The sequence below is a fragment of the Diabrotica undecimpunctata genome, chromosome 10 (genome assembly GCF_040954645.1).
Source record: "Diabrotica undecimpunctata isolate CICGRU chromosome 10, icDiaUnde3, whole genome shotgun sequence".
Lineage (NCBI taxonomy): Eukaryota > Metazoa > Arthropoda > Insecta > Coleoptera > Chrysomelidae > Diabrotica > Diabrotica undecimpunctata.
Window position 1 is genome coordinate 64,487,833 of NC_092812.1, and position 72,089 is coordinate 64,559,921.

The 72,089-nt window shown below is 32.6% G+C and overlaps 1 protein-coding gene across 1 annotated transcript; it reads left to right on the top strand.

Moving 5' to 3' along the window:
• The first annotated feature begins 22,600 nt into the window (after positions 1-22,600).
• Positions 22,601-29,571, top strand: LOC140451742 (uncharacterized). The gene is made up of 2 exons (XM_072545587.1): positions 22,601-23,059; positions 29,560-29,571. The coding sequence occupies exons 1-2, from the start codon at positions 22,601-22,603 to the stop codon at positions 29,569-29,571; spliced, it is 471 nt and encodes a 156-aa protein (XP_072401688.1).
• The last annotated feature ends 42,518 nt before the right edge of the window (positions 29,572-72,089 follow it).

Below are 72,089 nucleotides of genomic sequence, written 5' to 3' on the forward strand. Positions count from 1 at the left end.
AACAAGATGAAATGGCAGAAATTGAAGATTCGTATGATTCTGAAGTAGATAACTAGTTAATAAAACATGTTTTTTCTATATTTTTGTGTTACTCGGCCCATTATTCTATTTATAAACAAGTAGACCACAAAAAAGTTTTAAAGGATGGTATGAGCACCCTACGTGGCAATTCATGTTTTGAAAGGCACGTGGCAGGTGCCGGGTTAAAAAGACTTTACAAAGGTTTACATTAAAACTTACCTTTGGAACAAAATCTACGTAGAACTAGATCTCCTATTCTGCTGTTCTGTATCAGCATCCATTATTCATAAATTGGCGCTTCTCAGCATCCTTTGAACCCTAGTTCGCGTGAATCACTCCGGACATCTTCTGATCCCGGCGGCGACCAACTCATTCTGACATTTATACACGCCATCACAAAACAGTTTCTATTAGTAAGCCATTAAGTCTTTTAAAGAGAGAACTTTTATAATTCGTAATAAATACTAGTGCTGCTGTTTAATGCTGTAATTTTTTTACATGTTAGCACTTAAATTTTTCGTCTCGTCTTTGATGATCTTTTTTCATTCCACTTTTTCATTTCCACTTCCTTCTTCATATAAAAATTCAACTTTTAGACAACTTTTTGGAATTACCTGGATCAGCCTCGAATAACTTATCCAAGAGTCTCGAAAGACTCACAGATTAGTCACCCTTATTGACCCAGAAACTGTCAATGATCCCATCTAACAGTTATCAAAATCGCATTTTAATTCATACTTTGGAGTCCCTCTTCTTTATCTTTATCTTTCTAATCTATATCTAATAAATATTTCAATATTTGAACTTAAATTATTATATCAGTAATTTTGTATTTTGTTTTATATTAATTAAACTTTTCGTATCAGACATCTCCACCACAAACATGCTCTTACCTTTACCGATAATATCGACCCGATATTAACGACACAGTGCTGTAACAAAGAAAACGTTTGTTAGTACATACAGATATTTTGTATTAGTTAAATATAAGTTGTAAATGTGCACCTGGAATACATTATATACAAGAATTAAAAATTAAAAATTGTTCAAAGAATCGAAAAGGTAAGGGATACCAGGGCTTGTTACCGCAGTGGTAAAGGGCTATCCACACGCGGATATGTCCGACAGAAAGATTCGTTGTTAGTTTTAATATTTTAAGTTTAAATACTAAAAGTTGACCCAACTAACAATGCAAAACGTAAGCTCGTGCTTTATAATTGAAGGAGAAAATTCTAACTTCTTTGACATTAATAATGGTTTAAGAGAGGGGGACGCGCTGGCGTGTCTCCTCTTTATTAGAATGAATGGAACAATTTTAAATAGATCGACGCAAATTCTCGCATTCGCTGACGATATAGTTATATTGGGCAGAAGTAGAGACATGGTGCTGTGTTTTACAATGCTTGCAAACGCGGCAAGTGAATTAGGTCTTGTGGTAAACGAGGAAAAAACAAAATATATGTTGGTTTCCAAAAACCTCCGAAATATCTAACAGAGAATTTAAATTAACAACTATAAATTTGAGCTAGTCAAAGAATTCACATATCTAGGATCGCTAGTAAACGCAACAAACACGACAAGCGACGAAATAAAAAGACACATAGCAATAGCAAACAGAACTGTTCGCGGTCTCTAGAAACATTTAAAAAATAAAAATATAAGGGCCGTATATGAAAATGGGCTATGGCGTCGAAGAGACAACTTTGAACTATATCAGTTATACACCGATCCAGATATTGTGAAATTCGTTTAAGTGCAGGAACTCCAGATGGGCTGGACACATTGCTAGGATGTCAGATTACCAATACACGAAGAGATTAACATTTTAAAAACCAGAGGTCACAAGAAGTAAAGGACGACCACGAAGGAGATGGATGTGGAGATGTGGAAGAAGACATACATATTCTAAGGTTCAGAAGATGGAGGGAAGTTGCCAGGAATCGACAGAAGTGGCGACTTCTTTATGACCAGGCCAAGATCCACAACAGATTGTCGAGCCACTTATGATGATGATAAAACGAACAAGGCTAAATTAACAAAACAACTAATAAATATAATCATTTCAAATGAAATTTTCATTAGATATGATAATATTAAAGAGGAGGGCGAAGATATGTCAAACATTGAATAATATGAATCAAAAGGATCTCAAAATAAAATTAGTTGAGGGATTTATCAGAATCAAAAAATAAAATAGAGAGATGGAACTGATGGATTTTGATTTTGAACCTGCTGAAGAGAGTTTAAGTGAAATAGAATCTTTCAGAGAATGCGAAGAAAATAAAGATACATAGCCAATGGAAACTGATCAATCAGAGAGAAAGTAAATAGAAATCCAGAACGGAGCCGAAGATTTCCATCCATTGCTAACCGTCGGGGGATTCCTCATTTAACCACGGGACTAGTGACCATACTCATTTTTATGTTGATTGAGAGCTAAAAAACAATGATATCAAAGTACCTGCATCAAACCTCATCCAGCGCCCCGAAGACATACCGTATCACCTTCTGTTAATGAGATTAGATTTAAATTAGATAATTTATCTGACTCATAGAATCAAAATATTGGAGTTATATATAGCATTGCTTGGGTGGGATAATAATTCGAAAACCGACTGAATTAGTTAAGTGTTATGGTTATTGTATATTATTTATTAGTTTTTATATATTTAGAAATTTTCTATTGTTTGTTTGGTTTCTTATATAAGTTTGGTTATAGAAATAAAAAAGTGTGTTTATCTAGAAGATAATGCCAAAATAGGCGATTCTATAGATCGTATGTACAAAATTAGACCCTTAGCTTATAAATGGTGTTTCTGCAATTGTCCGAAGAACATCCGAAACTGATAGGCACTACAAGAAGAAGCAAATAAAATTATAGAAAAATTCTTCCAGAATGTTTCCATAAAGATATATCCATAGAGACAAAAAATTGCTGGAAACAATAAAAGTACGCAAGACTGCATACCTTGGGCACATACTGAGGAATGATAAATATAGTCTTCTGCAGGTCATCATGCAGGGTAGAGTCGATGGCAAAATGGGAATAGGTAGAAAGAGGAAGTCATGGCTGCGAAATATTCGAGACTGGACAACAAACATGACTGTAGACGAATTATTTCACGTTGCAAAAGACAGAGAAAATTTTAGAAATGTGGTCGCCAACCTCCGTTAATGGGGACGGCATAGGAAGAAGAAGAAGATATCCATAGAAGAATCTATGGTCAAATATTTCCGCCATAACCCAGCTAAACAATTTATTAGAGGGAAGCCAGTCAGATTTGGATATAACAATTGGATTACAACTGGTTCCACTGGATACTGTTATGGGATTTTGACGTTTAGCTTTAGCTTGGAGCTAAAGTAGTAATTGATCTTTTGAAATATCTGCCCGAACAATCTAAAAATGAACTTTTTTTCGATAATTATTTCACGACATATCAACTACTGATATATCTGAAACAAAAAACATAAAATCGCATACAAAAATGTCCAGTAATGTAGTCTAAGCTAACGAAGAAAATGACAAGAGGTACATATGATTATAGATTTCACAAAATTTATGAAATGTGGGTGTGAAATGGTATGACAATATTGTTTGTTCTATGTTATCCAATTATACCATTGAACCACTAGATCACGATCATTAGTCTAGAGCATCAAAATCAAAAGAAAATATAGTACAGCCAAAATTGTTTGCTTCCTACAATACTGGGATAGGTAGAGTAGATGCGCATGATCAGTGCAAATCATTATATTGAATAAGTATAAAAGGTAAAAAGTGGTGGTGAGTTTTGTTTACGCACTTTCTTGACATGATCATGACTAATGGCTGGAAACTTCATTAAAATTCTGCTGGAAATCTGATGGATCAGTTAGATTCCGTCGTCATATAGTACGTAGTTATTTGAGAGATGATGTCACTTCAAGAACACAAAGAAAAAGAAAAGCTGGTACCAGCATTGAAGTCACCGAAAGCTTTCATTTTCCGGGAAAACTGGAAAAACAGTTAAAGTGTTCTGTGTGTCATATGAAGGCAAGGTGGATATGCAAAAAGTGTGAAAAAAACAATGTTTATTTAAAAAAAATACCATACAAATACCTTACGTCCCCATTTGAGGACGCCCTTGTATTTCAAAATGTTTTTAAAAAAATATATATTTTTTTGAATATATGTAATAAATTTAACCCAAACACAATTTTGTATCGGTTACCATTTTTTTCAAGCTAGTTTGTGTTTAGGCGTTAATGGGTTAATAACCTCCTCTGCTATGTCGTTTGATCTTTCTATGGTGGAGAGAACGTATCTCTTACTGAGGCTTAATATCCTATCATGGATAGTAGGAATATTTGCTAATTGGTTAATAAATGCTGGCGGATAATCTCGTTTTTTGACCATGATTCTCCACAGGATTCTTCTTTATAGGCCATGACTTCATTAAGTTGTCTTTTATTTAGTAATATATAGATTATCCATACTACTACAGTATATATATTTGTAGTCTATACTACTACTACTAATACTACAAATAATCAAAATAACGTATTGTTTAAGCGGTATATAATAAATTATCATAGCGTTGATCTATTATCACGTGCTAAAGGGTAGAAACCCTTTATGCTCATTTGAAAGTTTAAATTGAAAAGGTTTTATTTACTGCATCGTACATTCATTTTCATTATGTTAAAATTTACAGCAAAATAGTTCCACTCAATTGAAAACATTTGATGAATTGACTTTAAAATGTCACCCAACGATTTCTGGTTGGAAGACAAATTGCGAATCAATAAATATAACATTTATCTGTGTAAAATCGCTCAGATAGAAATCACTGAAATTTATCGCTTGAGTCGTTCGTATTAACAATGGTCAAAAACTTGATCGTTTTTTATTCACGATGACACATCTTGCCTAAATTCACCACCTAAACCCCTAAATGATATTAAACAGCATCACCCTAAGATTTTTGTCTGATCCGAACTCAACAATCCTATTCAATAACGATAGTGGGGTAACACTTGTAATAAAAAGTGGCAGTTGTCCCACGTAGATCAATTATTATCACCCTTGTGCTTCTCTTTTTAAGTCCGCACATTGGCGTCTTTAAGGGGTGTTGTAAACTAATGATACGAAAAATTAGCAGAACATCACAATGTGTCAAAATATTAATATTTTTGTTTTAAAAATTTGGACGATATGACAGCTACTCTTTACATCATCTAAAAGGAAAAAAATATTAATTTATGCAACAGATGATGTGGTACCTTTTCTCAAGAATGCAAATTTTGACAGCAGTAGCCCTCAGGCAATGAAATGAGTCGTAAGCATATAATATAAATCTTAATTGGTATTTATAATATTTGATTTAAAAATATTCATAAAAATACAACTAATATTGAAATATCCTTCCTAATACCAAGTCAAACACCTAGTACCAGGTGGGATGGATTATCGCTCCAGTTTTTATTTTTTTTTATATTTATACAAACTTATTGTTAAAATGATATAAAAGTAGTAATATTTTAAAATTCTGAAGGCATTTTTACCAATAATTATTTCTAAAAATAATTTAGAGATTAAAAAATATAATTTTATTCAAAAATCTTGAAATTAACAAATCAACTTCCACATTTATTACATATTTTAACTTCATTGCTGTGTGATGGACACACAATATTATTACATTTAGAACATTTGCATTTATATTTACAATCCTTCTTCCTTGTTCAAATACGGAACCTTTCTGTTCTATTTGGTTGTGGTGGATTCGGTTCCTAAACGGGTTCTTCTACTTTGTAATGATCTTCCAGTTCTTTCGATATCTGGTTAATACTTTTTTTATGTTTTGTTGGTTAGATGAGATTGGATTGTTGGGTGGCTTATTCTTCTTTTTAAAATGATTTGGTATTTACTATAAATGCAAAACTGCATAAACAACAGGAAATGTTAATTTACATAAAGTAGGGGAGGAATCAGACTGCTCGACCAGACCGACCGTCTACGATCGACCAACATTACGTGTCTATGAAAATGTATGCGCAGAGTCAGACTGGTGGACCGTCCACCACTTACAGCGACCTATCGCGATCGTCCAGTTTTGAAATTCGGACTTATTGGAATTTTTGATTGTTTGGTCGATGAATATGCAACATTTCGCATTCATTTATACTGTTCTGAGGAATGACATTGACCATTGATATTTCAAAATTTGTAATTAACCTATAAAATTTGGGCTTGCCCATGCTATAAAAATTTTGAAATTTAATAGAATCAATAAATAGAATGGGATATAACACAAATAATTCTCCTTGTTGGTGTTTTTTTTGAAAAAATGTCACCCACCCAAACTGTTCTACGCCTACGAAGACGTCTCCGCATCAAATAAGTGATAAATAATTTATCAGTAGAATTATCGCTGCTAATTTTATTCATAATTAAATTTTCTACAAAAAGCCCGGTAAAATAATATTACAAAAAACGAACGAGTAATGTAAGTTTAAAAATAAAAATACAAAAGTTGGTTGTTCACCGTCGGACGGTTGGTCGTAGTCGGTCGGGCAGTCTGGTGCCTACCTAAGTCTTTAATTTAAATTTTTTTTAAATAGTTCTGATAAATAAATACCAACTGGGGCGATTTTTGGCCCCACATGCAATGCTCTTACATTTTTTTAAAATAATCTTTTAATTTTTAGAAATAATAAGCAACAAAATCATTAGAAAAAAGTGCAGGGAAGCGAAAGAAAACTGGATGTCAACAAAATGCCTAGAAATCGAACAACTTCAGGAAAAATACGACACCTTTAATATCCATAAAAAAGTAAGAGAAATGACAGGTAGACAGAAAAAGAGACAAGCAACAATATAAAAAAATAATAATAACGAAATAATTATGGGTACAGAAGGCAAACTAGAGAGATGGAAAGAATACATACAAACTCTTTTTGACGACGATAGACCTTGTTCTCCACCATCCACAGATAATCGAATAAATGAAAAAGGCCCAGAAATAACCAAAGAAGAAGTGATTCATGCAGTAAAATCTCAGAAAGATGGAAAAGCCACCGGTCCAGACAATATCAATGTCGAAATACTTAAACTAATTGCAGATAACGAAAGTAAAAGCCTAGATTTAATAACAGCACTATTCAATAAGATATATGACACAGGTAAAATACCAACAGACTGGCTAAAATCAACATTCGTAGCATTACCAAAAAAATCGAATTCCTCACAATGCAATGATTATCGAATATTAAGCTTGATGTCTCATGTCCTTAAAACTTTTCTCAGAATTATCCATACTACAAGAAGTGCGAGTTCCAGATGAGTGACACTCAATTCGGAATTCGAAACGGATTGGGAACACGAGAGGCTCTTTTTGCTTTAACTGTGTTAACGCAACGATGCAGAGACATGAATGTAGATGTATATGCATGTTTTATTGACTATCGAAAAGCATTTGACTGCGTTAACCATAAAAAGATGATCGAAATTCTGAGAACAACTGGAGTTGACGAACAAGACTTGCGAATTTACTCAGAACTATACTGGCACCAAACGGCAACAATTGAAATAGAGCACACAACATCCGAAGACATACAAATCCAACAAGGAGTGAGACAGGGTTGCGTCTTATCACCGCTACTCTTTAATTTGTATTCGGAGTCTATATTCAGAGAAGCATTAGACGAGGTCCAAGGCGGAATTAAGATTAACGGAATCAGCATAGACAACATCAGATATGCTGATGATACCGTGTTAATAGCAAGCAGCGCACAAGAACTACAAAATATAATAAATGCGGTAGTTCACCACAGCGAAATGTTCGGTTTACATCTAAACGTTTCCAAAACTAAAACTTTTTCAAAGACACCAATAAACGTACAGGTGTATGCCAAGGGTCAAATAATAGAACAGGTAAATTCCATAAAATATTTCGGAACAAATATCAATAGTCAGTGTAATCCAAAAAAAGAAAATCCTATCAAGAATCGAACAAGCAAGGAAAACATTCATGAGCATTAAAACATTTTTTACAAGATCAGACCTTAGTCTACAGCTTAGAATCCGAATGATCAGATGTTACGTTTTTTCTGTCTTACTGTATGGCTGTGAAAGTTGGACAATGGACTCTGAAATAGAAAAAAGAATAGATGCCTTTGAGATGTATATATACAGACGAATGTTGAGGATTCCATGGGTACAAAGAGTTACTAATGTTGAGGTACTTCGTCGCATGTGTAAACAAAAAGAATTACTAAGAATAATCAAAGAGAGGAAAATGCAATACTTGGGTCATGTGCTGAGAGGCGAAAGATATGAATTACTTCAAGTTATACTGGAAGGAAAAGTACAGGGCAAAAGATCAGTAGGAAGACGCCAGAACTCGTGGCTGAAAGACCTGAGGAGATGGTTCGACCGCTCATCTGCAGAGATCTTTCGCGCAGCAGTTTCCAAAACTACAATTGCCATTTGGATCGCCAACCTTCGAAAGGAGACGGCGCAATGAGAAGAAGAAGAAGCAGATTTAGGGTTCTTAAATTTTAAGACTAGAAAAAACAAACAGGTGCAGCCCCGTAACTACACTTAAACAAAAATATTAGCTAGGCATGCTGGCGCGACAATGTGCCACACTGATATTATTAAGGTTAAATTAAATTAAGATTTAACAACTAAATTATTTATTTTTGTTTTATTTTGCGATGTGAAAATCAAAAATAAAATTTGGTTGACTAATATTAATTTTTGATACAATCAAATCAGTTTCTTATTGGTTACTAGTTCACGATTCCTTCAAATTGTTGATATTTCGGATAGTCAGGTTGCTTTGTTTTCATATGGTGTCGAGGGTTGGTTTAGGGAATTATTGATTGTAATATTAACTCCCAATATGGAGTTTTGTTTTTTGTTATTTCCTTATCGGACAGCTTAACACCTAACGGGTAGAGAATCGTCTCTCAGATATGGGTAGTACCAAAAATATTAAATATCGGGGACGGACCTTAACTAGCAGGGAGCATCTAAATTTGGAGAAGTGGTCCTAGAGAGCGTCTGAGGTAATACCTGGCAGGCAACGGAAAATCTCCTAGGGCTAAACTTTCCACAGAAAAAATCATGAAAAGTCGTAATGCATCGAATGTTCACTAGTAGGATCGTCACTTAAATACGGCAGGGGCACAAAGAATCTCCTAATTAGCTAGAACAATAAATACATTTTCTACCTAGAGAAAAATAGGTAAATGACATAGTTTATTAAAACTTACCAGCTTTCGGTAAGTTTTTACGTAGTTTGGCTCGTGTTATATTTATAACCATATCCGTATATTATCAAAAACCACCATTCTCTTCCATATTTGTTTTCAATGAGATCCTTCAAGTCAATAAATTTAGATCAATTTCCAACTATAGATTACCAAATATACATTATCTTAATGTTATTTTAATTTGTCACTTTCATATCCTTTTTTAATACCCGCCTCTGACTCTTACTCTCTTATTTCATGCAATTAAATTTTCGGTTAAATCAAATTTCGTTTCTTATTACATCCATTTTGCGAGAGTGAGTTCATTTGATTGCTTTTAGTTTCTGTAATGCGATTTTAAGTTCAAATAATGCCACCCTTATGGAGTTTTGTATCGTATTGTGGTCATCCCAAATTGATCTGAAATTTCAGTAGTAGGTATTTATGAAATTGACATATGGATCCATTAGGGTCCTAATCAAAATATTAACAGTGCGTATTAATAGATACGCATAAATAATATCTTATTTTTTATATGTATATTTGATTCTATTTACAGGACTAGTGAACAGTTCTTATTTATTTCATAAGTACCTACTCATTTAGGCAAATTTTTTAAATACCATTTTATATTCATAGACCTACCAAGTATACATATAAAATTTCAGAAAAATAGGTCCAGCGCTGATTCTTAGGAGTATGGCAACTAACTGATACATATATATTTATATATGTATATATATATATATATATATATATATATATATATATATATATATATATATATATATATAGTTATGATTGTTTATTTTGACTTTAATCTTAGTTTATTGAGCCAATAAAAACGAATTATAACTTATTTGTTATCAAAAGTAAAATAATCCTTATAGTACCTGTGTTCGATGGATTCAAAAGATTTTCTAGTTGTCTTTTATCGGGGTAGAGAGGAAAGGATAAGAATACAAATATATTATATTACAAAGATTTACGTTTCTTTATTTTATATGAACGAATAAAACAATTATTAAATTCTGTCGTTATCTTATCAATCAGCATACAATAAAATAAATCAATTATTACAAATTATTACAAAAAAATAAATACAAATTATAATAATACGATTATAAAGCTACATACATTTATGTTACGTGAAAACCAATTTTACTTTAAATTTTCTTTACTTGAAACAAAAAACAACAAAACTTTAAAATTTTGATTAGCCTAACAAAACCTCAGTTCTTAAATTTGAATGCTAATGACCATGATGTCAAACCGATCCTTCACAGATATAAAATTCAATTGTACAAACACTTACAGCTTATTTTCTTCTTTAGTTGTATGTCGGAAAATACCCAGAAAAGTCCAGTCTCCTTAACGATGTGATCTCTCCTCTTTGGCACCTCGGCTCTTTCTTAACGTCTCTGCAAACCTCCTGCAGACTACACAAAAAACATCTGATTCACTTCTCCAAACTCAGCTACTTATTTATGACACCAGGACCTCCTTTTGTCAACTTGATGCCGTAAGAATACTTTCACATATACTTTATAAAATGCCCACGGTAGATACAAGGACCTCTTTTAATCTACTTGTTATCTCCTTCTTCAAATTATTCACTTCTTTTCGTTACGCCGGTATCCAAACTCACGAACCACACCCTATCTTGAGACAAACGACTGTTTCCTTTCGATGACCAAAATATGACTAACTTCTCCCGTCTCCTCATCGGCTCACAAATTCCCATTTTAAAAACGACCGTCCAATCAAAATCTCAAATTGTGTTTACCATGATTTTGGAAAAGCCTAATTTCGGTTTCAGAGAAAAACTAAATAGCTTACTTTAAAATTGGTTTTGTCAATACATCATTTATACATATTTCAAAAGATTAGAATATGGTCATTTAATACTCGACTATACAAACAATGAAAAGATTAACTTACAGGTAAAATGTCTTCTAATTCTAAACAAAGGTTTTTTGATAATTTTGTTTGAAACGGAAAAAGGTCGTTTGCCAAACAAATTTCTATTCTTATCTACACTAAATCTTATTTTAAATTACTATATACATTTTGTTTATAATGATATCTTAAAATTTTATTCCGATGGATCTTTTTATTTATTTTTTTCTTTGGTTGGGAAAGAAAAAGTATGACAAATCCCCGCCTTTGCATATGATAAAAATTACTGAATTATGCAGGGATTTTTCTCTATGCAAAAACAATACCAGTATTTTATTCATAATATTTGTAAACATCGTTGATATTATAAATTCCCTTGTCTGATTCTATGTACGGACCCTCAAAAACAGGCATTCACTTTCCGCATACGTTGCTAGATATGTTGGACACGCGCAATGCTCTCACCATAACCTTCTCACCTTTTTTGAAAGTAATTGGTCTTCTTTTCCTATTTTGGTCTTGCCTCTGGATATATTTTTCGTTTGCTCTCCGCAATCTTTTCTGCACATTTTCCATTATCTGTGTGTATTCCTTTTGTTCTCTATGTTCCCATGGTCTTAGTGGCATTATACCCTTCATTATGTATTCTGGGGTCTCTTTCGTTACGGTGCTCGGGATGGTATTTAGATACGTTTCTACTTCGGCGACTTTCCTATCCCATCGTCGATGTTGACCCTCTGTTGTAATCCGTAGAAACTTCGTCACTTCCTGTATAAACCGTTCCGAAGGATTACTCTGTGGATGTCTGATGCTAACAAAATTTGTCTCTATTCCCCGTTCTCGAATTTGTCCCTTGAAACGATCATTTCTAAAATATGTTGCATTGTCTAGAAGAATCCTTCTTGGTGTTCCTACGGTGGCTATAAAATTGTCGATTTTTCTCATTATTTCTTCCCCTTTCGTGGTACGGCAACTGTATAATTTTACATATTTGGAAAACACATCTACCATGACTAAAACATGTTTATTCCTCCTCGTCGTCATAATTAGATCGCTTAACATATCTATTGCTACAATATCTAATTTGTTCCGGGATCTAATATTTTTTGTAACGTTTTCATTTTTGAAATTTCTAATTTTATATTTTTGACAGATCTGGCACTTTTGTGTAATTTCTTTTGCGATGCGGTAATTTTGTCGGCAAATATAATTTTCTCGAAAAACCAGCCAGACTTTTCTGCTACCGATATGTCCATTGTCTTCGTGTAAATTTTTTACAATCTTCTCTGCCAATGTTTTTGTCACCAAATATAGTTCCCTTCCGTCTATTCTCTTGAAATATATGTCGTTTTCTATTTCCGCTCTTCTTTTTTCTCTTTCCTCCAATTCTCCTTGGTCTCTTCTTATTTCATTTAATGAGAATACACCTTCTTCTTGTGTCAAGATATTTAGTCCCACATGTAACGTAATTGCTTCCTTTTTTCCTGTGTCTTCATCCCGTGTTAGCGCGTCGGCTATGATATTGTCTTTTCCTTTGATATACCGGAATTCAAAATCGTACTTCTGTAGTAATAGAATGCCTCTATGTATCCGATTATTCACCAATCGGTTCTTCATGATGTGAACCAAAGCGGCATGATCCGTCTCGATTGTGAATTTAGCTCCCAATAAGTAATATCTTAATTTGTTTACACAAAATAGTACACTGGCAAATTCCAATTCTGTCACACTATATTTTCTTTCGTGAGTTTTGGTCACCCGAGATATAAAACATATTGGCACTTCTTGGTCGTTTTGTATCTGTGACAAAACTCCTGCAAACTTTTGTATTGACGCATCACTTCGGAGTATGAATGGTAGATTATAATTGGGGTGGTATATTTTTGTTCCTTTTGCAAATTCTTGTTTTAATATTTGAAAAGCCTTCTCCTGTTCTTCTTTCCAATTCCATTTTATCCCTTTCTTCAGCAATTTTATTAGAGGAATTTCCTTTTGGCTTAAATCGGGAATTAGTTTTTTAAAATAATTGATCGTGCCAAGAAAACCTCTCAATGTTTTCAAATTCGTTGGTCTTGGATATTCATCAATGAGCTTGACTCGGTCTTCGGCTAAGCTAACTGTTGTAGTGTCCAATTGAAAACCTAGATAAATTACTTCCTTTTGGAAAAATTGACATTTTTCGATGTTTAATTTTAATCCCGCTCTGTCCAATTCTTCTAGAATTATCTTTATATGTTTCATATGGCTCTGTATATCTCGTGAAAAAATCAACAAATCATCGATGTAATGGACTATGAAATCTTCGTATCGATTTAAAATAGAATGTAAAGCCCGTACCAATGCTGCACAAGCGCTTTGTAAACCAAAAGGCACTACCTTGAACCTGTATACAATACCATCAATTGAGAACGCGGTATAGTTTCTACATTTTTCAGCTAAAGGTATCAACCAAAAACTATGCTTTAAATCAATTTTAGAGAATATGTGTGATCCTGTAATTCTTCCAAATATGGCCTCGATGTTTAGAGGTGATTCATATTGTGATACCGTGTGCTGGTTGATATTTCTGGCATCTAAACATAGTCTTAATTCTCCACTGCTTCTTTTTACTATTACGATTGGATTAATATACGGTGAATCACATCGTTCAATTATTTGATCTTCCAACATTTTATTAATTTCTTCTTTCACCTGTTGTCGATATTTATATGGGATCGGTTAAGTCTTCGATCGAAAGTTTCCTAAGTTTTTTACCTCAACAGAATGTTCGTACTTTTTTGCCACTCTGTTTTCCTCATTTATTAAAGTTTCGTGTTCTTTTAACATCAGACGCACCTCATTTTCTTTTTCTTCTCCACATATCAATTTTCTTTCTTTTTCCTCAGATTCTTGACACATATTTATCGCACATTTTTCCTCCTCTTTTTCATCAATCTCTTCCTTAAATACCACTGTTTCAATCATATCCTTTTCATTTTCCTTTGTTGACACTATTTCTTCTTCTTCTTCGGGGCTCATCCCTTCTTTTGAGGAATCTCCGGTATTGACTTCCTTTATCCTTTTCTTAAGTTTTCTTCCTTTTCTTCTTTGTCCTTGCTTCGTTGCCAAATTCATTTCCACTGTTTGTTCTTTTTCCGACTTATCAATTTTCTTTTTCCCATGTTCATTTTCCTGTTCTCCTTCTTTTTCTTCTGTTAGTTTCATCGTATTATTTTTGAAATCTATGACTACATGTTTTTCTGCCAGTTCGTCCACTCCTACTGAAAGAAAAAGTATGACAATATATATATATATATATATATATATATATATATATATACATATATACAAATTACAGATAACGACATTGTTTTGTTGACCATAGGAATAGATTGATTGCAATCCTATCTCTAGAGCAGGGGTCACCAATTATATTCCCTGAGGGTCCATTTCGAAAACCTTCTACACTTCCGCGGTCCTGACACTCAGCACTTATCCAGACAGTGGCGTAACCGGGAGGGGGGTTACCCAGAAACCCTCCAGTAGTTGTAACCCCCCTCAGGAGATCATCCTGGTTACGTATTTGAAACCAGGCCACAATCGGCCACCTTGTTTAGGGACAGGCATGAAATAAACTCAAGGAAAAAGATGTTTATAAAGCTAAATTTCAAAATTTGAAATACAAAAGAAATTCATTTTATTATGGTTCTAGTACCTGAAAGTTTGGAAAAAACATTTTAGTTTTATTATAGATTGGTAACTAGGTACGTCATAAATATGCAAATTAAAATAATTTTTGTATTCAGACAGCTTCCCTATTGTAGTTTGCTAAAAGATTATTTTAAGGTACTTCCTAAAATTTTGAATTTTGAATTTTAAAAATGTGAAGATATTTATATATTTAGATTTGATTCTAACCTTACACTATATTTTTATTACTATATTTTGAATTTAATGGCGGTCCGCAAAAAACAAGCTCACGGTCCGGATGCGGACCGCGGTCCGCCATTTGGTGACCCCTGCTCTAGAGTATATTTATATAATGCTCTAAAGCTAATTTTTTGATCATTTTTTAGCTTTAATAGCAATACAAATAAATAAGTAAACAAATAAGTAATATGATTGATTGTCACTGAAAATTGTACACATTTTATGGACAAAGCTTATAACAATAACGAAAGAAAGAAGCAAAAAAAATCAGAATAAGAATTTTTTGTACTTTTAAATAAAAAAGAAACAATAAAATTCTTCCAAACTTAAACATAAAAAAAACTACCTAATTAAGAACCTACAAACTTCGTAAAATGTACCCAACAAAAAATAAAAATTAGAAAAGCAGATTAATGAGTTTAGGGCTCAAATATTCCACCTCCTTGTGCTAAACAGTAACCAAATCTGTCATACAGATTTCTCCTTCAATTTTGGAGTAGGGCTGGTGTAATGCTTGCAGAGAAATGAAGTATTTTTGCCCTTAATTCTACTAGGTTTGTGGCCCTTTCAAACTGATGCCTATAAATGTTTTCATAGAGAAAACCCCCAGAAAAGAAATCGTTAGGCGCTAAGTCACAGGATCTAGCCGGCCATTTAATTGTATCACGTGTACGGGCCATCAGTCGATCAGAAAACGTTTGATTGAGGAAGTCAATAGTTGCTCTAGAATTGTGAGCCGAACACCTATCCAGGAATGATCTTATTCTGTAAAAGTTGTAAATATTTGGGCCCGTTTAGGTTTCCATCGATAAAAAATGGACCGACAATATAGTCGCCTAACATCCCAGTCCAAAGATTTAACTTTTGCGGATGCTGCGTTCGCGCTGCAACACTGAGGTGCTTACTTTTCCGAGAATAATACCTTGCAACAGATGGATTGTTTTTTTATGTAATGAAACTGAGATTCGTCAGAAAATAAAATATTTTTTAAAAGGTGTACATTTTCGTTCTGTTTATCTAAAATAAATTCTCAAAACTTCATCCGCCTAAAGTTATCTTCCGGAAACAGTTCTTGTGTTGATTGATTCTTAAAACAGTGATGCCTATTCCTTTTGAGAACTTGCTGGACAGTTCGAGCATTCACGTTAACTTCCCTAGCACGTTGTACACTATTGGAGGATCACTAGCTTCCACATAAGCACAAATATTAATATTTCTGTTTTGACGCTCCTCATCGACAGGTCTAACACGTGGTTCACTACCTTCTTGATACTTTTTACAACTGTTTACACATCCCGAAGTTTGAAAATGTTTAATGGTATTTTTAACTGTTGTATCACTTGGTGGGGGTCTATTTTTGAAGGCAACAATAAATAAATCAATTACTTCGCGTATCGAATGACCCTGAAAGTACCATGTTACAAATTGCATTTTTTCTTGGACGGTATACAACGTTATAGGCATTTTATTAATTTATTCTTTCAGAACTTCGTTTGAAATTTTTAATGTCAATGTGACAATTACGACAATTTGTACCTACTGTGAAATAAATATAGAGGTGGAAACGTGTAACATGTCACAGCGATTGCCATTGTGTTGTATGGTCAATAAAACAATAATCTTGATCTATATATGGTGGAAAAGCACAATCTTAAAAAATAGAACCGTCTATGACAAATAGGAACCAAGATAGCATTTGTTTCGTAAAATCACATTTCCATTGTTTAATAAAATTACGCGAACAGATTATAAGTGAATATCTAAATTTGCTACGTTAAAGTGGAGGGGAGAACTTTCCGAGCTCCGTTTTTTTTAGACTGGAACTTCAAATTGAAGCGCTCTGTAAAAATGTGCAATATCTCTACTTCTATGGCACGCAGAAGATTAATTTTTTTACTGGGGTAGCTAGAGAAAATAATAAGAACTAGTCTACTTTCATCTCCCGGAAAAATCGGAAAATCCAGGAAAAATAAAATTTTGAAACGAGTCTTTACAAGAAGAATTAATAATTATTATTATACCTATATTTATATAAATAATATACATTAGTCAATAAAATTTAAATATGTCTTACGAAATAATAGTAAAATTTAACTGTTTTATGGAAAAATTTAATCAAATTATTTTTCCGCGGTTTTTCTGATTCCGGGGTTTCTTAAATTTGAAGTTCCATTCTAAAAAAAATATAGCTCGGACAACCGGTGATATTTTACGAATACCATCACGTTAACGGGTTATACCTTTTTATTATTTCTCAGTATATGCCATCTATAAAATGGATCACAATTTAGATCTTGGTTTATAATCTGTCAATTTTAAGCTATTAATGTTAATTTTAAAAAAGAAAATGACCATCTTGGTTCCTATTGGTCATAGAAGGTTTTTTTAAAGATTATATTTTTTCACCATCTTTTCAGTGAGCCTACATACAAAAATATTATAAATATTAACAAGCTAAACAGTCAACAATAATTGTCAAACGGTTTTTTTAATACCAAATTTTTGAAAAATAATAACATTTTTTAAATATACCTTAAAAATAAAGCCTCAGAGAATCGATTGCAATTTGCCAAATACCTCTAGAGTGACTGGACAATTACAGTTGTTTAAATAATCGCTGTTAGGGATAAACAAATTAAATAACTTATAAACTATTTGATCGATCTAGCTGAGATTTAACACACTTTAATAACTCAATAATTGCACTTTAATAACTCGATAATTTCAAGTAGTCATATTACATGTCATTGTGCAAAAAACAAAGTTGTTTCGGATTTTTTGTTTTACTGGCCAGTAGGTCTTTAGTTTTTTTCCACAGCCACTAAATAAACGACTAAAATATCTGTGTTATGGCGTGAGTGTAATTATAATTAATAGATTTCTCTATAAACCTTAAATATTTCTTATTTTTTTGGACATTTGTTTCACTTAAAATATTAGTTTACTTCGTTTTTGAAATATCAGAATGTATAATACAATGGATTTTTATAAAGATATAAAAAGTAATCACAAATGAATATCAAATATTTCCTAAGGGATGGAATGAATGTGCTTGGAGATGAAAAAAGGCGTATTCGTCTCTTGGTTTGGTGATACCAACATCAAAGAAGTATTCCTTTTATATTGTTATTACTGTCAATCCAAATGTAAAATTTAATCCCAAAGCGGTATGCAGTCCCTGCGGAGTGGATGCCTTTCAATCAACCAATGTTCGTTCTTTGGATTAGAACAAACGAATGAACAGACCTTTAAGGTAAACAGTAGAGTATAAGAATACTAAATAATACAGTGGCAGCACTGAATACGTGGAAGTGAGGATTAAATTGTTCTTGAAAAATATTTATATTATTTTTTTTTTAATTTAAGATCAAAATCTAGGTAAATTATTTTTCTGGTAGCTTTTATGAGAAAAGTCACCCCCGATGTCTTGAAATTAAATACATTTAACTCTTCATTTTGAAATAGAAGGCATTGTCATATAAGTAGCAGTCGCAGTCTGTCTAGACATTAATTGTACTAAGAAACAGTAATTTTGGACATAATAATAAAACCCATAAAATCGACACCTATTGATTGATGACTTATCTCTTGCTATTTTGACGACACGGGTCTCCTCCATTCTGCTTATGTGGTTATTCCATTCTTTTTTCCATTTTGTGTCCATTCATTTATACACTATACGTTACATTTTCTTTTAATGTCTTCACTTCTCTTTAGATCTCTCAGCATAGCATGTTTCCTGTAATGTGTCGTGGCGTTGTGGCTGCGTCGGGTTTGGTTTCTGAGGCATATGTCATTATTGGTCTTACACTGGCTTTATAAATTCTTGACGTAATCTCAATGTTAATGTGTTTGTTTCGCTCTATAGTGTTATTAAGGCATCCTGCTAGTCTATTTGCTTTTTGTACTTGATCTCTCACTTCTTTGTCCAGGTCTCCGTAGCTAGACAGTGTAATTTCCAGGTATTTTATTTCCATTAGTTGTTAAATACTAATACCATCAATTTCCATTTTACATCTTGTTGGTTCTTTGCTGACTACTATTATTTTAGTTTTCTGAGATGAAATTGTCATATTAAATTCTTTTGCTCTTATGTTAAATCTGTGGACTAGTTTTTGCAGACTATCTTCATCTTGAGCTATCAATATTGCGTCGTCTGTGTAACAGAGTATTTTTGTCTATTTCTATAGGTTCTGTAAGTTGTCCATCTATTTTGACTGCCATTTTGTTGTTTTGGTAGATGTTTTCGATAGTTTTTATAATATTTAGGGGAGCTTTTCTATTATACAAAAGATGGATTACATCTTTAGGTCAATGGGACACAAAAATGCTATATTATAATTTACAGCTAAAAAAGCTTACAGGACCACGAGTACAGATGCCTTCTTCTTCTTCTTCTTGTAGTATAGGCACTTCAGTTGATGTCCTAATTAACTATTCTACGGCTTCTCTCCTCAGGCAGCCGGAAGACGTACTCAGTCTCTACAACATTGCACAATTTCTAAACCAGAAGTGAAATTTTCATTCTGGTCTTCTACCCTTAATCTTGCCGGCGAGTATAAGTTTTGGGAGAAAATACACACATTAAAAATATCTAAGGAACATCTATTTTTTTTTTTTTTTCAATAAAAACTTTTTTGTTAATGTTCTCTGTAATGAAAACTTGTTCTCTACAAATCTAAATAAGTTATGAGGTTTGAAGACACTTTGAATCAATCTGAATATATTGATCGTATCTTAAAACCTATTGTCCTTTCATTTGCTACTGCTGTAAGTCCTGATTTCCGTTACACACAGGATAATGAAAGGCCACATACTGCAGCAATAGTAAGAGATTAGTTTTATAATGAGGATATTACTTTTTTACCGTGTAATATCCGGGCATGTTTCAGAGACAGATTGCTCCTCATCTGCATAATGTTTATACTAGACAAGGTCTTCAAGATCTTCTTAAACAGGAACGGATCCTATTGCCTTAAAAACGAAATTCATAACTTAATTTTAAGCATGCCAAGGAGCTGTCAAACTGTAATTATTGCTACCGAAGGAAACACCGATTATTAAACACATTTTTTGTTAGATTTTTATGTTTTATATAGACTTTTATGTTAAAAATTTACATTAAATGAATATACTTAACTTTTCTTCGAATATTTTATGAAGAAATCATAGTACACTAAAATTAAGCTGAATTTATTTTTGACTAATCAGAAAGAACAATGGAAAGAGCAATGTTGGGTATACGACTGTCAGATAAAAAGAGGAACGACGGGGTAAGATCCAAAATAAAAGTCGAGGACATAGCAACAAAAATTGCCAGACTTAAATGGAGCTTCGCGGGCCACACTGCTAGACAAAAAGACCAACGTTGGAATACTACAATACAACATTGGAGACCTTACGAAAGTAAACGACCAAGAAAAAGACCACAGACGAGATGAGTTGATGACATTAAAAGAATAGCCGAAACAAATTGGAAATATGTTGCTCAGGATAGAGACCGATGGAAGGAGTTGTGAGAGGCCTATGTCCAAACATGGACGACAGAAGGCTAAGAAGAAGTAGAAGAATCAGGTATTATATTGATTTATATTGATCCATATAAGAGTTGCCTTAAATTAAAACCTTAATAACTCTAGATCTAAGTCTTGCTTGCTTCAATTATGTTTATTCATTTTACTTTTAGTGACCTTGTCTTAGCACTGTAAGTTAATATTAACTCCAAGTAACATTTAACTACACGAAATCTAAGATTTGACCGATACACCTCTGACCGAACGAGATATCTCTTGAATTTAGCAAAAGCTGCCTTAGCCAAACCTACTCTAACAAGATCTTCTTCTTGTAGTGCCTATCTGTGTCGGATGTTGGTGACCCTGGTATTGCTGCAAACGTTTCCGAGAAGCAATTATTATGTTAACTTTACGGTAAAGCTAGCATAGCCATATCTACATCTCGGCAATGAATAAGGCTACAGAGCCCATCTTGGCGGCATCTTTTATTCTACTTTGCTGATGAAATACTAGAGATTGGCTAGATGACGCGTAATCAAGCTGGGCGCTAGCATACCATCATATCGTGGATAATAGTTTAGTATGCTAGTACGGTAAGGCGCTGAACTATACAAACATCAGAGTTTGGCGCTACTGTGACTGCAGCCTAATATATATAACATCCAAGCTTTAACAAGGCATGGATTAGCTGCGTTGAATGCTGTCGTGAGAAACGTAATGATTGGTGGAAGAGATGGATAAAAATATTCAACAAAATGCAGCATGCTGGTTTAATTATAATATAAATTTCTTAAAATCTATACCCTCGGTGCGGGAGGATCAAGTCCAGCCAGCCATAATCACGTTGAGGTGAGTCATAATCAAGTTGTCGTAATTGATTAAAAGTTTAAAAAATTATTCGGACTCGGTTTCTTTGCACAAAACTTTAAGTAGTATAACTTTTTGCCACAAACTGTTATAACCAGCTTAAAGTATAGCTCTCAATTTTTTAAGTGACGATAGGTTTACTCATATAGCTTCTTTTTACTGAGATATCGCATTTTAAAATTTCTAAGTTTTAAAAAAGCTATAAACCAAGCCACATTCATAAACCTTATTCCAACAACTTCAAACCTTACAACCCAAATCAAATTACTCCAAATCCAACAATCTAAAACCTACACATTCCAAACCCTGGAATCCACCTAATCCACCTAAACCTGGAATCCTTAAGATTGATTGTTCATTACATCATATCACAATAAAATCACACAGGGTAATTGTGTTTACAGATCTAAACAAAACACTTCTAACCCTAAAAACCACCCCTACTATTTTTTTATGCCTGTCATTAGAAAACTAATGACAGATGACAATTTTCAGAAAACTATGACACTTAGAGAAAAAATTCATGAGTTAGTTTTAAACAAGTTGTCCACAATTTTCTAGGAAATCATCGAAATGCAGAATACAAAACATATCAACAATGCTTAAACATTTTTCAAAAACTAGGCTGCTTGATGAGCTTGAAATTACACTTTCTAATTTCCCATTTAAATTATTTCCCAATAAATGTAGGTGCATTCAGCCAAGAGATAGTAGAACGATTTTTTTTATTAAGACGAAAAGCAGAAATAGTGTAAATTTCAAGGTCGTTGGGATGTACGAATAATGCTTTAGAATAAAAAAATTAACGGGTCTACATAACTTCAAAGACATGGTCCATGATGTAACAGTTCTTAATAGCTATCCAGTGGGAAGTGATCATAGAATGGTAAGAGCGAAGATCGTGCTAAATCTTCAAAAACAAAGATACAAAATGATAACAAAAACACACCCAATAGGATGGAATCCAATGGAAAACACCATGTCCTTCGAAGAGGAAATTCTGAGATGTCTAGAGATAACAAATATAGACGTTGTGGATGTCGAAACCTTAAATGATAATTTAATAAAAGCTATTAAGAACGCAGAGAAAAAGTGCAATACCTAGGAGAGATAACGAGGAAAAAATTAGTCAAGAGACAAAAAGACTTATGGAGACACGAAGAGAACTTAAGAACAAAAACGATACGAATGCACGCGTACTACAACAACTTAATAAAGATATTAATAAAGTAGTGAAAAAGGACGTACGACAATATAACACAAAAAAGATTACAACGGTTGTCGAGGAAAATAAAAGTTTAAAGGTGCTGAAGAGATGTCAAGCTCTAAGTAAGAAGAATATTGTTAAGCTCGCAGATCAAAATGGAAAAGGGGTAACAGATAAAGATGAGATACGTAAGGTAGTTGAAGAATTTTACACAGAATTATATAGAGAAAGGGGTAAGAAAGACGGCACCAAGTTGAGAAAAGTCCAGAATGCGGGTTCAGAGGATATCCCAGAAATAACAATCAAAGAAGTCTCAAAGTCATTAAATCGAATGACAAACAATAAAGCAGCTGGTGATGACCAAATCGTTATTGAAGCAGTTAAAGCAGGAGGAAAGACAGTATTGAAAGCATTGACACAATTATATAACTTATGCCTTTCAAAAGAGGTTACACCATTTCAGTGGAATAAAGCTGTTGTAGTAGTCATGCTCAAAAAGGGAGATATAACAGAGCTAAAGAACTATAGACCTATTAGCTTGTTATCTCACGTTTATAAGTTGTTTATGAAGATAATAACTAATAGATTGACATCAAAACTAGACTTCTATCAACCTTGCGAGCAAGCAGGATTTAGAGCTGAATACGGAACAAATAATCATTTGCAAACCATTAAGTCGTTGATTGAAAAAACCATTGAATATAATATATCCCTGATACTTGTCTTTGTCGACTTTGAAAAAGCATTTGATACGGTCAATGAAAGTGAAATGCTCCAAGCTCTAACACAATGTAGAATAGATCACCGATACATATCCCTCATCAGATACATCTATCAGCATGCTATAGCCTGTGTAACACTTAATAAAGATACTGGGACCTTTCGTATTGAAAGAGGCGTTCGGCAAGGAGACAACATGTCTCCTAAATTATTTACAACGTTGGTATAATATGCTTGTAAAACAATAGATTGGAACGAAAAGGGCATCAATGTAGATAGAAAATGTTTAAATAACCTTAAATTTACAGATGGTATCGTTCTTATTGCAGACAGCTTTGATCAGGCACAGATAATGCTCCAAGAACTCCATACTGCCACAAAAAGAGTTGGTCTTAAAATAAATTTTTCAAAAACACAATTTATGACAAATTTAGTCCACAACAAAATTATCTCAGTAGAAGACAAAGATATTGAGCCAGTTGACTCCTATAAATACTTGGGCCATGAGATCAGAATAAGTCGAGACAACCAAACAATCGAGCTGAAAAGAAGAATAAACCTCACTTGGGCTGCATTTGGAAAGATGAAGGAAATTTTTAGGTCTAAGATTCCAATGTGTCTGAAAAGAAAAGTATTTAATCAGTGTAAGATCAGTTGATGACCGGTGGACAAAAAGAATTTTGAAATGGAGACCCCGAATACAAGCTAACAGAAATAGAGGTCGACCCCCAACGAGATGGACAGATGACATAAAAAGAGTGACTACAAATTGGATTCAGATGGCGCAAAATCGGACTAAGTGGAAAAGCATGCGAGAGGCCTATGTTCAGCAGTGTGCTGAAAATTGATATTGCCAATTGCCAAAAAAATGATATTTTTACACTTTTAGGTTAGGATATCTTATAAACTAGACTTAATTCGGCAATTTGGAGCTCAGTATTCATTATATCAAAAACAAAAAAAAAACAGTTTATTAAAATTAAATCTCTCCTTTTAGTATTAACATTTTGCAATATTTTTTGTGAATATTAAAAAATATGAATTTTGGATCCGCCAATGAACATTGTTCAATGTAATGAACTGAAGAAGAAGTTATTCAAATATGCTTTTGTTGGAGATCACAGGTTCCGCTGCGGAAGAATCGCGAGGTAGTTCTTTAATGGGATGATATTTTTATTTGGTTTTACTTTGAGAAATTACTTTTAATGGAGGTTTTCCCGAACAACAACAGAGGAAGGAAACGGGCTAAATTAATAATCTACATATGAGAATTCCGGGATAAAGACACACGAGTATTAGAATGCAGGCACTCAAAAGAAATTGCTGCTTTGACTGATATAAGACTAACGGATTTTATTGGAGCTCGGCGTTTTGTTAGGGTTTTATAATACAGAAGAGAAAAATTAAAAAGGGGTATTAAGATTCATATTATACAGATAGATTTTTATATAATGCAATATATATGCAATAATAGCAATTTTATTAGCAATTTATTTCTAATAAAATTGCTATTATTGCGTGCACCTGGTAAATTGTAAACAACTATTTTTAAAACACAAATATGATTTTAGTTAAGTAAACATTGACTCTGGACAGTTCATATTTATTTTGAAGACCAACCCTATACTATATTATATATACTATACTATATCAACGACTCTATGTACTTGTTCTATTGAAGTATGCTTCTCTCTGAAACCAAACTGATGATCTGAGACAAGATTATTATCAGTTTAGTATCTTTATAAGTCTTTTCGCTATTGGCCTCTCAAATAATAACAATTACTGGTAAAAAAATAGTAGGACGATAAGAAGTATGTTTGTGTAACGGTTTACCAGATTTATGGATCATTATTATATCAGCAACTTTCCATCGCTATAGTAAGGCATTGACAAGTAGTGTTGTCAAAACTATTTCTTTATCTGGTAACCCTTTTAAGATAGTTCCTGTTATAAGGTCATAACCTAAAGCCTTTTTGATTTTTAATCTATATTTAATAACACTTTTCACTTCTCCTTTTGACACTGGTTCAATTTGCTCACCTGGCTGTTCAATTGTTGCTAGACTTTCGTAAATATAATCTTCTTCAGCACTGACAAAGGGAAGAGGTTAAAAAATTTCTTTAATATATTTTCCAAAAATGTCTCTGTTTTTTCTTGATCTCTTCTCGTCCAAGAGCCATTTGGGTTTATTAATGCCAGGATGTGTTTAGTGGCTTGTTTTAAATTCCTGTGGCCTTCTAAAGTTAATGATCGGTATCTGCTGTTGATGTTAAATTTAGCAGATAATTTTCAACGTAGGAGTTTTTGTGCTATACTATTGTATTTTTTAACTGTCTTGCGGCTCTATTGTAGTTTATTTTATCTTGCTCCTGCCTTGTGTTTTGTCATATCTTCCTTAATCGCCTCTTCTTTTTAATTTTGATTCTTATATGGATGGGACCAATTCATTGGTTTGATCAAGAGTGCGAAATGGCCAAAAATAGAAAGAACGCAGCATATCAAAAAACCATTGACGTAGGTTGTACACGGAGAAAAAAAGAAGAGTATAGACGTCTTAGAAGAAAGGAAAAATGTATCTATCGACGTTAGAAGAGGGAATACGAACACTCTGAGTGAGATACAAAGTTTATTCGATAAAAATGAAACCAAGAAATACTACAAATCCTTAAATACTAGCCGTCGAGAATTTAAACCACGATTAAAAATTTGTAGACACTAACGGTGAAATTCTACATGATAAAAACTCAGTTCTTAACAGATGGGCACAACATTTCAGAGAACATCTAAATATAAACGATATTGAAGGAGGTTATGCAAATGCGATCCTAAAACTTAAAGAAAAAAAAACCCCAGGAATCGAAGAAATCTGTTCGGAAATGTATAAAAAAGGTGGTGATCAACTTTTTGCAGCAATCCATAAACTAATAGTACATATATGGCAGTGTGAATGGGTACCAGAAGAGTGACTGAAGGGAATAATATGGCCGTTGCATAAAAAGGGTGATCAACGGGAGTGTAAGAACTATAGAGGCATTGCTCTGTTAGCATCTGCGTATAAAATCTTCGGCAATATTATATTTGAAAGACTTAAACATTTTACAAAGGATATTGTTGGTCAATATCAATGCTGATTTACTGCTGGAAAGTCAACTACACACCAAATTCAAGCACATAGGCAGATTCTAGAAAAGTTACTAGAATATAACATAGATACACACCATCTCTTCATTGACTTTAAAGCAGCCTATGACAGTGTGAAAAGAACTGCATTATATAATGCAATGATAGACTTTGGGATCCCACCCAAGTTAGTTAAGTTGACCCAACTAACAATGCAAAACGTAAGCTCATGCGTTAGAATTGAAGGAGAAAACTCTACGTTCTTTGACAATAATAATGGTCTAAGACAGGGGGACGCGTTGGCGTGTCTCCTCTTTAATATTGCCTTGAAAAAGGCAATGAGACAATTAAATCTTAGAATGAATGGAACTATTTTTAATAGATCGAAGCAAATTCTCGCATTCGCTGACGATATAGTTATAGTAGGCAGAAGTATGAGAGACATGGTGCAATGTTTTACAAAGCTGTGGACGCAGCAAGTGAATTGGGACTTGTGGTAAACGAGGAAAAAACCAAATATATGTTGGTTTCTAAAAACCCTCGAAATATCCAACAGAGAATTCAAATTAACAACCATACCTTTGAGCAAGTCAAAGAATTTACATATCTTGGATCGCTAGTAAACACGACAAGCGACGAAATAAAAAGACGCATAGCAATAGCAAACAGAATCTGGGACGAATTGTTTTGGGAAACATTTCAGGGAAGTGGGAGATGAGAGAGTTGTACGGAAAACCTGGAATTACATCACGAACAGCTTATAGACTACGGAAAAAGTGACTTACGTTTATCATCAGGATTTAAAAAATAGAAATAAGGAACTAGGGAACTGCGGAAATTAGTTTTTTTTTGTTTTGTTTTTTAATTACCTATTTTATAAGTTCTCTACACAAAAAGTTAACTTTTATTTATAAATTATATATAAGATCCATTATAGATTATGGTAGCTTCCTATTTGGCTAGGCGAATAATAAATTACTCATTCAAATTAGCTACTCTACAAAACAAAGCTTTGCTACTCTGCATTGGCGCAATGAAATGAACTCCAATTGAACCATTAAAAGTAGAAACTGTGGAACCTCGGTTAGAGCTGAGAAAAAAATTTTATTAACAGAAAAAATGATAATCAAGTGTAAAGTCAAAAATGCACCACCAAAGTTAACATATTTTAATAATTCATTAATCAGTCAGATATTAAACAAATAGTAAATATGTACTGCTTTTTTCACAGATACGTCAAAAGATCCTAATAGCCCAGGATTTTATGCTCCCACTACAAGTACAACGCACATTCAAATTGAGTAAAAAACATCCATTTTTACAGCAGAAGCTTTCGTTATTATGAAAAATTCGCCAAAATAAAAAAAATTGCTCTCTCGAATGCAAGAAACTGAAAAATTGATTTTTGTTTGGGTAAAAGCACACTCATTCATCACATACAATCAACAAATTGACAAGGCAGCTAAAGAAATCATACAGTTGGGAGATGTTATACCCTTATTAAAATTGTATGAAAGAATAAATACACCCTAGGATAATTTATATCAAATGTTCTAAACAATACAGATATTTCTGTTTGACAAAATGTAAGATACATATTGCTAGAACCAGACATTCAAAAAAACTACTGGTTTGAAAATTAAAATCTTGGATCATATATTTCTTAATTGTATCAAGTATACTATACTTGCTACATATTATTATTATATTATAATAATAATAAATCTCTTTTTTAAAAAACAAAATACTATTCCTTTACAATAAAATATATCAGTAGAGCGAGAATCTGTTGGTATACCACTGTGTAATAGCGTCATACAACTGCTCTTTTACCTAACCCCCCGAAGATAGGATAAATAGACTATATTTAAATAATAAAATATGTATTTTACAATCGATCAGAAAAATATTGCATATTAAATTTTTAAAACTATTTATTTTTTAAATTCTTAAATTACTGTTCAGCTAACAACTGCTCATAAATTAATCTCTTGAACTTGACACCAGACAAATTTCTAATACTATAAGAGAAACTGTTTATATTGCAAACGATTATATACAAAAATGAACATCTAAAAAATTATGTTCTGTGTTTAGGTACAGTGAGGGTATTCTTGTGTCTAAGATTAAGATTATGAACGTCAGTCCTATAAGTTATTCGATTGTATAGGTATGGTGGAACTCTTTCTTGAATGATTTTATGGTAAAAATATAAAGCATGTAGTTTTCGACCATTTTTTATATGTAGCCACTTGACTACGGTGAAGACATGACTTATCCTTTGAAATTTCCTGATGTCAAAAATCAAACAAGAATTTTTCTATTGCTATTGCTATATTTTGCTATATTCTCCATGAATTAATTTCAGTGAGACACGCATTGTAAAGCATGTCACAATAATTTAATTTTCATAAAACACGAACATTACATAATAATGACTTTGTGGCCCTACTTAATAAATTACAGCTTTGATACAGTAATTTTAAAACAGCGTAAGCTCTTTGTAATAGATCCTTGAGGCACATTTTGATTAAATTTTACTGCTTGACATCTATTAGGAAGATATGATTTATTAAGATCAACTGCTCTCGCTTCTAGACCAATGTATTTTAAAATAGAGAATAACACATTATGGTTAATTGTATCAAAAGCTTTTGAGTAATCTAGAAAAATAAGAATTACTATTTTGTTTTGGTAATAGACTCTAAAAATATCATCCGTGATATTTAATAAAGCAGAAAGACAGCTATATCAGGAGCTAAAACCGGACTTCATCGTAGAGATTATGTTGTTATTTTTTTACTGCGTTTGTAACTGAATCACCTTTTCCAAAATTTTAGATGATATAGGAAGTACACTTACTGGTCGTAATTCATTTATGCTTCTGTAATTTTAGCCTTCGGTAAAGGAATAACATTGTTAAGCAAAAGTTAATGATATGTGTGATATAAGGTAGAAGAAATGGAATACACAGTTGCAGCGTTAATATGTTAATACCATCATCATCAATAGCTTTACTTTTTATGTTATTAATAATATGTAAAATATTAATTTCAGATACTGGTTTAAAGGTAAGAAAAGGACTGAGGGAATTATTAAAGTTATTTTCATAGAATATTTGTATACTAATGTCTGCTTTCATGTTTGGTATACATCAGTCAGACCTCTTTAGAAAAACTCTAAGAAGTTTAAACATTTACGGTCCCTATAATGTTATAAATATTTTGGCACCAAATTATAAACGTGCTTTAGATTTTATTTAAGTTTCATATTTAAGTCTAAAATTAAGTTGTAGAATAACTAGATTAGGATTAGTTCAGTTAAATTGTATTTTTGCTAGGAGAGTTTTGGGGTAGTTCTGATTTTTTCATTCCATATGTTTTTTGGGGTGCTTAATCCGAATCTGGGGTTTGCGGACAAAATTTCGTGACGCAACATTAAAAAAAACAGAATAAACCGTTTTTTTTTCCTTTTTCGGGGTTTTTGCTTAAAACTCGAAAACTATCAACTTTTGGTAAATGGTCTGTTTACAGAAATTAAAGTACTTGAAATTTTCTACAAATACCAGTATTTAGTTTTTTTTTTAGACGAATCGTTCGGTTTCTAGTGCGAGTTGAAAATTGTAAATTTTTAGCAGTTTATGCAAAACCCACTTTTTACATTTCAATATTTATGTTTTATGGATGCTGTCATTTGATAAATGTCACCTGGTTTTCCACACAAGTAATTAAAAAGAAAAAAGGCAAAAATTATGCAAATTCAGTAGGTAGGTAGAACTCGTAACAAAATAAAACTTAAAATCTCGTTACTTATGATCATATATTATTATGATTATAAATTATAATATGCAAAATTTATATGAGCCGTTGTCTTTTGGAAGGCCCTGGCTGAGGTTCTTCGATAACGATGAGTCCTGGTTCTGCTTGTTCTGGAAAATAAAAGTTTAACGTTAAGTCATTTATCAAGAAGAGATGAAGATTGCGAAATAGATTGTGAGATTAAACATACCTTCCGCATCGTACTGAGGTTTTTCGATGGCATCGGGTCCTGGCTCAGGGTCTGATTGCTCCATCGTCAGCGTCGGGAGTCGTTCTCCTGGAAAATAAAAAGAGGAGAGACACATATCATATATCAAGGAGAGATGAATGACTACAAAATAACTTGTCAGATCCAACATACCTCTCTCTCTTTCTTCAGTTTCTTCTACGTCTATGTCAGAGCTGTCTTCTGGAGGCTCAACATTGTTACACAGTCCTTCGCATGATGCGCATATTGGGGAACAATGGAGTCCCGCCTTCCTGCATCCACAATTGCGTTGTCAGCCCTTTTTACATTTACATGAAATGTACCGGAGTATTGAGTTTGGTGCAGGGTCCAAAGTAGTTGGTACTGGCACAAGACCACTACTAGTTTTTTGCCATCCCCACTCACTTGGGTCTTTTTGTTGATCGTTAGGTGTGGCTTGACCGGATAACCACTGCTGCACCTGATAGTAAACTCTCAGTGAATCTTCTCGTGCAGCAGCTTCAGTTGGGGACAATGAGGAAATGTTGGTCTTATTTTTGAATGATGAAGATACGTATTGTTTATATCTTAAATCGTTTAGTTTTATCTCTTTTTTCCATATAGAGCCGTGAGAAACATGTTTCCTGCTGTGGCAAACTCATCTTGACTTGAATTAGGGTCTTTGAAAGCTTCAATTACCGATTGCAAATCTTTGTTCTTCTGCAGGACTTAAAGAAATTTCAGTTTCCCTTGATTAAACAATGCAGAAGTAGTATCACACCACTCATCGCATGCAGGAATAAAATATGATCCAATAGGATTTTCTCGACAGCCAGATGAGGGTTGTAGAGGCTTTGCGAAACCTTTCCTTTTCCTAGCTTCAAAAAAAAATACATTTTTTATATCAGGGCTACAAAGGCCAATCAAAATGACCAGTAGGTCGATATCTTCCCCCACCACTGTCACATGCTCATTTGACGGGGCCATCTCAAGAGCTGTTGTGATAATTAGGATATCAGCATCTTCCACAGCTTGCTTTGAATGAATTTTTGCATCATGAAGTTTCTCCATTAACATAGATATAAACCGGCTCTTGTTTTTTGGGTTTGCGAGAAAACTATCCTGCGACACAGTCTTCATTTTAATTAACTCAAATACTAGGGGAAATTAACTGAAAACCTTTCAATACAAATCTAAAAAGTGGGTTTTGCAGTCACACCGGTACAAATTGCCAATTTTCAACTTCCACTTGAGACCGAACGGTTGGTCTGTACAATAACCAAAATAGTGACATTTGTACAGAACTTTAAGTACTTTAATTTCTGTAAACAGACCATTTACTAAAAGTTAACAGTTTTAGAGTTTTAAGCAAAAAACCGGAAAAAAGCAAAAAAAAACGATTTCTTCTGGTTTTTTAAATGTTGCGTCACGAAATTTTGTCCGCAAACCTCAGATTCAGATTTAGCACCCCAAAACACATATGGAATGAAAAAAAGAACTTCCCCAAAACTTTCCTACTAGTATCACTTTACAGTACAAATTTACTGAATTAGATGGTAACCTTAAATGTCTCTCCTTTTATTTATATACCTACCTTACCGTGGTCGACCTAGTATTTGTTTTCAAATACTGCTCAAAACGACACCTGGGTGAGAAAAGTTTGCCCATGTTCTAATCCTAAAATGCTTAGTATTATTAATAAATCGAAAAAATTACGTTGAATACTTACTTCGTTTCTGACTGCATGGACTAATACTAAAGCCAAACCAAAATATATTTCAAATATTACCACATGCTAAATGATAAAGTACTTTAGCATAGAAACAAAATAATATGAGTTCATATTTCAGATCAATTAAAAAATCCAGACCAGTTATAAAGTTTGCATCGTATTAATCGATATTGAGAAATATAATGTATTTAAAAAAGATTTCGCGCTGAAGCAATCAACTTGAAAGCAACTTCTTAAGATAAATGTTTAATAAATAAATAAAAAAATCGTCAGCGAAGTGTTCATATATCCTTTGCTAATAATGATAGTAGAAGAGTTTCCCAGAAATTTTAAAATTAATGCAACCAGCGGACGTGCATTAACAATCTATCATCATACCGTTTTATTCTCGAAATCTCATGCATATATGAACACATATATACACTATCTCTTCAGATATAATAAAAGTGTAGTAAATGTAAACAAATAAAGTGAATATCTTATTGACATTATTGAGCTTTCAGTGTATCGACGGGATATGAGGATTCCCTTTGTTTGACGAACCATTGTCTCGACCACTATTATAGTGATCGGACTGGCAGCCCCTCATAATGCGGATTATAATAAAAATTGTGTTTTTGGCATTAATCTTGTTTGTTCTGATCTAGTGTTTGCAGAAAATTGGAATCTGTAATTGATTTTATTTTAACAGTATCTTTTTGAATATAAATATTAAGGTATTATACAGAAAAATAAGCAGTATCCGAATATAGCTCTGCGGAAACTCATGTATTTGTTTTATATTGTAACGACAATTTAAACTCTTTATTACACATTTGAACATGTGCATTATCCTAATTATTTCTTATTTATTTCTTTTTGTTATTTTCCATCCATATACTTGGTTTTTTACTTGATTTGCAATAAGACCATATTTCCTAGATTGTCCTTCAAATTTGTCGATCTTGTTTCTTGATCTTATTAAAAATACCAGATCATCTCGAAACCTACACTTTGCTGGCTATTGTATAAAATATTATCATTAATCTGGATATCTACTCCAATTATTTTTCTCAATAACCTCTTCCTCTAAAAAATCATACGTTATAATTATAACATAATTATTTATATATATACTACTCTCCAAAATTAACGCACCACCCAAAATGGACCATGATTTTGAAACTATATTTCTTTTGAACCCTTAATTGTATTTCGATGATTAATTTTTCACATTATAGGTATATTTCTAATTAATAACTATAATGATGTTTTTTGAGAAATCTCAACGTTTACCTATATACGGGGTGTATAAATAAATGTGTGTTTTTTAATCTAATTTTGCAACACCCTGTAGAATGTATTTGAAACAAACGCTCTTCTTCTTAAAGTGCCTATTCATTCTGGATGTTGGCGATCATCACGGCTATCTTTACTTTATACAAAAAGAAACAAACGCTACATGTTATTAATATTTTGAGATTGCCTCACTCTTTCTCCATATTTTCGTAAAAAAATCATCTCGATATATTCTTCTTCTTTGTGTGCCGTGCTTGTATTCAAGCGTTGGCTATCGTCATATTGACAAGCTGATGAAATGATTCTCGGTCGGCAGCTAGATGAAACAGTTCCTCGACCGTTCGACCTGTCCATTGTCTGATGTTACGCAGCTAGGACAGTTGTTTTCTTCCGACCCAACGTTTTCCTTCGATTTTGCCCTGAATGATTAACCGGAGTAACCGATATTTAGGTCCTCTCATTATATGACCGAAGTATTGGACCTTTCTCATTTTGATGATGTTGATCAATTCTCGCTCTTTGTGCACGGTCTCTAGAACGCGTTCGTTAGATATGTGTGCTGTCCACGGGATTCTGAGCATGCGACGGTAACACCATAACTCAAACGCTTCTAATTTGTTGAGATTTTTTATTTTTGTTGTCCAGGTTTCACATCCATAGAACAAAGTGGACCAGACGTAGCACTTCAATACTCTTAGACGTGTGGTCAACGACAGACTTCTACTGCATAATACAGAACGCCAGTTAATAAAGTTTTTCCGTGCGAGTTCTATTCTGGTCGAAATTTCTTCGTCACTTTCAACCCTGCAGTCAATCCAGCTACCCAGATATCTAGTGTTTCACCCTTTCCAGGATTTTGTTATCTAATCTTAGCACTGAGTCTTCGATATTAATTTTTCCGACCACCATCCATTTTGTTTTTTTTTGCGTTGATTGTTAAGCCCTTTTCAGTGCATTCGTTGTTTCGATATCATCTCGATATCTTTATTATCAAAAAAGGAAAGTATGTTCAAAGCATTACGTGATTTTCTACTTTCCAAAATTAACGCACTACCTCAACTACACCATAATTTTTAAGCTATTTTTCTTTTGAATTCTTAATTGGATCTCGATGATTTTTTTTCGCGCTGCAGACCTATTTCTAAGTAATTACTATATTATTGTTTTCTGGGAAATATCAACGTTTCATTTCAAAAAGCTTCATTTTTTTCAACATTTTCGTAAAAAAATCATCGATTACTTTATTATCAAAAAGAAAAGTACTTTCAAAGCATAACGTGATTTTATCGAATTTTAATAGTCATTAATGAAAGCAGTAAGTTGGCTATGAAAAATTAAACAATTTGACAGGACAGTTTTAAACTGACAATATTGTTTAAATTTCAAAAGATTGTTTTGCTATTTTGCATATGTTATATAGTTGACATGGATCGTATTTCAAGAAATCTAAGCCGAGATGAATGTGTTCAGGCAATTACTTTAGCTGATGTAGGGTTAAGTTATCGTGAAATAGGATTGAGGTTAGGTGTATCTTATACTACAATATTACGAGTTATTCAACGTTTTCAAGAAAGAAACGACCATACGAGACGGCGTGGACAAGGAAGAGGAAGACTCACAACACCACGACAAGATCAGTTTATCAGGCTTCGTGCTAAAAGAGAACGTTTTCTTACAATGAGACATTTACAAATACAAGTGGCAAATGTTCATATTATTCAAATTAGTAGAAACACTATACAACGACGTCTCGCTGAACAAGATCTGCATATAAGGATACCAGTCAAAGCACCAGCTTTAAACGGAAATCATCGTAGAAGTAGATCACAATTTGCCAGAGAGCACCTTGAATGGAATGTTAATGACTGGGAGTACGTGTTGTTCACTGATGAATCAAGGTATTGCTTATATAGCTCAGATAGACGTGTGAGAGTTATTCGACGGCCAAGGGAACGCTACGCACAGTGCAATATACGACCTATTACTTTATTCAATGGAGGATCTGTAATGGTTTGGGGAGGAATATCTCTTACAGCGAGAACGGAATTTGTTGCTTTAAGAAGAGGTTCCTTAATAAGTGAAAGGAATATTACAGACATTTTGTCTAACCATGTAGTTCCATTTGCTCCTTATATAGGAAATAATTTTCTTTTAATGTATGATAACGCTCGACCATATGTTGCACGTGTCGTCCGTGAATATTTGGACGAGGTTGGAATACAAACCATGAACTGGCCACCCTGCAGCCCTGATCTCAATCCCATAGAAAATTTGTGGGATATTATTGATCGTCAACTCAGGAGCCGACAACCACCACCTGTCTCTCTTGACGACATAGAAGTTATGGTAAGATAAGTTTGGAATGCAATTGATCCAGACCAAATACGCCGCTTGATTTTAAGTATGCCTAGTCGCTGTGAAGAAGTAATTAGATGTAGAGATGGAAATACTCGTTATTAAGTGTTTTTGGGAGAGGGAATTGTTAAAGATTATTTAGGTTATGTTTTCTTAGGCTTTATTTGTATTAAATATCAATAAAGTTTATGTAAGTAATGTTTTCTTTGCTTTAAATGTTAATCAAAACTTGTTACATTTAAAATTCTGTACAATCTTTAATAATAGAGATATCAAGATAATTTTTTTACCAAAATATTAAAAAAGGATCAATCTATCTTAAAATAATAATAAGATGTAGCGTTTCTTTCTAATAAATTCCACAGGGTGTTGCAAATTACGATGAAAAAACACAACTTTATTTTTACACCCCACCCCGTATACGGGTAAAACGTTGATGTTTTTTAGAAAGCTTTAATACAGTGATTAACTAGAAATAGTCCTATAACATAAAAAAAAAATCATCAAAATCCAGTCATTCATTCAGAAGAAAAATGGCTTCAAACTTATGGTACATTTAAGGTGGTGCGTTAATTTTGGGCAGTAGTGTATATAATTATTATTCTTTAAAATACATTTATACCCATTTTTATCATCTAGTAAAAATTTAATTTTGATAAACCTCGTAATAAAACACACAACGAGAGATATACTGGTGATGAAGAAGCCGTTTAGCCGTCAATTAGAAAGTATGAATGTAACGAGAGGATAATAGCTACGTGCTTTAATCACCGCTCTTTGATTTAATTGGCTACCAAAGAAATATAATTAGATTATAAACTAAAGCTTACGCCGTTCATATTTAACAGTGATTTAATAGACTTTTTAGAGCTTTTTAATTTTCCTCCTTGCTAAACTGCCAACTTCTAAATTACTCCAATAAAATTATTCTATTGGATAACGTACTTGGATAAGTATCTATATTTTCATTAATTTTTGTCAGTGTGCTACTTAATATTACATTACGTAACCAGGTCTTCTGACCAACTCCTCTTCAGTCTTCGTTCCTCCATTAGTGGATGATATAATTCATTGATATTTTGGCTGTGGTGCATTGAATTAAGAATTTTGGCTTTGTTGGCGTGAAGTAATATGACATCTTTTACGGTTGGTGCTTCTAGGTCACTGTAGATGGTTGTATTGCTCACATACCAAGGGGCGTTAGCTATCATACGCAGTGTTTTTGATTGGAAGGTCTCCAAAATGTTTGTGTTCTACGCCGTCCATATTGGTTTTAGTATGACTTTGTACAGCAGTATTTTGTTTTCCAATGAGAGTTGTCACTTTCTGCCAAATAACCAATTCATTTGTTTTAATTTTATATTGAGCTGAGTTAGGGAGTTACAGGAAGGGGGTATTGTTTAGACTAACTTGTGGACAAGTGCGTCCTATTGTTGTAAATGTTATTTGGGCTGATTTTTCGTTACTGACTTAAATTTTCCATTTTGTCAACCGATCCTCTAATGTATGCAAGTAACTTTGCAGCTTTTCAGATGTCATGTCTGGGTCTTTATTTGAAACTAAAACAGCTGTATCATCGGCAAAAGTCGTGACTGTGACGTCATCTGTAATACGTATGTCAGCAGTAAAGATTATGTACAACAAGGGACCGAGGACACTTCCCTGAAGAACTTTGGATTGGATTGAGTGATGGGTTGAGAAATTAACAAAAAAAAATATGTAAAAATATAGATAAGATATCAGTTCGATTTTTAACAATATCTTTAGGATTTGTTGTTTCAGTAAATGAAAATCAGTAACCAAAATGTTTATGATAAAAATAAGTCAATAAAATAGAGTTGCCATATAATATACTATAGTAGCAAAATACACACAAGTACTCACAATCCAATGTTATTAATGTTTGATATGGTTATACTTTACCAACATAAACAACTATTCTAATTAAAAAAAGCACAGGGATATAAGGATTCGAAATACCTAATAAAAACAAACACATGTATAACTACCAAAGTAAATTTCTGGTAAATATCTGTACCGAAATTAATAAAAACAAAATATATTCAACAGAATGGAAATTCCTATTAACGAAACTCACAATATATCAGATAATGCAATCAAACAATACAAATATTTTAATTAATATACGAATCATAAAACAACTGTTGCTATTTTCCTTTTTTACCTAGTTTATACATTTTAAAAACGGGTTTGTTATCGACTAATCACAAAAAGCAGTAATTTTAGACCAACCTTCAAAATATTTTTTGAACCAAAAACTTGCAATGAATCACATACTTAGACGATATCAGGAAGTAATTGGTCAAGTAAATAACCAATTACCTGCTGTAAATTGACTCATTTCAATGAAATAGGTGGATCTTTTAATGAATAATTATTGCTTAGAAGTTTCTACTAAAGGATCACACCCACATGGAGGCAGACCTGAATTAAATATACTGTACATAATATGGAACTAGAAGATTTTAAAAATTTTAGGTCTTTGTATGATGTTAAAACATCTCAAAATCCGCCTTTTTTTATTTAAAGGCAGCCGCATCAACCATATTGGTTATTAGCGGATGAATTTAATGCAAACAATAATGACTACTAATAACAAATAAATAACATACTTATATGTGGTTCAATATGTTACAATCTCTTAAAAATTTCACAATATTTTCACTGGTACACTCACTAAAAATATCTCTTACAACTGATGGAATTTTATTAGTAAATCTTTCAGCACTATAATATTTGCGACACTCCGTTAATACGTGTTTCACTGTTAACGGCACGTCACAACTCGTACATTTTGGTTGAGGTTGCTTCTTCATGAGATATTCATGTGTGAGTTTGCTTTGTCCTAATCGGAGTCTGGTTAATACAACCTGAAGGAAACGGCTAGGGACGTTGTTAGTCCATCGTCCAAAATTTGGTTTAATTTCTTTTAACTTTGAGGATTTTTCTTCCCAACATTCAGTCCAATTACATATCAGCTTTTGTTTAAAGTACGGATTGAGATCTTCTGCTAATTATTTTATTATCGGTCTAATATTTGGGGAATTTGCTATTTCTCGAGCATTTTTATCAGCTAGTTCGTTTCCTTTAATGCCTATATGTGATGGTACCCACACGAAGACTAATGTTTTGTTTTCCAGCTGCTGCATCTTGTTTTTAATTAATTTAGCAATCGGGTTGCAAGTGTACATTTTTGACAGTATATGGAGGGAATTGATTGAGTCAGTAATAATAAGGAATTTATCTAGTTTGACTGTTTGTATATAAATTAGAGCTCTGTATATTGCATACAATTCTCCAGTTATCACAGTGGATTCTGTGGGCAATTTGAAACTTTTTATTATGTCTCTAACAAATGATGATCCTACACCAGAAGTTGTTTTAGATGCATCTGTGTAAACTTGGATATATTCAGGGAAAGAAGAAAGTATTCTATTATAATTACTTATAAATATTTGTGGATTAGTTTCAGATTTATGATATGATGATAGTTCTAAATTTAAAGTAGGCAAAGGTATTAACCAGGGAGGTGGTGTGTTTACGTTTGCTGAATGTGTTGAGGGAAAGTTAAAAATTTTAATAGAGTTTAAAATGTTTTTGATCCTTAATTGAAATGGTAAGTGTGTTCTTATATTAATATTTGATAAGAATGACTGAGTAAGAAAATGGTTGTCAGGTTATGTAATGATGGCTTTCCAAGTTCCCACTCGAGGCTTGCAACAGGAGTTGTTCTATAAGCTCCAGAGATTATGCGTAATGCATTGTTGTGTATAATGTCTAAGAGTTTTAAATTTGACTTCGACGCTGAAGAATATGCAATGTATCCGTAGTCCAATTTTGATCGGATTAGGCTTCTATACAACAGTAATAATGTATCTCCGTCAGCACCCCAATGTTTGTTGGCTAAATATAAAAAGAGACATTAACAAACAATAATTCGTCTGTCAAACTGTGTTTAACTGCAAGTAAAACAAGACAGCATGGGAACTCTGTTTTTGAAAAGTAATTTTCATGATGAAAACCAGGAGATTGACCTTGTTAGGTTTCGAAGGCGACACCTTCCCTTGCCAAAAGATTTGCAACTGGTATCACAAAGTTCAATACCTATATCACAACAAAAGTATGATTTATTGGCATTACTGCCATCTGTTTCCAAATTTTGCCATGATTTTTTTAAAAACTTAAAGCATACTAGTAATATTAATAGTGACTATCCAGTATAGTAGTATACAATAACTTTATTAGAGGGATACAACATAGCATACAAAAATGTTTCTTGTGTGCCACTGAACCACTATTCCATAATATATTTATCAAAAGTTCCAATAGTTTTTTGAAAGTTTTCTTAATAAAGAAGATCCATAACCATGTCAATTTTGACATTTTTCAATAATCGCCCTGTATCTCGCTAATGTTGGACGTTATTGATGATTTGATTGGACAATCTTTACTTTAACGAAATAATAAGTCATGACATCTTAACTACTTTTTTTCTACCTCCTCTAGTTTTCGGTATACCCTGCAAAACATACCAATTTGGGTGCTGTGAATTTCCTTTTTAGTTTATTGGTATTATAATGCTGGCCTTCCACTGATCTGGTACATGCTTACGATTTAAAATTTCCTAAAACAGTTCCTAAAAAAATTTTACAAAATAGAATATCCTAAAAAATCTTTATTCCATTAAAATCCTTAACAAAATTTTCTTATACGCACCTGTTTTGAGCTGGACTACGCCAAAATCTAAAGCCGGTTATTAAGTCGAATCCAGATGATTGAATGTGTTTCCTTGGAAACTTATCTGATCCTCAATTTAACAAAAACAAAGGCAATATTTATATAAAAGACCTCCAGAACGTAATATGATTCGCATGATAAATATAGGGTCACCGAAATAGGATAAATGCCCATTTTCTTAAAATATTGGATATGGATTCTTTGCTACAAGATACAGGGTAAGTCTCGAGCTTCAAGTTAAACCAATATATGCTTTCTTAACAAAATATTTCGGATTTAGATTAATTTGTTATACAATACGTGTAATTTAGTATTGTTCAGATAAATAATTTTTCATCAAAGTTGATATACAGCCAAATGATAAGTAAAAAAAAATAAAAATAAGCTAACTTGTATGAAATAAAATATAATCTAAAACATTCCAATTTATTATTTTACCTTGTTTGACAGGATTTTTCTCCTCTTCGAGACCCGCATCTAACTGCTGAATTTCTGCTCCCCATAATCAGAGAAGTGTGAGAAATAAACCAAATTCCGGCAGGTTGGAACAAAGGTAACATTATCGAATTTTCTAAAAAGGACTAATCTTGCTTACCGTGCAAAAACTGGAGAGGACTAACCTTGCTTACCGTTATAAATTAAATTCTCACGACCACCATACTGAAAAGATTAACACAGTTAAATTTCGAGCCATTCATGCAGACTTTAGACCAGAGTTCTCTTTGATAGATCACACTAATAATATAAGGTTAATAGTGGAACAATCGGTTGAATGGAATATACTCTAATAACCTGGTTTTTGTCGACTTCAAACGTGCCTTTAACAGCTTATCACACGCTGCTGTATGAAAAATTCTGGATCTAAAAAATCCCGCAAAAAATAATATCTAATATAAAGTCACTATACACTGAGGCGAAATGCAGCGTGCCACAAAATTGGATCAATAGTGACGGATATGACATCCTTGCTGGAGTGAGACAGAAATACATGCTTTCTCCGTTTCTTTTCAAAACAGACTATACGTTCTCTTCAAACTTTTACGTTCTCTTCAAACTAGACTCCGACACAAGAGATATACAATGAACCTTAACCACACACCAGCGCCATCTAGAAGATGTCGATGATATCTGCCCATTAGGGGTTCCAAGATATGGCTGACACACTGGCAAACTTTCAAGTGAAGCCAATAAAATGGGTTTTAAAATCAATACTAATAAAACCAAATACATGGGAAGTTTAGCAAATCGGGTGGGAGTATGAGCGAATTAGTATTTAAAATAAAATGTCTGTTATAATCTTTTAAAAAAAGTATGTAAATGTTGCTAACTGAAATACAACTTAGAGAAATGGAACCTAGAAGTAAGCAAATACAACTTAAACTTAAACAAAGAGAAGTCTCAGATAATGAAAATATCAAGGAAACAAGGGACGGAAGATCAAAAAGAAGTAATGATAGACCAACAAAAAATAATACAGACAAATTCATACAAATACTTAGGAACAGTAATCAACAACAAAGGAGACATCGAGGACGATCTTAACAACAGAATGGAAAACACAGGAAAAACTATTCCAAGAACTAAATAGAGGATTCCTTAATAACAAAGAAATATCAACAAAGACCAAAATGACAATATACAAAACAATATATAGACCTACAGTGACAGATGGAGCAAAAAATTAGATATTAAACAAAAGACATCAGGGCAGAATTCAGGCAGCAGAGATGAAATACCTCAGAAGAACAATCGGTGTAAAAAGAACTGATAGAATCAGAAATGAAGAAATAAGAGAAAGACTCAAAATCAAACCGATACTCGACTCAATCAAGGAGAAAAAATTGGCATGGTTCGGACATCTAACCCGGATGGACAATAATAGACAAGTAAAAAGAGTGTGGGAACCAATAGGTAAGAACAGAAAAGGAAGACCCATTAAAGAATGGAACAGTGACATCTCGCAGATACTGCAGAGTAAGGGTAAGACTTGGCAGGAAGCAACACAGATGGCATCCAATAGGAAGGAATGAAGAAAGTTCGTTAAGAGCTAGGACACCTCAGAAGATTGTAAAATATTGTAATTTAATGAATTGTATTATAAACGGCTCAACACCGAAAGGACAAATGGGTCTACTGATTAAGTAAAGTAAGTAAAGTAAAGTATCTATGTAAATGTTAAACTGTTTAACCTTAGCAAAACAGCGTGTGGCTAAATAGATATTTTCTTCTTCGAGATTAATAATACGCAATACCGATTGTTTTTGTTATTGTAATATATGTTAGAAATATCTTTAAGATATTAAAATTTTTATCGAGAAAGCTCCGAAAGAAAAAGGTAATGGTTCAAAGATTAGTATCATATTATTTATAATTTTGTCACAACTGCCGGTCAACTTTGGCCGGTTGTATCTCAGTAACCACTGCTCGTAATTTAACTTTTTTTTTATTAAAGAAGCTTCATTTTGAGTCTTTTTCAACGCCGTTTTCTAAAATTAATTTTAATTAATAGTTATTGGAATATTGGGCAGGACAAGATGCGCACATGGATTGAGCACATGTCATTGAGCAGTGTTGCCTCATTTAAAAAATATAATTTTTTATGGAAATACATAATTTGTTAATTGAATTTTAATTATTTGTTGTATTCACTAAAAGTTTTTGTATTAATTTGTGAATTTTGTATTAACTTGTGAATTTTGAAATAACAGCGATGTTGCCTTATTGAAATTTTTTTTTTTTTAACCTATTCTCTATCCTTCCATTGTTGGATATAGGTCTCCCCCAGTTCTCTCCATCTTTCCCTATCTTGAGCTGTTCTCTGCCATGTGGGACCTCCTTGTTTCCTGATGTCATCTTTCCACCTCATTTGTGGTCTGCCTCTTGATCTCTTTGCATTGTATGGACGCCACTTTCCGATGGCATTGTTCCATCGTCCGTCTTGGAGACGTTCATTGTGTCTAGCCCATTTCCATTTCAGTTTTGCTGCTTGTTTTATCGCGTCTACTGTCTTTGTTCTGGTTCTGATCCAGTAATTACGTTTTCTATCTTTAAGTGATATACCCAACATTTGTCTCTCCATCGCTCTTTGTGTCTTCCTTATCCTATCCAAATTGGCCTGTGTAAATGTCCATGTCTGTGCTCCGTAGGTGAGCACCAGTATTATACAGGAGCTATATACCTTGCTTCGTAAGTATATAGGGATATATTGATTTTTTAGAACGTAAGAAAGTTTGCCGAACGCTGCCCATCCCATTCTTACTCGTCTCGATATTTCGGCTGTTTGATTTTCTCTGTTAGCCCTGATTGCTTGTCCTAGATAGATATACTCATTTACCTGTTCTATTTTTTCTGTTTGTATTTTTATTGCCCCTTGGTCTTCCGTGTTTGTCATTACTTTTGTTTTGTTAAAGTTAATTTTTAGGCCTTTTTGCAGTGATTTTTCATGAAGTTCATTCAGCATTAATTCTAGTTCTTGTCGTTCCGAGGAGATCAGGAGTATATCATTCGCATATATAAGGTGATTTAGGTACTTTCCGTTAATACATATTCCTCTGTTTTCCCAATCTGTTGATTTTATTATATCTTCGAGGGTCAAGGTAAACAGTTTAGGTGAAATTATATCGCCTTGTCGGACTCCTCGTTTAACTTTTATATTATCCGTTATTAATTTGTCGTCCAGAATTACGGTCATGGTTGCGTTTTGGTAAATATCATGTATCAATTGTCGGTATCTTGAATCTATGCTACTATTGACCAGAGCTTCTTTCACCGCCCAGTGTTCAATGCTGTCGAAAGCCTTTTCATAATCTACGAATGCTAAGTACAGCGGAAGGTTGTATTCATTGGTTTTCTCAATTAAGATTTTAAGCGCATGTAGATGGTCGATTGTGCTGTATCCTTTCCTGAATCCGGCCTGTTCCACTGGTTGGTAGTTATCAAGTTTATAGGTTAGTCAGTTGTTATTGAAAAATATAATTTTTGAAACATATATTGCTTATTTCTTTCTATGATTTATTCTTTTTTCATTAAATTTGCTTGCCCTTAGCTGCCATGCCGTAGCTTGGCAGGTCTCATTTATTACGAAAATAGAGAATTTGTTAATTGAATATAAATATTGTTTAAATGGTTTGGTTGGGTAACGTTAAGGGTTTTAAAAATAGGCTAGTAAGATTATATTTCATTTTCATTATAATACTACAATCATGGTTCTGTAGCTAACTTTAATTTGCTCTTTGCACTGTTGTTGGCGTATAAACGATCAAATAATAATAAATAAGGAAATAAAGTTAATATTTATTAATAGGTAAGCAATATATTTTGTAAAAATTGCTTTATGGCTGGATTTTGAACTTAAAATTAATGAAAATTTTTAATTTTTAACATTTTTCTAGATTTGTACATAAACAGATGTCTAAAACAATAATATGGTATGAAAGTACTTCTGCGAAACATCTAAACTTGGCAATAATGATTCCGCCCCTTACTATGGGATGCTCATACTTCTTCCCAAGTCGTAGTTGAGCAAAGAGCAATTAAATGTTTCGGCAACAAAGGAGTTTTGTGGCCAAAAATGAACCAAAAATAATTCAGTTTTATTTCAACCACGGGATGATAAAGGAATTGATAGTATACTTATATGGAAAATCATTAAAAATGGACGGTAAAATGGCTTTTAGATGCAATAAAAAAATTGCGATAAAGAAATCAGCTTCTAAAAAGTGTGTATTTTATATATCAAGAAAAAAACGTACATTTTTGAACATGCTAGATTTCCGTTGGACAAAATTATTCTGCTAGTGTCCGCTTTGTGCATTTGCTTTAGTGCATTTGAGCTTCCAGAGCAATCTTTTGTACAGAGTGAATTGGGAATATCTCCTGCGACGATGGTTAACTGGTATAGTTATTGCAAAAAAGTGTTTACAATAAAAGTGAAATACAATAGAGGGCGGCTGTACAGCGATTAATGACTATTTGGCAGATACGAGAAAAACACTGGGAATTTTTCGTTATTCCTGTCGAAAGGAGGGATGCCGATACTTTGCTCGCAATAATTCACGAATGGATTCTTCCTGGGATAACCGATTATAGTGATTGTTTGAAATCCTATAATTGTTTGGCTCATGAAGGATTTTAACATCAAACTGTGAATAATTTAAAGCACTTTGTCGATCTTAATACTGGCACCCACATCAACAATATTGAGAAGTTGTGACGAGAGGTTCGCAGTTCAATCCCTAAATATAGTGTCAGATAAGAGCACTTTTTTGGATACGTTGCTGAATTTGACGTAAAAAGGATATTTTCTTACCGCTGCATCATTTTTTATCGCTGTGGCAGAATTGTATCCACTCACATACTAAGGTAGGTTGACATCCATATGTATTGAACTTATTTTGATTTAAAAATATACATCTTTGTTTGTTCCGTAAAAATAAATTATAAATGTGGCAAGAATGTCTACAAAAAAACTAAACTATTGCGCATAACGGTAATTTTGATGTGCAACTTAAATGAATTTGGACTATTTAAAAATACTATTATGCATTTTTATATCGCTTATCCCCAAAAACCTGTTGATAATTACAATTGTTTTATTACATTTCATATTATTATAATAATTTACTATATTATTAGTGGTTTGTATTGTCAATTTTTAATAATCTACCCCTTTTTATTCCACCTTTAATTTTTTTTGTCTTCTTTCATAGTTTTTATAACTTGTTGCATTGCAATCGTTAAAATTTGACCTTTTCTTGGGTGTTCAGGCTAAGCCCAAACTTCCACAAAAAATAGGCGATTTTTGGCAAATCCGTTTAATGAAAATATTTATTTATGATGGTGCTAAGAAGCAAGAAAGCATAATTATCTTCGAAAAAGCTAGCGAATGGCAAAGAAATATAAATATAATGTCTATTGACTTCGAAAAGGCCTTGAAATGTAACAAAAGATCATGAAAGAATTGACTTAAAATGAACAGAAGTCAATTTTTTTTTTATAGCCCTTTTTCTATCCGAATTGTCGAATAAAGGCCTCTCCCATTTCTCGCCATTCATCCCTGTTGTGTGCTAGGCGTTTCCACATTGGTCCTGCGACTCTTTTGATATCGTCGCTCCAGCGCATTTGAGGTCTTCCTCTTGGTCTCTTCGCATCGTACGGTCGCCAGTTTCCGACTTCTTTGTTCCATCTACCATCTTCGAGACGTTCGTTGTGTCCAGCCCATTTCCATTTTAATTTGGCTGCTTGTTTCGCGGCGTCTTTTATTTTTGTTCTGTTCCGGATTGCTTCGTTCGTTTGCCGATCTATTAGTGAGATACCAAGCATCTGTCGTTCGATGGCTCGCTGAGTTTTTCGAATCTTGTCCATGTTCTTTTTTGTGAATGTCCAGGTTTGAGCTCCTTGTAAGTGAGAACGGGAAGGATACAAGAATCGAACACTTTTGTTCGAAGGTTTTGGGGTATCTTTTTGTCTTTCAGTATGTATGAGAGTTTTCCAAATGCGGCCCATCCCATTCTTACTCGTCTGCTTATTTTGGTAGTTTGGTTTTCTTTGTTTACCTTGATATTCTGACCCAGATATATGTATTCTTCTACATGTTCCACTTTTGTTCCTTGGATGGTTATCGTCGGTTGATTATCTTTATTCGACATTAGCTTAGTTTTACTCAGATTCATTTTCAGTCCTTTTTTTATGGATTCCTTATGAAGCTCATCGATCATCGTCTTTAGTTCTTTCCAGCTGTCGGCTATTAGTACTACGTCATCTGCATATCTTAGATGGTTTAAATACTTTCCGTTTATCGATAGTCCCTTCGTTTCCCAATTTAGTGATTTAAAGATGTCTTCAAGTGCGGCAGTAAATAGTTTTGGAGATATGGTGTCTCCCTGTCTTACTCCTCGGTTGATTTTTATTGGCCTCGTTTTCATTCCGTTATCCATCGTGACTACCATTTCAGCGTGTTGATATATATTATGTATTAATATCCTATATCTAGAATCTATTCTGCTGTTGACCAGTGCTTCGTCAATAGCCCATAATTCTATGCTGTCAAAAGCTTTCTCGTAGTCTATAAATGCTAAAGAAGTCAAATAGAGAGCGAGAAATGAAAGGGAATGGAAAAGAGGAAATTACTCTGTTATATGTAAAAAAATTACCAAACTTCTACATTGTTTAGATTTTGTTGTGCAAGATTTTAAAGATTTTTTTTTAATTTAGATTGCAAAATTATTCTGCGAAATTTATTGAATCAATTTTAGTGAAATTTGGTGGACTGTTTTATTATATCATAAAAACTTTATAGGCAAGTTATGAAGGGCCGTATGGCAATCTAAGTGGGCGAAATCATTGAATAAGAACAGGCTTATTTTTATCCATTTTTTTTTTTTCAATTTATTGCTATTTTGCAGCAAGGTAATAAATTAAAACATTTTGAACCAGTTGTATCTTACAGGAAGTTCAATTATCGCTATTTTACTTCCTTGCGACTTGCTCCAAAATGGATCATTTTAAACTTATAAACAATGAAAATAGAAAAAAAAACGATGTTTTCAGTCATTTTTAAATATTTTAATTGTTTGATTAATATTTCCGACCTATTTGAGAGGGAGGATAACTCAATTATTATTATTTTGAAATTTTGAAGTTATCACACAACTTTTTCTGTAAAAATCAGAATGCCACCTCTCGCATTCAAATGTTGTCGTTTTTTCACAGATCCACCCTGATCTATTACTGAGATAATAATAATAAGTGTTCAGTTTTGCATTGCGTCCTTCTTTGTGCTGTAGCATGTAAAATTTTCATTTCTTTTAGTAATTTTTAAATATTTCAATATCTTTTTTATATATTATATAAATTACAACTCGCGGTTTTTGAATTAAGACAATAATATCATGCCCTATTTGTTCTCATATAAAGCAACGGTTCAAGTTAAAAAAAAAGCGTCGCTGTACAGGTCAAGGAACATGTTTTATACCTTGCATGTTTTCTAATCTAAAAATAAATTTGTAATACTTCTCCCTATATGAATAATGCCAGGCAGCAGCATATTGCAGTTTATGAAACTCTATTTTTAATAAACTTTTCACGGTAGAGTGACCCTGTATTTACTAAATGTTGCAATCCGATAAAGGTACAGCTTTAGCTGCCACTATTTGAGAAATATTGATACAATCATTTAGAGCGCGGTGTGATTTATGAAGTTTTATTTTTACATCTCTCTTTGTATCTGCTTCGGTTTTCTCATAATTAGAACAATGCTGTTTCCCCTTGAAGTATTTGTGACTGGAAATATATTAAAGTTGTTCCCTCTTTCACATTCATTTTGAAGAAACCGAGTTCGGAGACTTAAGTGATTAAACCACGACAAGCCCAAGATTAATATACATCATTATCGAGATCATTAAACATATTTGGAGTTATAAGGGATATATTACCAGATTTTTATGTCTCCTACAAATTAATTAACCAATTTTCTCTGAGCTTATTTGTTATAGTAATGGATGGGGTGCTTTCCTGAAAATACATCACGTGTTATTATTAGATATAATGGTAACGAATCATTTTTAATTACACTTTGTATCACGTGCTCTTTTATTTTAACAGACTATTTTTTGTCAGGTTTTTCGACGTCATGCGTCATTTGGAACTACTTTTTATTCCTACTAACAAAGGGTTTTAAACAAGTAGCAGGTAAACATACATTATATGAAAACTCCAATAATTGATAAAGATTACATAACTTAGCAGCTAGTATAGCTGCAGTAATAAATATAGTAGAACGCTTACATTCGTAGGTATTGATAGTTTTGCTTTAAGATATAGTGCAGCGGCTGGCACCTTACTAGACAAATTAGGTTAGGTATCTACTCGACCCAACTATATAGACTCGTTTGTAGTATTAGATATGACAAAAATATTCTCATCTAGGGATTCATCAATATTTTAGTAAAACTATTGTTAAATAAGCAATCAAAACGTCAAACTCATTATTTTGCACGTAACTTAAAAACATATCTATTTAGAGATTTGACATCAACACATAACTTTTTCAGAAAAAAAAGATATATAAAATCGGTTAATAAATAAAAAAGTTATTGCAAAATCGTTGTTTTCGAATATTGTTAACAACTATTTTTCTTATTTATAAAAAATCCGTTCAAATGTGCCTGAACTTTAGCGTCTTACAGTGTTTGAATTGTGTACAAAACATGGGCCAGATTAAGATATTTTGAAAAAAGAGCTAATGTCTAAGGATGATAGTTTGACTGAATGGATCTTAATAATCTAGGGCTTATTTTCGTTATTAAGATGTTTCTTCATTGAAAATTATTATTTATATTAATGTATAGTCCATCTAGAAAGTATCCGGAAAAAAGAAAGCAGAATTATAATTTTACGGTATTTATTTCTATCACTTAAAATACAAAATTTTAACAAATAATTCATCTCATTTACTTATACAACCTCCATTTAAATCTAAACACTTAACTAAACGTCCAGGTACATCCGAAACTAGGTCAAGGCCATAATTTTCTGTAATGGTGTTTCAGGCCTGTAAAACTGACCGAATCAAACCTTTATCTCCACTTCAATCTTCATCAGTCCCCATATGTTTTCAATGGGGCTAAGATCTGGAGATGCTGCTGGTCACGGAATTGTTGCCAATTCGTGTTCTTGCATCCAAGCTTGAGTATACACAGAAGTATAGCATCTTGCATTATCTTGTTGAAAAAGCCACCCCTCTGGATATAAAACATGAGCTGCTTAAAAAAAAACCATTTAGGATGTCACAATATTTCGCACTATCAACAGTATCATTAACTATACAGAGAGGTGTAGCACCACGCTGAGATATTGCTCCCCAAACCATTATTTTAGTGAGAAATTTGGAAATTTGAAAGGTAACATTTTCTGTTGATAGAACTTTTAGATGATTTGCATATGTAGCCTTTTCAGTGACATGCAGACAGTTTCTGGGTATACTTTTATTATTTGTTGATTTCCAAATCTGTTCGCTAATTTTCGAAACCCTAGCCGCGCATTTTGTCGTCCTAAATCCACTAAAGCATTTAAATTGTTTCCGCGAATCTTACGCGGTCTACCCGAAACTGGTCTATGTCTCATATATATGCCATTTTTTATCCCCTTTATTGTTTCTTACACTGCACTTTTTCCAAGTTCAGTCAATTGCACTAATTTTTTAACGGACACCCTTTCTGTATAAATATTCCACCACTTTTCTTTTTTCTACTTGCGACATTATTTCACAAATCTTAAGTCTGTTTACAAACAACAATATTTGACAGATGGTGTCATGCGATTTTGTCCATAACCTACTATCGGCACAAGCTACTTGATGTATTACTTTTGTCTTAAAATGTTACAAAAAGAAGATCTATTAAAATTAGGAAAAATATAAAATTCCGGATACTTTCTAGACGGACTATATATTAATTATGATTGTGTACATAAATGTATTATAAAATATATTTATTTACACAAAATGGTTTAATAATAAATACAGCACTTTTAAAGCTTATAAACAATTACAATAACTCCGTAGAATTTAGTTCAAATTAAATGACAAAAAAATATTCGGCAAGCTGGTTAAAAAACCTAGATAGCCACCTTTTTTTGTTAAATCACTGTTACGTTACAGCATTGAGGGCTGAAATTAACAAATATTTTATAAGAAAAGTCAAAGTTTTTAACAAAACTTTTCGCAAACAAAATTATTGAATTTTGAGTTTTAAAATAGAGTGCTAGGAAAAAAATGACATATCTCGGGACCTACTGGAAAAAATTTGCCATTGCTTTTTTTAGATCCTTTTTGTGTAGGGGATCATCCCATTCTGGATTTGGTTTTACAGTTTCTGGTGTGACTTCGCTATTTCCACTACTTTTCTACATTATTCCCTCTCTTTGAGTGTACTTAGTATATTTCTATGCCCCTGGTTCTTTTACTTGTTGGTATCTATTCCGTTATAACTCTTAACGTATTGTTCTTCCCTTTTCTCATTACGTGTCTATGCCATCCAATTCTTTGTGCTTTTATTGCTCTATGTTCTCTTGACCCATCCATTCTTGTATTTTGTGATTCATCCATTGTCTTGCATCCTCTTCGTTTTCCCTCTTTGGTCCCAGTATTTTTTGTTCTATATATGTTATAGATATGTTTCTATTCATGTTCTTTGCTTTATTTCGTCATTATTTCTCCTATCCATTCTTGTTACTCTGCAGCATCTTGGCAGGCATTTCATCTCTGTTGCTACTATCTTACTGCTGTTTTTCTTGTTTATGATCCAATTTTCAGCCCCATATGTCATAATACTTCGCACTAATGTTTTATATATCTGTGTTTTTGTCTTCATATTTAGGTGTCAATACCACCATACTGAGTTAAGTTGTCGGATTGATGTTCTTGTTTGTCCTAATCTTTGTGTAATTTCATCCTCTGTTGTTGCCTTTTTCGTGATTATAAACCCCAAGTATTTGAATTTATCCTTTCCTTTGATTGTTACGTTGCCATTAATCTTTCTATGTCTTCTTCACTTGTAGATAGGTACTCTGTTTTCGCGAGGTTAATATCTAGGCCAGCCTAGATTCTTCTTGTAGTTTCTTCATTATGTAGCTGAGCTTTTATTGTAGTGAAGTCTCCTATGATTCTTGTTCCCATTTTAATGGACACCTTATTTTCTTTATACAGAGCTTTTGTAGCTTCTATGAGTTCTGTCTGTATTTCTAATTTGTATATTACCTTCTATAGTTCTGACCTTGGTACAGAGTCATACGCCTTTCTTAGGTCCACAAATGCCAAATGTTTATCTCTATTTTTTGCTTTTTTCTTTTCCAACAGTTGTTCCAGTGTGTATATGTGGTCTATGCATGATCTTCCTGCCGTGAAGCCTGCCTGATCCTCCCCGATTTTGCCTTTTATCGCTCGCTCTATCTTTTCTCGCAGTATCTTCCCATATAATCTTCCTATTGATGATATTACGCTTATTCCTCTGTAGTTTTCGCATCGTTTTCTATCTACTTTGTACCCACTTCTTTATAGGTCAATTCGTTTTCTTCTTCATCTTATTTCGTGTTCGTGATTGTTTCTCTTTCTTCTTCTCTATTCTATTCTCTATTCTCTATTCTTCGAAATACTTCTGCCATTTTTTTGCTTCCATAACTATGTATATTAGCTTTCCGTTTTTGGTTACCTAGTTTTAAGTATTGGTACAATGGTTTTGAGTTGTGTCTTTTATTTTCTGTTTCTATATCGTTTATAATTTTTTCTACGTTTTTATTTTTTTTTATTTAAATAATTTCTTTGTCTTTTGCCTTTGATCTTTGTATTTTTCTAGTTCCTCTTCATTGCTTGTGTTTAAACATTTCAATATTGTTTGTTTTATTCTTTTCTTCAATTGCTAATTTGTACTCACCGTCAAATCAATTATTTCTTCTTTTATTTTGCATTTTGCCAACCTCTTTTTCTACTGCACTGTTTGTTCCTTGTTTGATTTTTTCCAGTGTTCTTCTATTTGTTGTTCTTTGAACTGCATCTCTGTATTTACTTCTGGTACAAATCTTCTTTTCAGTTATTTCTCTTTCAATTTATCTACGTCCCATTTTCTCTGTGCTTTTCATCTTATATTCTTCGTTGTTTTTATTTTACATTTTGTAATGACTAGCATATGGTCCGAATCAATGTTGACCAATTTGTGAGATCTAACATCATTAATCGATTGTTTGCATGTCTGTTTAATCAGTACATGGTCTATTTGATTGTCCTTCAGACTTCCTGGTCTCAGTAATGTTATTTTGGGTATGTCTTTGTGTTTATGTCTCGTGCTACTTATATCCATATATATATATATATATATATATATATATATATATATATATATACACGGGTATTTAGGAGCTACGCCCTTCCGGTAGGGATGTATCGAGGAGTATCACCGAGCCGCAAGCCTTTATCTTTTACCGTACTGCTCCACCACAGGCCGATCAGACACTAGCATATTCTAGTCTAAGCCGCAGATTCATCTAGAATTTTAAACTGCTGCGTTAGTCTCTTTTATTTTTCTATACACCGAGCCGGAGCTTGAACCCACATCCACTGAACCATTCGACAGTGAAGCAAATGAGAATCGGCCGCCTGGCCCTCTTGGCTATCTGATCGACAATCTATATCCATGTTTAATGTCGCTGCTAAATTCCATAGTCTTTCACCATTATTGTTTGTTGTGTTATGTATTGAGTTTTCACCTGCAACCTCTCTGAAGCAATTTTCTTTGCCTATTTGGGTGTTGAAATCTTCTATTATGATTAGTTTATCTTCTCCCGGGATTTTATCAGCGTTTGCTTCTAGTAGATCATAGAACTGTTGTTTTGTCAAGTCATCACTGTTTTCTGGGGGTGCATAGACATTTATTATGGACAACTTGTTCGGCTTGCTCTTATGTATGATAGTCTTTTACTTATGGCTTTTAATTCCATAACATTGTCTCATTTCCCTCTTCGTTTGGTATGTCTGTTCCTTGCCATCCAACCATTTTTCTTTTTCTAGTTTTTTGGAGCATTTCCGATTTCTGTGAGTTTATTTTCTTTTGCATTCCATTTTAGCACCTTGTCATCTATTTTCCTGTGTATCTGAGTTTACCTTTTTCTTGAAGTATTTCCTGTTTGTCTTCTCAGCTCTTTATTTCTATTATACATTTCTTGTATCCTATCTTAAACGCACTTTTAATTTCTATTTTCAGTTTAAGCTCTTTTTCCATCATATTTGTAATAAAATATAATTATATTACATGTACATGCACAACACAACAATGAACAAGAAATCACTTAAAATACTTATATACTTAATAATTCAATTTCACAAATGTTTGTGGAAAATAACTAATCTCCCTGTCCTCCACAGGTACCCAAAGTCATGTAGAAATATTTCATAAAAAAAAAAATTTAGTGCCTTGAATGGTCAGGAAACTTATCGGAACTTAATTGTAAAAGCTGACATTTTTAAAATAGATCGGATAACAAAAACAAAACGTTGAGTCTATAATCCAGACATTGTTTTAAGACTGGAAAATGTCAGAAAACTAAATAAAAAACTTGTTGATTATATGTGAAAATGCATTCAAGAAGTATTAATAACCAACGGAGGACATAATGTTTTCTAAAGGAATTTAAATTGTTTTATTTCGTCTTTTTTCTTTTTCTATAGCAAATAAATATTGTTTATTTTAAACTATTGTCTATATTTTTTTAATTTGCACAACACTGTATATAAAGTAAGAAAATCTCAAAGTTCTACTTATGCAACAACTCCGTGTACCAATTTTCCTTACATTCTTGAGCTTGCAGAAGTGTCTTTATGTTGTTAAAGAAAGTCCAACTGTCGACTAAGCTTTAGAAATGGCATCTTTAACTATACGGATCGAGGCAATTACGTATTTTCGACATAAGTACTCGCTAAGTTGCCGAGCCACTTAAAACTTGTCCTTATCCCGATAATCCCGCATATCACATCCATTGTGAGCGGGAAATCAAGATTGGGAACAAATTGCACCTATTTTTAGACGTTTGCTTACATTTTAGTTATTTATTGTGGTCCCTGGCTATGTTTTATCTTGCTCTAAATTACCCTAATGTGCCTCACTCTAAGACGCTGTGAGTTATTTTCTACCCATTCAGATTTTGCCAGTCTCTCTCATAATTTCGAGAGGCCACTACACTTGAAAGTTCTACTGCTTTACAAGTCCCTACTTCTTTGGCCACTACAAAATACTTGAATGCACTAAAATGACCAATGACTTCTATTTCACTATGTTCTCCACTTTTAGCTACTCGGTACAAAGCTATTTCGTCCCTCGGCATTTTTCAATTCAAAGAGAAATGTATCCTTTATGAAAAAATTATTTACCAAGATTCACTGCAGTCATCCTAACTTTAAGTTTAACTTAACTTTTATTTTTATCAGTTCTTTGTCATTTGTAGTATTTTCAGTATTAAATGTTACTGGAAAATAATGTATTTATTTTTATTAGACATTGACGTTGTTCTGGGTATTTTTGGATTAAATAACAGAGAATTTTATTCAGATATTTAAATCATTTTACCGTAATGGTTTTAACCCCAAGTTGTTCTTATTTGCCAGTTAACGCTATTTGATTTCTCTCTCTTTCTCACTCTCTCTCTCTCTATATATATATATATATATATATATATATATATATATATATATATATATATATATATATATATATATTATATATATATATATATAATCTTTGCAGATAAGTTAAATAGTAAACTCTTAAATATTGGGGAAATCTGCAAGAAAGACTCTAATGAGTAACAATTGTTTCGCCGAACGTTTTCGCCAAAGAGAATTAATTTGGCTTCTTCAGGGCTGAAAGAGAATAAATTATAATTAGCTACCATATATTATCTATTAAAAACATTATTGATCTTACCGTAACTTAGAATTGTAGAGTTAGAATATTAAAAAACTTTGCTAGTAACAACATGATGGTGTTTTTTGTTACTATGTGCAAAAAAAAAGTTTTTTTAACGTTGGAAATGTATGGTAGCTTTGAACTTAAAACGCAAAGGTTTACCCAAGGTTAATCGAAAAACCCAATGTAACTACATTTAAAAGGAGGTAATTCTTTGAATTGTCGGCAATAACTAAATTTTTGATTGTTAGAAAGTTTAAATGTGAGGTTCTGTTTTAGCCAGAACGCATGTGCTGACAAATTCAAATGGTTCTTTTGAATCTTTATGTCGTTAAGGTTCATTGGTAAAACCGAATGAAATTAAATCCCAGTATAGGGAAATATTGTTTTAGATTTTCTTTTTTAATTATATTATAGTGTTCATGTATTATTATAATATCTTATTGAGACGTATCTAAGAAAAGCAAGGGAATATTAGTTAATGAAAATTAATTATCAAAGTAGGTTAGTTGTTAATGGATATATCAGTCAAGTTAGTTATCTGTGATGTTGTATTGTTCTTGGTATCTGATTTAAGTAAGAAGTGGTATATATCGCTTAGATTCTTAATGTCACTCTTAACATTAATGGAGAAATCGTTAAGGAAAATATAAGACATTTCAATGAAATCTCTTTTAGATTTATTGTTCTCACGGTGGAGAATTGTAGTGTTAGTATAGTCATGAGATGACCAGTGGAATGGACATGTTTGGCTAATGCACAGCGGTCAGGGTGAAGTCGAGAATCACTTTTGTGTAGTGTAATACGTAATTTCAATAATTGAGATGTTTGGCCGATGTAGGAATTGCTGCAAGAGAGGCATGGAATGTTGTAGACAATGTTACTAAGCCTATCTATGGGAGTCTTATGAAAAGGTCATTCAAAGCATTTGTCACAGAAGAGTTGTGTTTGTATTGCATACCATATTTGTTTTTGAAAGCCATATAAATTTGTTATTATTGGGACATAAAGTATTTTTCCTAATATTTTTAAAGTTATAAAGTTATTCTCTTAAACAGTACAATTCATCCATCAGAATAAATTAATTTGAAAGTAAAATTAATATCAGGATATTTGTACAGAATTAATTTTTTTAAGAAGTAATAATTAGAGCAAATTTCACATTAAATGAAATAAATTTGGTTCAAAAAGGAGATAACAAAATTAAAGATTCTTTTTCTTGGCAACAGGGGCGGATCCAAGAAGGAGGGGGTCACGGGGGTCATAACCCCCCCCCCCCCCCCCCCCAAACAAAATATAATATCAATCAAATAATCCTAAAAAAAATAATTTAAAACTTATCAACCCTATAAGCAGGAAGTCAAGAGTTGAAATGATTCAAACTCATTTATTCTAAAGGTAAGTATAGAATTATTATGCTGAAGCCTTTTTACATTACTCTTTAAGAAAATCAACAATTCTGAATACAGTAATACCTCGACTAACGCTACCCCGTCTTTCGAGAATTCAGAGTTACGCTATTTTCAAATTTTGTCAATTCGTCATTTGAGTGCCAGAGAATCGTTCGATTATTGATGAAATAGAACTACCGCTCACACATTACTGCTCGTTCAATGTACATGACATGACTTTTCGCAAAAAATTATCACATTTTTATTTTGTATTAGGTATTTCTTATCTTCAGTTTTGTCTACGAATTGATTGTTTGTAATTTGAATATGTCTTATAATTGTTGAGACTGTGTGCTACATTTTATAATTTATCTATAATAAATATCAAAGTAAATATTGTTGTTGCATTAGCTTTGTCTGATACGTTTTTGAATACAAATAAAGTAACTGGAGGTTCCAGGATATTATTGGACCATCAACTGCATATTCCATAGTAGAACAGGAGTTTTCACTGTGGATTCAAAAGTGGGAAAGGGTCGTGCAAAATAATGGAAAACTTCCTGATTCTATTTTAAAAGTATTAGAAAACTGAGATACTGATATGTATCCAAATATCAGAATATATCTGCAAATATTAGATACACTCCCAGTCAGTGCAGCAACACCGAGCGTAGTTTTTCTACGCTTAAGCATCTAAAGACTTGGCTTAGAAATAGAACATCGGAGGAAAGGTTAACTGGTTTAGCACTCATCAATGTGCATCAAGAAAGATGGGCAGAATATATCGATGAATTGTTCGATGATGAAAGAGGAGCTCTGGAGCACATAGAACTTACGTCAAAAGAAATAGGTCCATATATTACAAAAGATGAAATATTGCACGCATTAAAAACAATGAAGAGAGGGAAAAGCCCTGGACCTGATATGCTTCCTATAGAAATCCTAAAAATTCTAGATGAGAAGCACATTGATGTTTTAGTGACACTTTTGAACCAAATTTATAGTTCAGGCGTATTACCCAAAGAGTGGTTAACATCTATTTTTATTTGTCTCCCTAAAAAGAAAAACGCAAGAGAATGCAGCGATTACCGCACCATTAGCTTAATGTCTCATACGCTAAAGTTACTACTTAAAGTCATTCATAACCGAATATATCACAAACTGGACATAGACGTTAATAATACACAATTTGGTTTCCGCAAAGGCCTAGGAACACGTAAAGCTCTTTTTTCTTTTAATATACTAATACAAAGATGCCTGGACGTCAATCAAGATATATACGCATGTTTTATTGACTATAATAAAGCATTCGATAAAGTACGACATAAACATTTAATGAATGTCCTGTAATCAAAGAAGATTGACTACAACGACCTCAGGATCATATCAAATTTATACTATAAACGTATAAACGCGAGCAAAAGTACGTGTTAACGAACAGCTGTCAGAAGAAATTGAAATTAGATGTGGAGTAAGACAGGGATGCGTATTGTCGCCAATTCTTTTCAACGCCTACTCCGAAGAGGTCCTGAAAAAAGCTCTTGAGGGTGAAACAGCTTGAATAAAGGTAAATGGAGTTCCCATTAACAACATTAGATATGCGGACGACACTGTGATTTTAGCCGAAAACATTGAAGATCTTCAGAGACTGGTGACCAGAATAGCAGAGTATGGAAAAGAGTATGGTCTAACAATGAATGTCAAGAAGACGAAATTTATGAGAATATCGAAAACTCAAAGAAATAACGAGAATCTTCTAATAAACGAAACCAACGTCGAACAAGTAGACAAATATACATACCTGGGAACAATGATTAACTCCACAAATGATTACAATCAGGAGATAAAAATAAGAATAGAAAAGGCTAGAGCAGATTTCAACAAAATGAGAAGAGTTCTATGTACCAGGGATTTAAAACTGGAACTAAGAGTTAGGTTGGCGAAGTGCTATGTTTTTTCGACCTTATTTTATGGAATGGAATCTTGGACCTTGAATGCTACATCAATGAAAAAACTGGAATCATTTGAGCTGTGGGTGTACAGAAGAATTCTGAAAATATCATGGACAGAACACGTCACAAACAAAGAGGTTCTGAGAAGGATGATCAAAGAAATGGAAATTTTAAATTCAATAAAAACAAAAAAATTGGAATATCTCGGACATATTACACGTGGAGAGAAATACACCTTGCTCCAACTGATCATGCAGGGAAAGATCCAAGGAAAGAGAAGCATAGGGAGGCGTAGAATGTCATGGCTGCGCAACCTGAGAGAGTGGTACGGATGTACATCAAATGAACTTTTCAGAGCAGCCGTCTCAAAAGTTCGAATAGCTATGATGATTGCCGACCTCCGCCGCGGAGATGGCACTTGAAGAAGAAGAAGAATGTGCATCCTGAAATTTCTCTAGATGTTGATGCAATCATAGAGCATTTTGCTAAATCGGATAGGTGAAAAGAATAATTTTTATAAAATTATATAATATTTACTTATCTTATTAATATAGTATATCACTGAACTTTTATTTACTCCTCGTTGCTGGCTCTTGCAGATAATTCGTGAGAAAAATTTCAATACCGACTAAAAGAATATTTCACTCACTTGTAGCCTAATGTACCTAATTATACAAATAACGATTTTTAAATGATATTATGTTTTTTGTTGAATAAATTAATTTAAATAAAATGCTGTTTACACTTCTTCTTCTTAAGGTTCCTTCTTTATTACGGAATGCTGGCTATAACTACAGCAAATTGCTCTCTATCTTGAGATGTTCTTAGTATCGAATGTGTGTCCATGAATGTCCACTGTCTTACATTCTTCAGCCAGGAGCATTTTCTTTTGACCGTACCTCTTTTTCCTTCTATTTTCTTTTCCATTATGAGTCGTAGAAAGTTATATTTTTCTCCTCTGTAGATAGGTCCTAGATAACTCGTTTTTCTGTTGTTTATTATATTTAGGAGTTCTCTTTCAGTCCTCGTTCTTCTCAGCATCTCGTTGTTGGTCACGTGCTCTATCCACGAAATCTTCAGCATCCTTCGAAAAACACATCAAAGGCTTCTATACGCTTCATACTCGTAAATCCGAGAGTCCATGTTTCCACTCCGTATAGCAATCAGGAATAAATGAATGTTTTTACAAATTGATATCGAATATCCAACGATAAGATAGAGTTTATTAGGAATGTTTAATACATTCATTAATGTTTACACTTACATTGAGTTAATTAATATTTAAATGGGAATAAGTCACAATTAAAGGTTAAAATACATTTATTGACGTTTCAATTTCCACTTCGGAAATCGTTTGTATTTTGAGAACGATTTCCGAAGTGGAAATTGAAACGTCAATAAATGTATTTTAACCTTTAATTGTGGCTTATTCCCATTTAAATATTAATTAATTTAAAATGCCACAAGAAAATAGCTTCAGAACAATACATTGAGTTACTGCATTTAATTAACTTAACTTTGGTATAATTATTTATCCTTGGTTTGTTCTTGATTTTGTAGCCATAGGATAGGTGGGTTTAAACTAACTGTTTTTAAAATACCTAGTTTAAATTAACAGTCCTTGATTTTTCAGTATTTATATTTTAACAACTTTCCTTTGGTTAATAATCTTGTACACTTGTTTTTATTGTCATAGAGTATCTGGATTTAAATTATTTTGTTTTTGGTTTAAGTTTTAAGACCCCTTATTGTTGTACTCTTCTTCGCAACCGCAGGGTATTTGGGTTTTAATAACTTCTCATTGGTTTAATATATCGCTTAAAATAATAATTGAGGAAACGGTTCCCTTACATGAGGCAGAAATCATATCAATCGTAAAGGTGCAAAATCTAAATCCTATATCAAAATCACCCTCAAGACATATGACCCCCCGACAAAAATTTCTGGAACCGCCACTGCTTGGCAATTAGATAAGAAAGTTTGTACATGATAAAAGTTAGAACATTTGATCATTTTTTATATGTTTTATGGTATAATAAATAAATGGTATTTGAAAGTTTAGAATTTTTGTTTACTACATTTATTTTCCTTGTTTATCCTGGATAAAGCAAGCTACTGACAAATACTAGAAGCCACGAGATAAAGGTAATTGATATGATAAATAAACCCTGAGAATTCTGAATTATTGCATAATTTCATCTATTTTTGATTTGCTTTATGATTTATAATTAAAGTAATTAATTAAAGTCAGCTTGATCATATAAGCAAGAAAAGTAGGTCATAATATTATATATACCTATATATATATATATATATATATATATATATATATATATATATATATATATATATATATATATATTGTTGTACTTTTGAATGTCCATAAGCAATAAAAAACCGATATACAAATTTGATTACTTAAATAAAAATTAAAATTATTGATATTTCATAAAGACACGGGCATATAAATTTTCAAACATCCTGTATAAGACAAAATATGTATTTTAAGTTGTTCGAAGAATTGTTCATTAGGCCTCAGAGACAAGACTTTCAAATATTATCGATAAGAAATTTAAATAAGTCGGTTATTGTGGAATGGATTTACCCGGAATAAAAGTGTATATAGAAAGTGTTAAAACAATAGACCGGGATTTGCGGTGGTTTTTCTCCCCGAAAGATTATATCGGTAAAAGTTTATTAACAAAAGACATTGAATTGAGAAACAGGTATCGTTTGTAGCTATTAGTAAGAAATATTTGTAAAGCAGATAGATTTAGTTAGAATAATTAAAGAAGGTTGTTTTCTGGAATTACCCGAATGACGTTTTATAGAGAGAGTTGGTTGGTAACGATATACGTCACAGAGGTGGATGATTTTTATTGGTCAATTTTTGAATGCAAGGAGGTTGGTTTTGGCTATGAGATAGGAGAGAGAAAAAAAGGTTAGTTAGTCAGTTTTAGTCATCCAAGAAGGAAGGAGCTTTGTGATTTGTGTTTGTTTGAAGTTCCGAAGACGTAATTTACCGGGTGTGTTTATTTGCTGTGTAAAAGCTGACCAGTGTGAGGAACGGGGTACAGAGAGATAGAAAAACCAAAGGGTATAAGAATATTAATATCAGACGAAGCCGGAAACATTTGGAGTTATAAACAGGCGCGGAGATTGGCTCAAAAGAAGGCTGCATAGACTAACACGAGTTGTTGGGTTGCAGATACAAGGACAGATAGGAGAAAGGTGTACGTCATCTGGACCACAATAGGAGCAGAAGCAGAGAAAGGATTTTTTTGTGGCGTGGCCATAGAATTGCAACGGCAGAGAAAGAAAGGTCAGTCAATTTTCATTAGAGCAGGAGTGTGGTTTTCATTTATTAATTAAATAAATTGAATAAATTATAGAGACAGTTAATTTTGCGATCATTTAAAAAAAAATAATTATAAAAAGAGCTTAGTTATAACACATATTAAAAATCAATGTAAAATAACATTTGGGTCCATGATAGAAAACAACTTCTCATATATTTAAAGTTAGTATATTGCAAATATTACAGGATTGATTGTTATATAACATTTCATTAAAATAAAGGACATCTCACATATAGTTCAGTTGAAATTCTATGTATTTTATTCAGGTCATATTACCTATCCCAATTAGGATGCCAATTGGAAAATATTTTGAATCCACGATCAAAGGTAAATAGTACAAGTTAAATAGCCTGAGATTGTAATTAATTAATGCTGATTTATTGTGATTAATTGGAGATTAGATCATTTAATAAATATAGACAGGAATTTTTCTAAATAAGCAATATAATACAATTTAAATAGCATAACAATATATATATATATATATATATATATATATATATATATATATATATATATATATATATATATATATATACCTATATAAATGTCCTTTAGTGGAATCTCCAAGTCAATTTCTAATCGCCCTCAAGGGTGCTTATCTACACCCACAGTAATTTAATATTAAGCAAGGAACGTAATACAAAGTGATTATGAAGGCTTCATTAGTTACCAATATCTACCTCTGAATTTCGACGGTAACCAGGTACAATTAAGTTGGCATCCATAATTTGATTAAATAATAGACCAAGAGGAGATTAGTGTTCTGCTTAAATGTGTTTGCTTATTTCTTTATTAAGAGTAGTCAATAAATATAATTTAAAAAAAAATTAATCAAATAATTAATTAAAGTAACAAGAATTACATTAACAACATGAAAGAGTTCAAGTCTGTCGATGAAAATTATTGCATTTGCTACTGGAACCGAGATTATATCCAGATAACAGACAAAACTTGTAAAACACTTCAATTTATGCCTCCCATCAGTTTGTCTCCACCCCTTATTTTATTTATTACCATTACTGACCACCTAATAAGATATTGGACGTGGCGTGTACAGTGTAGTAAAGTATTTTGCGAGACACGGTAATAGCATTACTTCAATTGAGGTTAGAATTTATAAAAATTAAAGAAGATTAAAAGCAATGTATGTGCTTGTTCTACAACAAATGTGAAAAAAACGTGAGCTTTTAATAATTGAGTGGAGGGTTGTGGTGATGCGTCAATTTACTAATTGTAAAAATTAGTGGTCGTTAGTTAGAATTCGGCCAAAATGAAAAGTTTTTATTAATAAAAAAGCGACGATTATTATAATTATAATTATTGACGATTAATATAATTAATAATAATAGAATATACGATTCTTTATAAACTAAATGCAATTCACTTTATTTAGTAACAAAGCAACTCAACACACACTATAAAATACACAATGTACAGCAAAACATGTTGCGCTATCCATTTTTCCAATTTTATGGGGAAGGTCCAAATGAGCAACCTCCAGTTAAAACCGTCTTTGTTTACTTTAACTTTTTGGAAACTCCGTTTTGCTTACCTTTGACCTGGAATATATTTTCCCCGTACGCTACAGACTTTGGCTCCTTTTACCATTTTCGGACATTTTCCACAATTCAAGGGTTAAAATTAATATGTGGAGTTTAAGAAGTAATAAGCGACCTAAACAATAACAAGATTGCAGAAAAAGTGGTATCACAGCTGAAATTTTTATGAAAGGCGGCGAATTAAAAACTTCAAGAAAGAACCTTTTGCTAAACTTTAGCAGTTTGGCAAAAGGATGAAATTCCGAAACAATGCTCGTATTTGCCCTATCTAGGAAAAAGGCTTACATAAGTATGTTACATAAGTAGGGAGGTACTTTATTATGGTAAAAAATTTAGCAAAATAGAGGTACTTTATTTTTTCAGATTTTATTGGGCTGTATTTCGTAAAATAATGAAAAAAAATTTAAATTTTTTCAGAAAACATGACTGGCATGAATCGGCATGACATAACCTTAAAAATTTGTCTAAAAAAATTTTCATAGTTTCAGTAGTTTCCGAGATATAGACCTTTTTAAAACTCCTATCTGCTTGCGTGGATACATGTAGTAAGTAATATTTAATATTCTTTAATTATTGAATTATTAAGTCAATAATATAAAGAAAACTTATTTTATGTTAATTAATGGTATAGTTAATTAAAAAATTTATAATTAAAAAAAATATTTAAATATACATAGTATAAACAAATAAAAAACAATTACTTTTCGCAATAAAAATTTTAAAAATTTTTAAGCAGCTTCTATTGAGTATTGAGTACATTTTTTATGTTAATAATTTAGGATATTTAGATATAATTAAAAATTATCTCTTTCATATATATTATATACATACTAATATCATATACATATATAATTTGGTTTAGTTTTCCTTTGTTCGTTTTGTTTAACTTCAAATGCCACTGTCTCTGCTTTTTTTAGTTTTCTGTTTTCTGCAGCATTTATTTTCTGCCTTTTCTTTTCTTCTTTTTCTTTTTCTTTGTTTCTTAAATACCGTTGATACAAATCGGAGCTTACTATAGAAGGGAGTTTTTCCTTGGACTGTCTTTTCCAAATTCAAGGTTTCTCTTTAGGCCCAAATAGGACAAATTTAAACGGATTTGGGATTAACAGGAGATGGGATTATTTTACCCCCCCCCCCCCCCCTATATTTCTTCATTATTTTTCATCGGCATTAACCTGTTTGTATAAACACTTTTTTCACCTTTACGAACCAGTATCTTTTCAGAAATAATGCAGTCTCATCTGCATTGAAAACGCGTAAAGGATTTTGTAGTATCTGAAGTTGATCATTTTGACAGACAATTTGTTATTTCATCAAACCAATTTATTAGACCGTGCTTAGTTAAGGCTCTGGAAGCTGTTAAATTTTGTACTACTCGTTCTATTAAACTATGATGTCTTCTCAAAAAACTTTTATACCATACACGGTCAGGACGGTCAGCAACAATTGCAGTGTCTCGTTTTATTTGTTTTTTACTATAATTAGTACACTATCCAGCAGATTTTTTTTTGTTACTGGAAATTTTGCTTCTGCCGAGTCTTATATCCATTGTATAAGCAAGTTTTCTTCATCGGATGTCAGAATAGGCTTTGGCCCCATTCTTCTAGGTCAGAATACGAGTTTTTTCTTTCTCCTTGTACAAAAGAGTTAGTCTGTGATCCTGATATCTTTTTGTTGCAGAGGCTATTGGCATCCCAAGCGAACATCCTCTATAGCTGCCATAGCTTCTTCGGGATAAGCTAACATTTTCCCTTTCACAGGAGGCATTTTTAGCTACAAAAAAAAACCGTAATGTTATAGTTGACATATTGTGTTGCAATAGTTGACATGCTGTGTCAACTACTGGTTCAGACAATGGCAGAATAATAATAAAAATACACAAATACTAATTACTAATTAAAAAGGACAGATATCTACTTTACCTAGATCTGTGTATCTTCTCCAGTAGTTTACACTATTGTATTGGTGTAATGAAAAAAAAATTGCTTTGATAGTTGACACCACAAATAATTTTAAGGTTAATCTTTAGAAGATTTTCAAAAGGCAGAACACGTTAAATAACAACCTCCGGCACTATTAAAATTATTAGAATTTAATACCACTAAAATAAAATTTATTATTAAGTTTATTCATATAAAAAATTCACTTACCTTATTTATTTTCTACTCGAATTCCTCAAAAAAATACTAGTCTGTGTAGCATGCTTCACCATAAGTGACACAATTTCAAAATGGCTGACACTAATGTTGGCAACTTCACATATAAGTAGACTGAAACCACAGACTACAACCGTCTGGTGACTGGAGCTTTGTAACTTACATCAATTTGTTTTAAAATGAAAACAAAACTAATGATACACTGTCAACTATACTCACATTTACCTTACAACATTAACATTATAAATTTTTAATTATAAATATTATATAAACATTCTAGAATGTAAATCGAAAAGTAATTTTAATTTAAATGATTATATAAACTTTTATGACGAAAAATATTGGTAATCTCAAAAACTATATGCGTTTATCTTTGAGCATGTTTTTCTAAATCAGATAATTTTCTAACTTACTGTGCAAATCCATTCATAATAAAGTTAAGGTTTTTTTACATTTTATGTCTTCTTTGCAAATTTTTATGTTTGGTAATTGTATCCAATTATAGATTAAAAAAATAGTTAATTAACAACTGTGTCGTGTTGTATGTGCGCGCGCATCCAATAGGTAACTCAAATAAGCAGTTATCATCTCATGCCAATGAGATTATCCAGCCTATTATCCCCAATCATGCCATTAATAGCTAAAAAAAATATTTTTTTCATTATTTTTCGAAATATAGCCCAATATATGAAAACTCAATCCCTTTTGAAAAATGTTTTCAAAATTGTTGTTAATGTTAGACACTTCCATGTACTTATTCCTAAAATTTTAATCCTTGATGTATTTTTTTTTTGGGGTCATAGTGTTCTTTGATCGGTCTAGTATTGATACTGAAAAAAACAATGTTTTCATTTAGCTTGAGGAATGTTGATAGAATGAATTCACTAACAAAATGTAATAATTATAAATGTTCATTGTTCAACAGCACAACTAAAACTATTAATTAAACAAAACCCAGATTATTATCTTCTATGATATATATTCTCATTATCTTTTATTGTTAATTTTATTTTCTATCGTAAAGTCGTTTATGGCTATGGTCCATCCATTACAATAGCTCATACATTATCAAAAAAATCAATAAAAATTTAAAACGCTTTTATTTTGGTTATTTCATGCCTGTGTACAAGCAATAAAGAGAATGGTTGCTGATCAAAATATAATGATTTATTACACTGCAAAAATAATTGCACTTTTAAGCACGTGTTAAACCGATTTCGAAATGGAAATAACTGAGTATGAACGAACAAAACGCTGGCAGTGGCGGAACTGCATACTCTGCATTCGCTAATATCATAACGTTTGTTTATTATTTTTAGTTAGCTATAGCTACCAGAGACGAAAAAATGCAAAGTAATAGAAGCAAAGAACATCATAAACTTGGAGATATAGATAAAAATTTATTAGGATGACAACCGAAAGTACAAAAGTGAACAAATCCTACAAACGATTGAAAATATTAGGTCCAAAGTTCTGAGGAGAAAATTGACAAATGGCAAAAAATAAATAACGGAATTAAAGCATAAAGATAGAAATATCATCACCAACAAAGATAAATTAGTAGTAGAAGATTTCTATACAGAATTATACAGAAGTCAACAAAACCATGATGAGCAACTAATGAAAAAGTTCAGAAAAAGAAAATTCAGGCAAAATATTAGTCAAACAAGGATCGGATGTGATGCCTGATATATGAACAGACAAAATAAGGAAAACATTAAAGAAAATGAAAAGAAATAAAGAAACGGGAGAAGATAATATCATTAAAGAAGCCGCCAAGATTGGAGGAGACAGACTTTTATAGGATATAAAGAAATTGTTTAACTTGTAAAACACTAACAAAATGGCACAGTGTACTTACCATTTTATTACACGAAAAACTACCGACCCATAAGCCTGTTACCGCCCCTACAAGTTATTCACAAGCATAATAACAAGTAGACTGAAAACACAATTAGATTTTCACCAAACTAGGGAACGGGCAGGTTTTAGGAAAAACTTTGGCACCAACGACCACCTTCACTGGATAAAAGAGATGATAGAAAAATCCATCGAATACCACCAACCATTCGCCCTGGCTTTCGGAAACCTAATCAACGTTAACTGTAGAATTTATAGCTAATGCTCTACGGCATAATAACAAGGAAAAGATAAAATATTAATTATAACTTCTAAATGATTTACTAAAATCTAGTCTTTCTACTAATCTAGAGACATTTTAAGAAACCTACCGATAAATTAACTCTATTAATTAATAAGTAATTTCCTAAATCCAATATTAATATCACAACACTCGGTATATTGTAACCACGATATAATTATTTATTTTCTTTTATTTATTTCAACAGTCGTTTTTGATTATTTAAAATATGAATTGAAAATAGCTATCTGTATGTATTTATCTTGATCCAAAAGAATAAAATCAATGCAAGCTGTCATATCTGATATATGTAAATCTCTTAATATTTTTCACAATGCAAGTGGACTTGTTAAAGACAAATATATCTACAACTATGCTATGTACATTGATAGATATCTAACTGCAAACTCTGTAGTATCTAAATATTCAATCTCTGCGTAACTCGCATTGAAATAAAATAAAATAATAGAGCAAGACAACTTGATAATATCGGGCAGCGTGTAATAAATCGTCTACCACTTAAAACAAAAACCATCGAGGTTAGACTTATGTACGGCTTACAATATTCAGAGCTCAAATCTCCTCATTAATTGTAGATAATGTCTCTGTTATCGGGCAATTGTCGCACCAACACAAAACTCTTCATTAATTATCGTGTCTTCGCGAAATTGTAAATTTGGGCCTAACGAGATTTAGCTTATCGTTTTGCGAGCTGAGTCAGTGCCATACTTGCCCCAAATGAATATTTAAAAAAAAACTATATTTGTAAAGAATATGTATAAGTTGTTTGAATATATAAATTAGATGAAGTACTACAGAGAGACTAACCAAAAGGGACAAAGAAGAAATTATGGATGACAGATGAAGTTCTAGTTGTGATTAAAATAAGACGCAATCGTAAAGGTACTAAAAATTACATGGAAAAACTCGACAAAAAGATAAAGAACTACATCAAAGAAGTCAAAGAAAAATTACCTACAACCTGTGAAGAAATTGAAGAATAAGAGGGAAAAAAAGTTACGTTTAAAATAATAATTATAAAAAAGAACATGGACACCTTTAAATACATATAAAAACCTTTAAAGATGAATGCCAGAAATCCAACGATGGCGTCGAGGGAATAACAGGCTCTCCGCTTAAACTTGATTAAAGTAAAACGCAACAGGTCCCGATAATTTTCACGCAGAATTTCCAAAATTAATGGACTATAAAAGAATAAAATGGCTCACATCGACATCACACAGATTATATTATTCAAGGCTGGCTAAATCTACACTTACAACTTTACCAAAATGCGAAAAAATGTGACACCGATAAAACTATAAGTCATATGAGCCTCATACTAAAGACTTCTTATAAAGTAATTCATATTTATTTATAAAGTTCATCAGGTCTTGAAGAACTAGGGCTAAAATACAATTAATAGAATTAGTATAATACTTATATATTACAAATCTTGTATCAACTGGGGTGGCTTATTATCCAATAAGGCTCCTTGTCTACTAAATTGGCTTAATTTTGTCCTCCATTCATCCCTGTTTGTTGCTCTTTCCTCTTAACCATAAATTCCCTCTTATCTGAGATCTTCCTCTACGCTATAAAACCATCTTTGTTTGGGTCGTCCTTTCCTTTTTTTTGTAATTGGGCCCCGTTTAAGAATCATCTTTGGCATAATCTTCCTTTTCATGCTCATCACGTACCCCATCTATTTCACGCTTTGTGCTTTTATGAAGCGACTGATGCTTGGTTCGTTATACAGTTTCTCTAGCTCCTTGTTTGTTCGTCAAACCCAACCTTCCACCGTGTTTTCGCCTCCATACATAGCTCTGAGGATTTTTATTTTTTATCTTTCCAATTTCTCCGTATTTGCTTTTTTATTGTGCATACTTTACTACCATACGTCACTGTGGGCCTTATTACTTATTATTTTTATATATCCTAAACTTTGTTTTTCTCGATACATTTTAGATTTCATCAGCCGTATTAGGCTTCCCATCTTGTTATTTCGCTTTGCCAATCTGGCATTCAGTTACCATTCTTCGTGAACTTTCTTTTCTATAATAACCCCAAGATAAGTAAAATTTATATTTTATTTGTATATATATATATATATATATATATATATATATATATATTTATATTTATTCTTTATATAAATATATATTTATATATTTAAAGATCATCAGAGAAGGTCAGATATTGATGTTTATTGTTGAAGATGAATCCAGTCGTTTTAACTCGGCTATTTTTGATTTATTGTTTCCCATATCACATTAAAACGCACCGTGGATAACGGATCTCCGTGTTTAAGACCTCTATTCACTTCAAACTCATCTAATAAAAATCCATTCCATACTACATGAGTTCGTGTGGAGATACCACACTCACAAAACCTAACCAGTTTTGTGGGTATGACCAAGGAGCTCAGTGCTTCATACATTGTTTTATTAATTCATTCCTTTTATCGTATCATATGATTGTTTAAAATCTATGAACAATGCATAAATACTCGTAGTTACCTTATATTCATAGCAGGTAGTCTGGATTTCTTTTAGTGTAAAAGTCTGATCTGTCACTAATCTAATAACTCTAAAACCGGCCTGATACTCATCTAGTTTATTATCAGCAAATCTGTTGAGTCTCTCTCTTAGCATTCTGGCTGATATCTTGTATTTAGCAGAGCAATAAATCTGTAATTTTCACATGCCAATCTATGTCCCTTTTTGTATATGGTATAGCTTTGGTCTAATCCTTGGGCATATTTTCCTGTTCCCATATCCTCTTCATAAGACTATACATCCTTTTTTGCAGTTCTTCCCTCTTCTATTTTTGAGCCCATTGATTATATTTTTAATCTCTCCTTTACTGGACAGTTCTATTATTATGCCATCATCCTGTAGAAGGAAATTTTTATTCTCGTCTGCCTTTCGCCACTCAGTAGTTCACTAAAATGTATCTCCATATACCCATCACTGAGTCTTTTTTACTCGTGAGTGTTTCATCTTCTTTTTTCATGTATGAATTGTAATACTTGATACAACAAAAACAACCGTATTTTTATTCTGAAATCTTTACTGGATTTTTTGTATTATCTTTGCATTATATTCTCTTTTTTGTTTACATATCCTTTTCATTATTCTTCTTTGATCTTTTTAACTCATGGTGATGGTTCATACCATCAGTATTATTTGTAAGTGCCAATTGTCTTAATCTTTTTTTTTCTCTGCTATTTTAAGGCATTTCTTATTAAACCAATTCTTCCCAGGTCTTTAGTGGAAGTTTATAACAATTGCCACATCGTATTTGATAATATTTTTTGCAATTACAGAAGAAACATCAGGAAGAAACAATTTCAGACCACAGCACATAAACCCTTAAAACAAAGTACCATTAGTACCTCTCTCTCTCTCTCGCCCAAATCGGGTCTTGGCCTCCTTCAAACTATGCCTC

Bases quoted from the DNA above. Each gene is read 5' to 3' on its own strand.
- LOC140451742 (XM_072545587.1), top strand. From the start codon at position 22,601: ATGGAGACACGAAGAGAACTTAAGAACAAAAACGATACGAATGCACGC.